General features: G+C 50.7%; 3 protein-coding genes across 9 annotated transcripts in view; 2 read left to right on the top strand and 1 right to left on the bottom strand.

The window, feature by feature from the left end:
* Positions 1-5,036, top strand: part of FGF1 (fibroblast growth factor 1) — a 16,579-nt gene extending 11,543 nt beyond the window's left edge. For 6 of the 7 annotated variants that reach the window (XM_042826240.1, XM_042826246.1, XM_042826245.1 and 3 more), the window contains 3 exons: positions 643-819; positions 3,369-3,472; positions 3,941-5,036. In XM_042826240.1, coding sequence (XP_042682174.1) covers positions 651-819; positions 3,369-3,472; positions 3,941-4,135 — 468 coding nt within the window. In that variant the 5' untranslated portion in view covers positions 643-650 and the 3' untranslated portion in view covers positions 4,136-5,036. The remainder of the gene's footprint in view (positions 1-642; positions 820-3,368; positions 3,473-3,940) is intronic. The other variant, XM_042826247.1, reaches the window with a different exon arrangement.
* Positions 5,037-39,737: 34,701 nt separating this feature from the next.
* SPRY4 (sprouty RTK signaling antagonist 4) lies at positions 39,738-52,778 on the top strand. Its single transcript, XM_042826605.1, has 2 exons — positions 39,738-39,830; positions 49,294-52,778. Exon 2 carries the CDS (start codon positions 49,340-49,342, stop codon positions 50,231-50,233), a length of 894 nt encoding a protein of 297 aa, XP_042682539.1. The 5' UTR covers positions 39,738-39,830; positions 49,294-49,339; the 3' UTR covers positions 50,234-52,778.
* A 12,687-nt stretch (positions 52,779-65,465) lies between these two features.
* Positions 65,466-70,721, bottom strand: part of NDFIP1 (Nedd4 family interacting protein 1) — a 13,968-nt gene continuing 8,712 nt past the window's right edge. Inside the window, exons 4-8 of the mRNA XM_042826538.1 lie at positions 69,984-70,071; positions 69,652-69,776; positions 68,911-68,977; positions 68,212-68,317; positions 65,466-66,439 (exon numbers count right to left, since the gene is read on the bottom strand). Of these exons, the coding sequence (XP_042682472.1) occupies positions 68,214-68,317; positions 68,911-68,977; positions 69,652-69,776; positions 69,984-70,071 (384 nt within the window). The 3' untranslated portion in view covers positions 65,466-66,439; positions 68,212-68,213. The remainder of the gene's footprint in view (positions 66,440-68,211; positions 68,318-68,910; positions 68,978-69,651; positions 69,777-69,983; positions 70,072-70,721) is intronic.

The following is a 70,721-nucleotide window of genomic DNA, read 5'->3' as shown; positions in this document are numbered from 1 at the left end:
GTGCCCCATCTTTGTTCATAAATCCACTTCTCTATAAGCCTATGAGAGGCAGCGTTTTCATGGTGGTTTAAGTGCAGTCTCTGTGCCGGGCTCTTGGCTTTCTGTCACAGATGGGATGCAAGGCTGCACAACCATGACATGGATTCAGAGTTCCACAGTTGATCACTATGTGTGTAAATCTCCCCCTCAAGGCCCCCTCAGTTATCTCCCAAAATATCTAAGCTGTGTTCTGATCCTCAGCACTGTGTGCCTGGGCCAGGTGAACACTGCAGCACCAAGCAGTGCTGGCTCTGCAGCGTGCCGCCTGTGTTGCAATTCTTGTCACAGCCACGTCAGGAAGGTATAATAATGGTGAGAGCCATTAACCAGGGCTGCTGCCTCCTGCGGGTTCCAATCAGACGTTGGGTGGTTTCCAAACGTGTTTTCCAGTGTATAATTTTAGCGTGTGCGTCAATAGAAAGCAGAAAGAAAACAGGATTCACCGCGATACAATTAGAGGGACCGCATCCCTGCCGCCAGCAGGACGACCCCAGCCCTCCCACTGCAGGGAGCAGCACCTGTCCCAGCCCCGTCCCTCCTGTCCCTATAAGCACAGCACTGCGGGCAGCTCAGCACCCCGCTCACGTCTCCCATCTCCTGCAGCCTGAACCATGGCCGAGGGGGAGATAACCACCTTCACAGCCCTGACCGAGCGCTTCGGGCTGCCGCTGGGCAACTACAAGAAGCCCAAACTCCTGTACTGCAGCAACGGGGGCCACTTCCTACGGATCCTGCCGGACGGCAAGGTGGACGGGACGCGGGACCGGAGCGACCAGCACAGTAAGGACCGGCCAGGCTGCTTGGCTCTCCTGCTTGTTTGCATGCCCTGCATTGCTTGGTCAGCCTTACCAGCAGGAAGCAACCTGGCATAGGTGTGCAGGCGGCTGTGCGGCCGGGAGGGGCAGACAGAAAGGGTGCTAATTGCAGGGGATGTAATTGAGGGTTAATTGCAGCATGCAGGCAAGCAGGCAGCTGGAAGATCGGGGAGGAGCTGCAGCCCTGCAGCAGTGGTACTGCACATGCGATGCTCATTACTCTCTATAACTTCCTGAAGGGAGGTTGTAGTGAGCTGGGGGGCCTCTTCTCTCGTGTCATTAGTGATAGGACCAGGGGGAATGGTTTCAAGCTACAGCAGGGGAGATTCGGGCTGGACATGAGGAAGTATTACTTTTCAGAAAGGGTGGTCAGGCACTGGAATGGATGCCCAGGGAGGTGGTGGAGTCACCGACCCTGGTGGTGTTCAAGGAAAGACTGGATGTTGTGTTGAGGGACATGGTTTAGTAGGAGCTATTGGGAATAGGTGAACGGTTGGGCTGGGTGATCTTTTAGGTCTTTTCCAACCTTGGTGATTCTATGATTCTATGACTCTTGGGCAGCACGGCTGTGCTTCTCACACATGAATCAGGGGCTGGAGCTTGATGTGCTGACTGTGTTGTATCTGTGTGCTCTGCATGCAGCATCTCATCTTCAGTACCTTCCCTTTCCCCTGCGTGGTTAATTAAGTTCCTTCAGGATGCAGAGGTCCAAAAGAGTCAAGAACAAGGCTGGCCTGGCCTGCCCGCAGCAGCACCTTGCCCCCAGCAGCTCCCCTGGCTGAGCCCTCCTTAGCAGCCTCCTGCATGAGGCACAAAGCAGCTGTGTGACACTGATGACACAGTTCACAGCCCTGTTCGGGAGCTTTAAGCTCTTCCCAAGTGCTCAAGAGGATTTGGGAAGTGGGAGCCCAAGGCTGTGGGGCTGGATTCTGCCCTGCTCTGCTCACGGTGCTCAGCAGCACAGCCTGTTATTCCATATCCTGGGTGCTTATTGGAATATAACTGGGATCTGCAGCTATTCAGGTCTCATATCTGGTTAGGAAGCAGCCCTGGGAGGAGCCCAATTGGCCATACATATTCTAGGAAAATGCTATTTTTTCCCCATTAAACCAGAAGCACCCATGTGGCTTTCTCCCCAAGCTTACCCTTTCCTCGTGCTTCAATGAGCAGCAGAGTTCTGGGTACAAACACCATTCCCTGCTCCTTGCAGCATCCCAGCAGCACTGGGAACAGCCCTCAGTCCCCCTCCTCAGGCTCTCCAGCCCACTCCCAAGCCCACCAGCCCGAGCCCTGCAGCCAGCATCTCCCCCCCCCCCCCAGACTCTCTTGCTTCTCGCTGGCTGCCAGCCAGGCTGTGTGCTGGGAAGTCCTGCCAGCCAGGAACCCCCTGCAAGCAATCCTGTAAACGTGGATATCTGAGCAGGCAAATATTTACAGAGTGAACAGAGCAGCACAGGGCAGCGTGCCAGTGGGAGCTGCCCCTCTGGAAGCACTGCACTCTGGGGTCCTGCCCATGCACTGCCACTGGCACCACTGCTCCAGGGAAGTTCTTATTCTTATCTGATATCGCCTTGTCAAGGGCTAGGCACAGAATGAAGGAGGGTATGTATAAGGGGAAAACAAAAAGTCACTCATCCTAGGCCACTGCACCCAGCACTAATTCCATTCCTGGTCCTTCACTGCAGGTCTCAGCATCCAGAGCTTTCAGCATGAAGTGAAAAATAAATGTTACATGAGCATTTCGGAGCCTTGAGCAGGAAATAAGCTCATGCTCCTTTCCAAAAACAGCCTTACCTTACAGGGAAGAGGTAACAATACCCCGTGCCCCACTAAGGAGTAAATAAATGTAGAAAAGAAGGAAGGAGCTGGAGCTAAAGCACCCACTTGTTCTTCGCTCCTTGGGCATTGAGTGCTGGAGAGCCATCCCCAGGGCTGTTCCACTGCACCAATCTGTGCCATGGGCTGGAACCTTACAGAACAAGGCTCATGGGCATCTGCAGAATGTCTGCCCTGCCTTCCCTCTGTCTGCTGCCCTTCTGCAGCTCACAGGAGGACCCAGCACCTGGATGTATGACCCAGCTCCCCAGGGCACAGACCCTGCCAGGCAGCAAGGCACGGTGCCCTGCAGTACCAGTACCTGAGGTCTGTCTGTCCTAAAAACTTCTTCACACGTCACTCCTTAACTGTCTTGTCAAAACCACAAAGGAAATTTGCAAATTATAGTCAGAATTAAAACCCCAATTTCCTGTGTTCCATTCCAGCATCTTAACCAAAAGGCTGCCCTCTCTTTGATTTAAAATAGGCAAAAATTGGTGTTTGGTTCCCCAAACATGGCAGTGGGGTTTCTCTCAAGGGGAGGGCACAAGGAGATGTATTTATCACCCTCTGTGCTGTTTCTCTTCAACTCTTTATAACTCAGAACAGAAACACCTGGGCCATTATCTCTCACCACTTTCCCTTTTTCCATTTCCTTATTTTCCTTTTTACGTTACTGTTGTCGTTTTATTTTTACAGTTCAGCTCCAGCTCAGTGCGGAAGACGTGGGCGAGGTCTATATAAAGAGCACAGCATCAGGGCAGTACCTGGCAATGGACACCAACGGGCTCCTGTACGGCTCGGTAAGCTGCAGCACACACACAGGAGCCCGGGGAGCAGGGATTTGCCATCCCTGAGGCTGTTCCAGAACGTGGGGATGTGGCATGGGGCACACGGTCAGTGGGCATGGTGGGGTGGGCTGGGGTTGGGGATACGAGAGGTTTTTTCCAGCCTTAATGGTTCTGTGATTCTGTGATCCGGTGCCCAGGAGCTGCAGGACACAGAGTCACCAAAAATAACCCAGGTCTTTGAGACCCATTGATAGCAAAGCGCACACCCCGTATCCCTGTTGGTAGGCTTCTCGGCCTCACCAAGGAGCTGCTTTGCTCCCCACACTCCTGGGCTATGGGCACAGGACTGCAGTGAGTCAGGAGCCAGGCAGGAGCCAGGCCCATGCTGCAGTGTGTGGTGGGCACAGGGAGCGAGCAGCAGCCCCCCGGCTGCATCCTGCCCCACGCACCCCCCTCACTGCCCCCGCGGCTCTTTTCCAGCAGCTACCAGGCGAGGAGTGTTTGTTCCTCGAGCGGCTCGAGGAGAACCATTACAACACATACATCTCCAAGAAGCACGCAGACAAGAACTGGTTCGTCGGGCTGAAGAAAAATGGGAACAGCAAGCTGGGGCCGCGGACTCATTATGGGCAGAAGGCGATCCTCTTCCTCCCGCTGCCAGTGTCGGCCGACTGACTCCCATCCCACAGCTCACAGGCACCCCGCCACGGCGCCGGCCGCCCACCCCTGCTGCCCCTTCCTGGCGTTCCAATGAAGAGCCAAGCGTTAGAGCCCCGAGCCGTAGGTAAAGGCTTGAACCAAACCAGACCCGAGCTGCTCAGCCCTGCACGACCCTTCGCAGTGATGACGAGGAGCCTTGAGGACAGCCATGCACTGTGGATGTGTGGCTTCCAGCCCGGCTGCTGCTGGAACCCAGCACCCCCAGTGCCCCGTGATCCCATTTGTCCATCCAAGTACGTCGCTGCCACAGCGCCTTCGAGCAACTTCAAACTGCGCCGTTGTTCGTGTTACTGAGCAAAAAGCTTGCAGATAACTTCACCATACTAAGCCAGCCAGAAGCTCCAAATCCTCAGCATCTCAACCCTCCTTAGAATATTGCTGTCCCTCATGCTAATATCTGCCCCGTTATTTGTATTTATTTATTAAGCAGATCTGTCTCTTCCACAATCCCTTTGTAAGTGCACGTGGCACCAAATGCCCTGGCGCTGTCCTGGAGATGCTGGAGCAGAACAGGAGCAGCAGCAGTGCTGCAGTTCATGTGGCTGAGGGATGCGGTGAGATTCCTCCTGGATGACAGCTGGGCTGGGGACACAAAGGCGGAGCTGCACGGCTCCTGAGTGCTCTTTTCAGTGCTTCCTTCCCTACAGCCCCTCCTGCCAGGCCTGGCTTCCCGTATTGGACAGCAAAGGGAAAAAGGCAGTTTGGTCCATAGAGTAACATAACAGTGTTAAACATTCCATTGTTCAAATAACAATTCTAGGTCAGTGGTGAAAAGCGCTCCTCTTCTGATTAGTAAAGATGAATAATTGCATTTATTTTACCTTTATTTTTGTATAATAAATCCTTGGGAACTGCAGAAGTGTGCGTTTGCTGGGAGCACTGCACCGCTCTGCAGTGCTTCCCATGGTGGTCGGGTGGGATGCAGCATCAGGTGTGTCCTGCTGTACTCACTGTGAGCACACACAGAGCTCGAGGGACCACAGACATCACTTCCCAGCTTTCAGTTACAACCCACAGCAGCCAGAAGGCATGCTTTTACTGTATACATTAATTAAAACTTTTTAATTAAAAAGAAAGGGGAAAGTAACGCTTGCAAAAGTTTACTCAGCAAAAGCAACTTCCCCTCCTTCCCCTCAAAAGCAAAGCACAGCTGTAGGATACACCCTGCATCACAGGCAGGCTGGGTGCTGCTCCTGCACTGTACCTGCGCCCGTTCTGCAGCACTGCCTGATCTGTGCATCAAAGCACACCCTGTGCAACCCATGTCAAACACAGCCCGATTACAAAAGGCCAGCGAGCAACGATCCGTCTGCTGTGTCCCCATCACAAGCAGCGCACAGGTACAACTGCCTGCGTGCCCTTTACACCTCAGTGAGTGCAGCAGTGCTGTGTGAGGCTGGGGCAGGGCTCAGACGCCGCAGGAATGGCACATGGGGCCCTGTGCAGGGTGTGGGGCAGGGCTGGGCCCTGCAATCGGCACTCTCACCGTTCCTACAAACTTATAACTGCTTAAAGGCAGTGCGTAAGAGTTTAAGTCTGACATTTAAACTGGTACTTAGCAGCACTGGGCAGGCCTGAGTGTGTGCCAAAAGCCCAGCAATAAGGCAGAGGGAGGGCAGGGACAGGAGGACGCGGCCAGCTGCCCCATCCCAATGGCTCTGTGCCAAACTGGGAAGTGCTGCAGGCGATGCATTCAAGTGAGAAAGGAACGAGTGCATGCACAGGAGAGCCGGGTTTCTAATTAAACTGGAAAGTTGGAAAGTGTAACTGCGGGTTGAGCTGTGCTGCCTCCCAACACCTCATTAACCACAGAGCATTCCTCTCATTAGACTTCTGCACTCGGAAATTACCACCTCTGCTACACACTTGACACCCAACTGGGGGAAAACGTCAACACTTTGTCTGAAAAATAATCCCGGAGGAGGCCGCAGCGATGGCTTCAGACAGACGAGCAAGCAGGGATGGCGGAACCCGGAGAAACCACGCTGTGCTTGGAGAGCTTTGTCCTCAGGGTGAGAGGTGAGCGGAAAAACAACACTTGGAAGACTTAATGAGACGATTGCTCGAAGATCTTCCCCGGGAGGCGTGTGGCTGTGAAGGGACAGCGCCGGTGCCAGCGCTCGGCCCGCAGAAGGGCGGCACACAGCGCGGGGCTGCGCGCTCGGCTCAGGGCTCTGCACCGCTGCAGCACCGGGCGGCGGAGCGTCCAAAGTCGCAGCCGCCACTGCGCGAGGAGCGCTGCAGCTTCTTTTTCCCCTTTAAATCTCAACCTTTACATTAAATAAACAACTCCCTGACGCGCTGCCAGCTGTTAGGAAGGAATGTAAATCTGGGTCTAACGGCTCCCATCCGCCCTCCGTGGATTACACGGAAATGCCCATGAAAGGTAAAGGCTGGGACGGGCTGCAGGGCCGGATTGCGGTCCGGCGCTGCCCGCTCTCCACCAGCCAGAGCCAGGGTCTCTTTTGCTGGAGAGACGGCACGGATCGGCTCCGTCGATCGGCTCCGTCCCTCGGAAGCCCCTCTTCCACCGGCGGGTTTAAAAGATAGCAGCGCATCCCCCGAACGCAGCGCAGCCATCCGCGCTCCCCCCGCCGTGTCCTCCCGCCGGCCGCCAGCAGGTGGCGCTGCAGAGGCGCTGTGCGGGGCTGCCCGGTCCGTCCCGCTCCGCCAACTCGGGGCGGATGCGAAGCGCCGATGTCTGCGTCCGCATCGGGACCCCAAACGGAGCGGAAGGCACGTCGGGGACGCACGGTCCCATGGCGCAGCGCTGGGGGCATCTGATCGCCCCCTCCCTTCCATCTCTCGTGTCGGGTTGCCGGGAGCCCCCCCTCCCAGCAGCGCCCATCCGGTGTAATAGGAGTAATGCGCTGGGGAACCCTCGCGGCCAAGGAGCCGCATCCCCGCGGGGAGCAGGCAGGGAAAGAGGGGTTGGGCTCCTGCGAGCCGGGATGGAGCCTTGGATCACACGCGGAACACTCATCCCACAAAGCTCATTCTCCTTCCTTTTCCTTCAACCCAGCGGGCTGCTTTACCCATGAGACAGCACTCAGACTGAGCCTGAAAAGCCAAAACAACTGAAGCAAGGAAGCCTAAAATAATCTATTATTAAGCTCTGGGAACTGATGGGAATCCAAGCAAAAGGAAAGCTTGGGTTTCCGCAGCTTTCCTGTGGTTGGCATTTTGGAAAGCCTGCTGGAGGACACACACATCTCAACACTGGGCGGCCAGGGAGAGGGCTGGAGCCACGGCGTTGTCCCCATCATCATCCCAGCATTGTGCCCCAACGCACTGCCCCTCTGACCAGGGATCAAACACTGTGTCCATCCATTGTTTAGCAATTTCCATAGTGAATGTCACATTAGGATGAGTGGAGGAACTCACAAGAGCTTGAGAAAGCTCCAGCAAATCCTCCATCTCAAAGCACAGCCGTGGCCTCCCTGTAGGTTTGCACAGGCTGGGCTGTCTGTAACACGCACAGCAAATTGTTCCGGTGCTCTGGGTGACGGCTAACCTCCGCTCCCTGGTCAGGTCCTGCCTATGGGGAACGCTGCTCACAGCCCACCCCCCTCCCCGGGCCCCCAGGCAGCTGCAGCTCAACTCGGCGCTGCCCCGGAGGCGGTCCCTCGGAATGCAGTTACCTGCTCCTCGACCCTTCCTGGCTCTCAGGCTTTTCCCTTCTCTGCTAACTTGGTGCTGCAGGAAACTGCTTCCCACATTAAGCAGATTGCCTGCACCAGCGCAGACAAATACATTTATCATGCTGAATTCCCGAGCCATTACACTACGGAGTTTCCGGGATATGAATCCTCTGTCTCTCATATCCTCCCCGGCCCCGTTTCCGGAGTGGGGCCGCTGTGCATTCATCACCCACAGCACAGAGCATCCCTCAACCCCGCTCAGAGCCCGACTGCACCGAGGGCACGAGCTGCAGCTGTGGGAATGCTTGGGATGGGCCCAAACCACTCCCCACCACCCCAAAGCCACAGTTTCACTGCAGAATGCCTCCTCTCCCTTTTTCCAAACCCAATTTCCTCCCTTTGGAAAAATGGAGCTAGGAAGGAGCATGGGCACCTGCATCCAGATGTAAGAGCCGACCTCCCCAGCATGGGGAGCTGCAGGGCCCACAGCTGAGCAGTGGCACAGGGCTGTTTCTGGGGAAGGAGCTCCACGCAGAACTGAAGGGCAGCAGTCACTCTCAGGGCTGTGCAGCCCCATCCACACATGTTTCCATGTTGCATTTCAGATGTACCCGCTGCCTCTCGGGTGTGCCAGCAGTGGGCTTCTCCTCTGGGCTGCCCTGCCTAAAGCATCTGAAGCTCATTTGTCTTGCAGCTGAAGTATGTTTTTTCTTTCTGAGATGCGAACAATTTCTGTGGATCCATCTGGATGTTATTAGGAAAATGTTCTGGGTGCATGGAGGCTGCTGGCAGCTCCTCACTTGCTTCCTCTGTCCTGGGCATGCGAGGCAGGGAATGACGCACACAAGGGGTTGGGGGTGTGGGTGAGGGTGCTGGCATGTGAAGGGCAGCAGCCACGTAGCATGGATGGGTGCTGAGCCCCCAGGACATGCCCAGCACTGTGGGGCCACACAGGGATCGACCTCAGTAAGAAATGTGCAGACAAGAAGGAGAGCACAGGACAGGGACCCCAAGCTGCCCAGCTCTTGCCTTCCCCAGGCTGCTCCCCCCCGGGCCCCCCGGTGGGGCAACCCCCCCCCCGGCACAGCCGGCACCATCCTCCCCTGCCCTGCCCACCTGGGGACAAAGAGGGATGTGGAGCAAACTGCACTTATGCAAGGGCTCCTCACTGCTGACTTTAAATTCACGCTGCTGCTCCTCAGCAGCCCCCTCCCACTTGTTCCCCTCTCTCTGCAATTCTTTAGTTCAGCTCTTTCCCCTTCTTCTGTGCAGTGATTTGCAGCAGTTTCAGTCTGCTTGTACAACAGCACGAGTCCCTTGGGCCTCGGCTGACAGCTTCCACGGCTTCGGGTATGTTTTTATTTAGCCATTAGAGCTACATCCTGAATGTGGCTATAAAGCACATTTATCCTTTATGACTTAACTCGGTGCCAAATCCGCCCCGGCGATGGCTTGTGCTGGGGAGCGCCCGTGCTGTGTTTGCTGCAGGCTTTGCTGTGCTGGGCCTGCGCTGACAGCTGGCGCCAAGCTGGGGACAAAGAGGGGTGCAAGAGGGACAGAGGGGATCTGGGCAACTGCAGTGGGTGCTTGGAACCGCCATGTCCTGGGCACAGCAGCATCACCGTGGGAGCAGTGCTGCTGGAGCAAAGCGCACGGCTGGACACGGTGCCTGGTCCTGATGGCCATGTAGTGCCTGAGAGAAGGAACCAGCCCTTCCGAATGGTGACTGCAATTTCCAGTTGGTCACATGTATCGAAGTCACACCTTGAAGGCAGGATGAAGAAAGGAGGAAGGAATCACGAAGGCACAGCTGTGCAATCCTAACGCTGTGAGCTGCTGGATGCTCATTTTTCAGAGAACGTGGCCTCCAGCTCAGGCCCAAACCCTCCTCTCCAAGAGTTCTCCCAGAGCCACATGCAATGCAGTGGCACCTGCGTGCAGGCATTGCTCACCCAGGCAGACCTGTCCTCATGTGGCTGCTGTTCCGTTTTCCTCATCCAGGTCCCTCTGAGTGTCGGGCAGCATCCAGGGAGCAAGTGGGGGAGTCCAGAGATGGGCCTCCGTGCTGGGTGTCTTTCACTGAGAACAAAGCTCTCCTGAAGTGCTCTCCAGAGACATCCCCAACCCAGCAGCACGAAGGAGCGCTGCTCAGTTGTCATTAAACCCATTTGGAACCCCCTTCTGTCTCTGCAGTGCCATCTCCCTGCGTCCAGCAGCTCTGGCAAAGCTGGCGTTTCCCCACAAGTCCAACAAAAATGCCACGGGGGGCCTGGTGCAAGGCTGCAATGGGACAAATCTGCCAACAAGCATCAAAAGGACCAAGAAAAGAAAAAGAGGCAAACCGTTGCTTCCTGCCCACACTTCAGTTGACCCACAGATCATGTTCTGTACGGTTTGTCCTGAAGTGGGTTGAAATGCAACTTTCTAGGCTTTTCTGTTCTGCTGGGGCAAAACCCACACATGTGGGATGGCACAGAGTCTGATCTCCGCCCCTGCTGCTGTTATTGCAGCTCTGCAGTGGTTTTGTGGGGCTTTGGGGTTGGGGTTTCCTCTTTTGGTTGGTTTGTTGGATTATACTGTTTTAGCTAAACTGGCCCTCTTAACACTCGCAATCTTCAATCTTTTCAAAAGCTCAGAAATCAAAATAAATTTCTGCTGTGATGAAGGTGAGAGGATCAGAGTGGACACCCTGGGTGGATGCTGGGGCGTGCACACAGAGCCATGACGCCTGTCCTGTGCCGTGTGGTGCATTGCTTATTGCACACATTTTGAGGCAGAGCCCAGCCCAGGCAGTGGCGTTTTCTACTGTGCTCATGCTCTGCAGCACAGCAGTGGGACACATTGGAGAAGCAGGCTGCAGCATGTGGGACCCCAGGCAGAACCTGGAGAAAAGCCCAGCGCCAACACAGCTGTAGGATGGACACGGATGCCCGAGTAAAACAGAGAAGTTCCCCCCGTCCTGGTCACAGGGAGGAGGAAGGGTAAAACACAGCTCAAAAATATTCCCACCTCGCAGAGATACCTTGAGACCACCTCACTGCCAGCCACATTCCTTTTTTTCCTCTCTTCCCTACCAGCCCTGGGTTGAACCTTAGCACAGGAGCGCTTCCCAAAAGCAGCCGACTTCGTGGAAGCTCGGTGACTGCGCAGCATTTCCCAGAAGGACCCACGTGGCTGCGTGTCCTGCCTTCACTGCGCAGCCATGGCAGGGCGATGCGCAGCCCCCGCTACCCTGCCTGCTGCCCCCAGCAGTGCCAGGACGCTCAGCCCGGGGCTGGAGCACGGCCACCACCATCCCCTGCTGGGGGATCGAGAATGAGAAAAAAAAAAAATGCTTTGAAATGAGTTTTAAGTAAACAAAAAATTGATCTCAGAGCCTCCAGTAACCACAAGCATAAATTTGGGTTTGGCCGGGCTCTGTGTTTTGCTTGGGTTCTTCTGCATCACATATGAAGCCTATTTTTGGATGATTTGCTCCAGCGGCTCTGCAGATCCTGGGGCCACAGCACGCATTGCATGGTCACCTGGGAGTCACTGCTGTCCCCATGGCCGCTGCCTGGAGTGGTGGCCTGAATCAGGGCTCCTTATGCCCAGGGCTGCCAGCACTGCAGGCGAGCAGTGCTGGGAGCTGGCCTGGTATGCCCAGGAAACAAAAGGTGGGGAAGGGTAAAAGCATGCAATTTCCTGAAGAAAAACAAGAAAAGTAATTCTATGCATACCCTTATAAAGTAAACAAGATAATAATAATGTAAAATGAAATTCCAGCAAAGGGCAAGGGATTTACTCAGCAGATGGAACACGTCTTGGGCAGCACTGGGAAAGGCATTGTGCTTATGGGCAGTGGAGATGCAATGGGAACCTCTTGGAGGCAGGAGGAAGGAGGAAGGCCAGCAGGACACTCGCTCGTAGCCACTCACCTCTACAAATCACAAAACCGAAATAAAACAAAGCCAGGTAACGCTCCCTCACTTGGTAATTGCCTCCAGAGCAGGTCTTCAGCAGGCACAGAGTGTGGGGAGAAGGGCAGCAGGGGCTGCTGGGGCTGCACGGAGCTCAGGGCAGCCAGAGGAATGGGAAGGTACAGCCTAAATTTCAAAAGGCCAAGGAACAGGGAGAACAGAGGGAAGAAAACTAAAGAAATGTGGTGTCGTGTTGACTCCCTGATGTGCGCCTGTCAACCGCACAGCTCAGCAAATGGCTCAGGATAAAAGGAAGGGAAAAGCACCATTAGGCGTCCGTCGGCCGGTGCTCGTTAGGCGTCTGTCCGCGCCGCTCTCCGGGGAGGCCGTTCCCAGGAAAGGTAGCAGACGAAGGCTTTACAAGGCGAGGGAGTGAGGAAACTGCAGCGGAGGAAAGAGAGCAGACGGATTGCTAAATGAAAAGGCAAACGAGCGCTGTGAGCAAACAGCGCTGCTCCGGGGGCAGAGGCACAGCCCGGCGCTGCGCTGTGCTGGGGCTGTTTGTGCAGCAGCATCCCAAGTCGGCTCCGTGCGATGCTTCCTGAGCGCTCCCACGTCCAGTGCTGCAAACTCCCTCCCAGACCACAGGCCTCGGCTCTCAGTGAGCGCCACAGCAGCACTCAGAAAAGCACACGAGGAGCTGTCAGTTGTAGCGCAGCGCTCCTCGTTTCTGCTCCGAGCAGCTCTGGAGGTGATTTGCAGCCTTCAGACCAACGAGCGGCCAACAGAGCGCAGGCAGCAGAGGAGGAGAGCAGTAGCTGCCAAGCCGTGGCACTTCACACTCCCAATGCTTTTATCCGTGTTGCTCTGAGCACCTCTCAGGAGATAGCAGCCTGCCATTATCACTCCCTACCTCTGTGGAAGCTGAGGCACAGCTCAGAGTGAGATGTTATGGTCTTTCTTAACACTCAGTCCTCCGGAGGCTGCCAGGGAGGGAGGTGTGAGGCAGACTGCCCTCCTTCAGAGCACTCACTGCAGTGGGCACAGAGGGGAGAAAAGAGGAGTGTGGGCGATTCTGGGATGCTCTAAGGCTGATGGTAGTGCTGCCTTTGTGCAAACCCACCCTCCATAACACTCCTGGGAAGGCCAAAAGGGAGGGCAGGATGCTGTGAGGTTCAGTTGTTGCCACATTTTGCCAAACTTTGCACTACTTTTACAAAAGCCTCCTTTGTATTTTATTGAAAATTCTATACAGAGCTCGATAAAAAAGAAAACAAAGCCATTAATGATGCCTGCAGTATGGAAAGCAGGCAAACGCCTGCTCCTATGAGCACTTATTCCTAAGTGGTGAAACTTTTAGAGCCAACCAAGTGAGTCACCATTACCCAGCACAGCAGAGCTGCACATGGGCTTCCATGTGAATGCACTCATATACACCAGATACCTGTTGGCATCAGTGGTCCTCACACACAGCAACGGAGAGCATCATACCAGCTTACAGCACTGTCTTGGCCTGCAGGCACTGCTGCTTCTTCATTAGGAATAAAAAGGATGAGAGAAAATTGTCCAGTTGCTTTTGGATTTGACCGTCATTATCAAAAAGGGAATGAAGAGCTGCGCAGTGTGCACACAGCAGAGTTATTTGAGCAGAGGACACCAGTGCCTTGACTGTGCTGCGTTAGGGCAGTGACAGCACACAGGGATGTGCCAGACACAGGGCTAGGCACAGAGGCTGCATCAAAGCCCTGGGCAGCTCTGATATCCGCTTCCAGAGCTCTGGGCAGAGAGCAGAGATGTTACGGCCATTCGGACAGCTGCAAATTATTTGTTCATTCATTCATTTTCTATGGGCAAAAATCCCAAATCAACCCGGAAAGAAAACCCACCCTGGGACACCAGTCCAATCTGTGGGTGTCAAGATTCGCTGCTGTGGGAGCAGAAAGGCACTTCGTGCAGCCACACACCTCATAAAGAGAGGACAGGAAATTTCATGGGAGCGAAGACAATGGCTTAATTTTTTCCTGCCAATTCAAAACAATGCTCTCGAAGAGCCAGAAGCCATGGTCTGTGAGAACTAAATTGGTGGTCCCCATCCGGTTGCTCTGAAATAACAGCCCTGTCACCACATGGCACAGAGCAGCAGTGCCAGCACGGTCCCACGAGCCACCAAAGGCTGTGCGAGGAGAAGTGGGAGTGGAGCTCCTGGCCTTGTATTACCAGGCAGGGCAGGGATGGGGCAGGGATGGGGCAGGGATGGGGCAGGGATGGGGCAGGGATGGGGCAGGGATGGGGCAGGGATGGCTGTCCCACTCCAGGGAAACCACAGCAATGGTCAGAAACATGAGTTTTTGGAGATGAAGCATTACCTCTAGGAACCACGGGGTTGAGCAAGTTGGATCTCGCGTGGAAAGGAGCTGATTAAAACAGTAAGTTTGTTTCTGCTTAATGACTGCAGGTCAAACCCTTCAACATCCTGCTGCTGGCAGTCAGAACCAGGAGCTCTGGCAGAACCAGGACCCTGTGAGGTGCCAAATCTGAATACCAATGTGTTGGATCACCAAAGGAGAAGAGAAGTGAGTGAAAACAAAGGCTTTTAAGGCAAACTTATCTTGTTTCCACCCTGCCTAGCTTGAAAGAAGTTAAAGACACAGGGCAAGTTCCTCAAAATGTCACATATTTAGTGAAATCAGTTTAAGGACAGAAAGATCAGAAATGATAGGAAAACTCCCCTCAGCCAACTCTAAAGTACCGCATCACTGCTGGTGTGAAATCTCTCCTGAACTGACCAAAGCAAACTGCATTTCATCTTATTCTGCTCCATGTGCCCTCCAGGGCCATGCAGTGCCACACAGTGCTGCAGTGCATGGCAGTGATGGCCATATAAGAGTCCAAATTTCCTGGCATATGCAAAAAAATCCCCAAGGAATTGGATCCTAAGTGAAAGCTTTAATGAAGTGGTAGCTCAGCACAACTCGGAGTACTTCACAAATCCCAGAAAGTAGTGTGTAGTTATGCATCTACAAAGCATTTAGGCTGATGACTCAAAATATTCATTGATTTGAAATACAGTCTGGATGCATTTTGCATAACTGTGTGTATAATGTTTGTTAGTTTTGTAAACACATGGAGAAAGCACGGAGATACAGATCCGCTTCTAGAAACAAATGGCTGAATGACAGAGCCATTCATTCACTTGGGCAAAGCGAAGCAAAGGCTTCACTGCTTTCATTTGGTTTTACTCTTATGCAAGTAATGATTTAGGAAATGTTCATTATCATCAACACTTTCATCATGGTCTCCAGTCTGCAATCCCACAAAGGAAGCCTGCGCTGCACAGAGCTGGCTCTACCGGGTCGCTGAAGCTGAAGTTCCTTAAGTATTCTCTCCATCAAGGACATTATGAGTAATAAGAGTAGCTGCAATTGTGGCTTTTTCGAAAGTGCTCTTAGCAGTGTGTTCTAGAAAGGCTATTTTAAAGGTCACATTGCTGAGCCCATGGAGCGCTGCCTTGGCGAGGTGGTATGAAGCGAGCGCGTTTCAGCTGGCATCTGGTTCAGACTGTATTTTCATCTGTAGAAATTGAAAAATTCTTGGAAGAACTCCACAGCCTACAAAAAAAAAAGTTCTTCTTGAAAACAAGTTACGAGTTAATGATAATTCCACTCAGGGCAGGAAGGAAGGGCTTAGGCTGGACGGCCCCGGGTGGCTGGGAGGACGCTAACCACGGCTCCGCTCCCGTCCCAACCCTGCGGAATGGGATGAGTGCCCCATGCCAGGAGATAGATGGATTAACCATACCCCACAGAAGCGAACTGCTTTTATAAGCACTGTGTAATTCTGAATATGTGAAAACTTTCTGACTGGAGTTCAAATCCAGTTTTTCCTCTAATACATCCCTAGAAGGAACTTCAAATATTAAATCCTGAGAAATGTAGACGAAACCACGTAAAAGCTGCAGACATCCGAAGTATGCACAATGGGATCCCTTATGCTGAAGACACAGTGAAACATTCATAGCCATTACAGTAAAACCCAAATTCTGACTTGTTCCTGCACTTAGCTACAACCAGATTACAATTCTGGTTAGAACATCCATCTGCCTAAAAATAAACATTTGTAATGACCTTAATGAGCTACAGAGAGATCTTGTGTTGAAGTCTTTTCATGGGGAAAGAAACATGTCACTTTTTGGAAGGACCTGCTGCAAATCCCACGTGAGGAACAGCCTGTGGTCCTGGAAATAACCAACACGGAGCTGTAAACGTACGGAGGCAGAGGACAGAATCATAGAATGGCCCGGGTTGGAAGGCATCATCTAGATCCATCCCAGGTTGAAAGGGCCCTCGCAGCACCTCCAACCACCCCCACCATGGGCTGGCTGCCCCCCAGCTCAGGCTGACCAGGGCCCATCCATGGTTTTGAGCACCTCCGGGGATGGGGCAGCACAGCTCTGGGCTGCAGTGCCAGCGGCTCACTGCCCTCCCTGCACACGTGGAAGACAGCTGACATGAATTAAGACAGATAGAGGCAGCAAGAGCACTTTGTAGCTCTGAAGCAGTCCTGCCAGGTGCCGCAGCTCTGTGCCTGCAAACCAGGCACCTGGCACAGCCCCCCAGGGAACGGCTGGGAGCAGTGACTGTGCGCATCCCACTGCCCCTCGGCCAGCAGCGCGGGGCATTGGGCAGCGATGGCACCTCAGCGGGGCTGGAGGAAATCCCACACTCCTAAATGTTTCATTGCACTTCTGAAAAACAGAGAGCCACTTTTTAGCAGTCTATGAAACAATATTGTAAACAGTTCAACTATTCTCCCCTCTGGTGCTGGAAGCTGCGAGAACAATGCGCATTCAGGGACAGAGCTCTCAGCCTTGGCTGCTCGCTAATCGCCAGCACGGCCATGGCGCGACCCGCCGCTCTGCTGTCACAGGGAAGGGACGTCGGGGCTGCGTGGACTGACGTGGCTGTAAGGTGAACAACGGGCAGACGGGGTTCGGGGTGAGCGATGAGCTGCAGCTGATGCCGGCAGCGGGGCTGATCCTCGGAGCCGGGGAGCACGCGGCACCGGGTGTGCTGAAAAACAAAACTGCAATAAAACGGGCAGATGGTCCTGAAGGAAGGGGGGAAGGGGCACAGAAAGGAGGAAACGAGATATTAAAAAATGTAAATGAGAGGGAAATTATAAAAAGCATAAAGCTCCTGTCCCTCGGGGAACAGCTGTGTATGCTAATCCCTCCTGGGCTGCTCCTTTTGGATCTCCCTTCCTTCCTTCCTCCGTCCCTCTCTAATAGCTCCCTTGTTCCTGCTGGACAAAACTGGCCCTTTGTGGCTGCTCTCAGAACAACATTAAAAACAGGAATAGGGAAATTGTAAACAGGAGGCTTTTGGCCTACAGGCCAAGGCACACACCAGCCTCTGAGGTCTACTTCATGCTAAGCAAAGAAACAGATCTTTGTTGCTGAAGGGATTAGGGCTGCGGGATTTCTGAGGCACGGCGGAGGCATTCAGCTGGCCTGAAGTAGGGTCTTTGTAAAGAGATACCTCCATTATAGATCCGCGAGCGGAAATCGTTCGTGCTCTTTATACAAGCTGGGTAATGCGATATTGTTGGGCGGCTGAAGGGCTCTGGTGAAGCAGGGCCCTATCTACTCAATGGCAAATTCTTCGGCAGCTAAATAGATGGTGGTATAATTACCTTTACGGGTGGGGGGAGAGGGCAGCAATCCATCTTTAACCCTTAGGTGCTTCATGAGAGCAGCCACAGCGAGCCAGGAGGAGTCTGCCCGCACAGCGCAGTCACTGCGGGCTTCCAGATGACTATCCACCACCCAAGGCAGTTTAATCTCAAATTCCTCGTGAAACAGTTATGCCCAGCATAGAACATTCATTGCCTGCGTTCCTTCAGACCACCTCTGCTCTGTGCCCCATGTGTGGTGCCAATAACTGCTGCTTTGACAACCTGCAGGCTCCCCACCAACCCCACCAACACCACCAACCCCACCACACCACCAGGGGCTGAGCTGAGGTGAGCCCATCTGCTGGGCTGCGGTTTGGGGAGGATTTTTTTGCTTTGTTGTAAGAAAAAAACCAGCTAACTCCTTCGTGGTGAACAATAGCTTGCAGTCAGGTTGGCAGTAAGGCGACTAACCGGCTATACGCAGCTATTCTAACCCCACCTATATCCAAGTGTTATGGATCTTTCCATGGTTAACTTTAATTAAACTATCCAGCTGAGCATAGGAGCCATGGGAACGGCACATACAGCATTCTGCAGCACCAGTGGACTGGAAACCTCTCCTGGAAAGCAGTGGCACCGAGCAGCCAAGCTGTCTCCATTGGTACAAACTTTGCATTTCTATGGCGCAGTACATCCAGAGGTGGATTTTTACACTTTCTCTAATAACAGCTCATTTATTCCTCCCCCCCCCAAAAAAAAAAAACTGAGAACATCTGAAAGCAGGAAAGTAAGTTTGCTCCAGAAAAAGAGCAGAAGTCGTGACATTTAGATAGGTTGCAACACTGAGATGGAAAAGCACATCTGAAATCCTTCCCATTGGGGCAGGCTGACCTGCAGCCCTCAGGCCAGGAGCTATTCTCTGTCCTGGCACTGGGAGCAGCCCCAGCTCCGTGCTGGGCAGCCCTGCACTGCAGGATGGCAGCAGAGGGATGTCCCCATTCTGGGCTGCTGCAGCCTTACAAAGCCACAAGCTGGCTGTGTTTGAACAGAGTTCATGACAACCCATTGACATGAAGCTTGAGGGCCAGTAGTGCACACACCACCAGTCACAGCCTCCCAGCAGCACTCACCAGCTTTATCTGGGGAGCTCGGAAATGTGTTGTTCTGCATTTTGAAGAAATATCTGGCCTGATAGTAAAAAAAAAAATAATTAGCGTGCAGTCCATGTTTTATTTCAGGCGCTGCCTACCTCTCAGCCTTCCACCTTTTTGGCTCTAATTTCAGACTCTCTTCCCAGGAAAATGTTTGTAAAAATAATTTGCTATAATTAGAAAAACACTTCATTGAGAATTCACTGCTGGAAGCCCATCCTTCAGCTCAACACCGGGAAGGCCTGGGATATGTTATGGGTCAGCTGAGAACCACCCTGATGCTGAAGTTTGTTTCAGAAGAAATACTTTGGAGTTCTGGCTCCTAGAATCCAATGCACGTGTGACGTTTGTTACATCAATGAAAGCATCCTTGATTGCAGGTTCTGTACCTGCTGGGGAGCCCAAATCCAAGCAAGAAGGGCAACCACAACCGACCATGAGATTTCAGCAGCGCTGCTGTGGAGGCTGGAGGCACCACATCCTTAACACACCTTTACCTGGGGACAGAACGACTCCAGCTCACACCGCTCTTTTATATTTACATTGCTACCATTGGCTCTGTTGTTAAAAAGGGAGATGGTAACAAAAGCAACCCTGCAGCAGAAGCCTCTGAGCCGGGATTTGGAGCTTCCTAAACTCCCTTCAGCTCTGGGACCTCTCAAACACAGCAGAGCAGGCTGGGGGCTGAGCGATGGCAACGCTCTGACCAATTACAGAGTAATTAAAAGACCAGTGTGGGCTCCACAGAGAAAGCGTTGCACATGGACTTTAATTATGATACCACAGCCTTGCCAGAAAAACACAAAAGAGGATCTCAGGCGGCTCGGAGGATGCATATGGCTTGTGTAGGTGGAGAAAGCTAAGAGACTGTTACTTTGGGTAGGAAGTGGATTTTCTCTCTCCTATAATCTTGTTAAATTACCCTGTTTTTAAAGCAATGATTTATATCTCTCTCTTCAAATCCAGAGGGGAAAAAAAACAAACCCTCTCTAAACAGCAAGTATGTGACGAGCAATACATTTTCACTTTCATTTATCCTCATATTGCAAAGTTCACTGAGCAAACCCAAAGTGTTAAAGGAAAATGTTGGGGAGGACTGGTTAGAAAGAAAACCTCCACTGAAATGAGATGGAAAACAGATTTCCCGGTTTAGGTAAGTATCAGAAAATAATACATAATGTTAGACATCTGAAAAAGGAAGTAGGAAAATATTCAGGAATTTGCATAACCATTTGCAGTCTGAGCAGAGCAGACAAAAACAGCGTCGGGAGCAGTGAGCGCGTGCAGCAGGCGCTGAGCAGGGCAGCACTGCGTCCCCATCCCTGCTCTGCCCCGAGCGTCAGCCGAGCATTCTGTCACTGCAGCCATGAGCTCCACTGACAAACAGCAATAAACTGCGTTTCTGTTCCACGTGCCCACGTGTATCTGAGTGAGATGTCCCAGATTCTCCCTGATGCTGCAGAGGTTTGCCTTGCTGGGAGTTCCCCCTCCCTTCTACACCAGTTTTGCAGCTGGGTAGGTCTAGCAGCTTCCGTGGGGAACCATCTCTTAGCAACGCTCACAAACACAAAATAGAATGAAAAACCACATAAACCTGAGGAGGAGGCAGCCAGCAGCCCACCTGCAGCAGGTGGAGGGCAGGCACCAAGATTTAAACCGACAGCCATCAGTTCTTAGCTTGGAAGAGAAGAAGAGCACCTTTATCCTCTTCATGGGGCTGTTGGCGCTGCATTGCAGTGCTTTGAGGGCACAGCACACCTTCAGCTGCAGCACTGCCCCCAGGCAGGAGGATCCAGCCTCATGGGAAACACTTGTGCCCGTTGCTGCAGCAGCTGCCCCTTGCTCACAGGCAGGGCTCAAATCACCCCAAAGGCTCCAGCCCTCCGCCTGCATCCTCCCCCCTCATTCTGGTGGGCACAACAGGGCACTGCCCAACTACTGAAGTCTCTCCACCCAGCATCCCAGCCACCTTCCCAAAGCACTTTTGTGCTGCCACAGAGCAACAGAGCACCACATCTTCATTCTGCCCCGGCAGTTCTGTCCTGTGACACAAATGCCCCTCGCAGTGTCACCAGCTGTGACAACAGACAGGAGCCACATCTGATGGTCAAAGGGAAGTGCTGACATCAGCTCTGCTGACCGACTGCTGCTTCCTCCAGGGAAAACGAACCCCAGCACCAGGAGTGTTCCCACAGCAGCCCACGTTGCTGTCTGTAGCACAGTGTGGGACAGTACAGTAAAACCATTTCTATTTCCAGCCCTTGGGTGAGGTGAGTGGAAATCACAGGGCTCCTGGTTCACACGAAGCCAGCAGTGACCTCCCCAACACCACCACATCCTGCAACATGCAGGACGGAGGGAGAGCAGATGCTGGGGAATCCCACTGTGAGGTAACCTTCCCAGCAATATTTAGGGAAAATCAGGAGGAAGACAAGGCACTGAACGCGTTCCTTGCACCAGTTGTTCTCTAGAACACCAGCCATGCTCTGAGGTTTGAGACCTCCACAGCAGCACAGCACACGGTGAAGGCTGACCCCAGAGCTGCAGCGCTGTGACTGCGGATGATTGCCCACAGCAGGGAGCACAGCAGGGTGCCCTGTAAGGTATTGCAGAAAGGCAGAATGAGGAGTTCTGCAGCAGTGTCTGACTCCCTCTGAGCAGCAGCCCCAGAGATTATCCGTGTTAATAGAGCTGCATTTGGTGAGCTGCCTGGCTCGGAGGAGGACTGACTGAGATCCAGTGCACTCCACAAATTCTCTAGCAGCAATCAGGAGGAAACACCATTACATCTAAGTGTGAAACGCATTTCCTGGCTCATACATGGCCAACAACAGAACTATGGGCTGCTTGTGTTCATGAAGGAAATCCCCAGGCAGGAACCCGTCAGCCCTGCTCAGACACCTGCTTGCTTTTCTCAGAAAATTAATTTGGTACCCCAGAATTTTTGCTTCCATTTGAATGCACAGGCCTGAAAACTCCCAAAATGGCAACACAAACCAGCAAAGCCATTGCTCTATTTCTCCCAGAGCACATCCCTGCCCTGTTTGCTGCAGACCTGGGACCCACTCCCTGCAGCAATGAGTTGCTTCCATGCCACCTCCATGCCCACCAACACGTGAGCTTTTTAAAACAGACAGAAAGAAGCAGGAAAATGGTGAGAACAAGAGCCTAATGAACGTTAACAATCATATAGCTCACTCATCTGGGTTTCCTCCCAGTCTATGTAAGCACAGCAGAGTGCCTAGATGGCACATGAGGCATCCACACAGACAGTCTGCTTCACCTCTTCTACAGCCTACAGACAGACCCACCGCCTTTTCTCATGAGGAAAAGTCCCTTTCCCTTAACAGAGATGGAGCTCTCCCAGGCATGGACTAATGGTCCTGCAGTAGGAGGTAGGAAGGGAAGAGAGCAAGATGCTTTTCTGGGAAGAAAAAGAAGCAAGAGGAAAGAGCCGTCAATAGAGATGAGCCCGACTGCCTAGAAGGCTTCCAAGGATGGCAAATCATCTCCTGGTCTGGGAGCTGTGGGCTGTCAGGGATGACACCTCCAACCTGTGGAGATGACAGCAGATCAGAGCTGTGATTTAGCTCAGACCCCGGCCCTCCCAGACAGCGTAGAGCCAGCATCCTCCCCTCGGCAAGAGAATGGGAAGTGTGGGTCTGGAATGAAGTTCATGTAGGAGCACACAGCTGCGGGTGCCTGGGAGCAGGACGGGAGCTCTGCAGGCACTGCTGCTCAGCATTGACACCACTGCTGGGAGCAGCCCTGATTTCGGCACTGAAAGTGTTACATAGAACACGCCATAAAGTTCCTCTGAGGCTTTAATTTCTCTCCCCCCGATCTTCCTTTGATTTTTATTCCCTCCTTCCCTCTTGTCCTTTGAACTTTTAAAAAGGCACTTTGAAGACATGTCATAAAGCGGTTTCTTATTCACCATCTCCTCTTTGATGCTCGCGCTCCTCGGTATGAACTGCAGCCCTGCAGGATGTGGGACCAGAGGAGCCGAAAGCCGACACTGAGGAGACGGGGCAGGAAAGTAAAAGCGTGGATGCAGTTTGTCAGTAAGCCTCCAAAGCCAGACGCAGAGCACAGCACGCAGCAGCCATACCCCCATCCCTGCAGGGCCATGCAGAACTCAGGGCCAGGGCAGCTCCAAAAGGGGGTGATGGAGAAAAGACCCAATCCCACTGCTAGGTACAAGATAGACTGCGTTAGGAACCCCATGCACTGGGTCTTCTGTTTCAGTTCTGCATCACCTGCATTTAAACAAACCCTGGTGCTCTCTTCCATAGCTTCATTCTGAAATACGGGAGGAGGAGATGTCCCAAAAGCAGGGCTCAGTGGTCGGAATAAAACCTTTATCCAAGTCTTAACATAGCTTCCATCCTTAATGGATAGGACAAAGCAAATTAAAAGAAGCAGCCTCAAATCCAAAAGCTAACTGAGGAAAAAAACTAAAGATGAGGCAATGCAGGCAAATAAAAAGACCTTATAGGTTATAGCCTTATGCTCTCTAAACCCTGAATTCTAACTGCCTCTGCAGACACTGAGGTACATCCCAGGTGGCTCTGTCTGGGATGGAGGTGTCCCTGAGGGCTGTGCTGGGCAGGATGGGGACAAAACCTGGTGACCCACCTACACCACACGTGCCAGGAAGGGCTGTACAAACCTGTTTTACTGTTTTACACAGTAGACATTACTTGCGCTTTGGGAATGGAACAGGAGGTTGTTGGGTCTGCCTGCCAGAGAGATGCCACAGAAAGGGTTACACACAGCCATACAACTCAGCATCCACAGCTCCTCATAGTGAATCACCGCTGTAGGATTATACACGTTGGATATTTCCCGAACCAAGCAGACAGTTCAGCTCCTCTTGACCAAAGCTATGATGAGCTGTGCATTCTGTGTTCACCAAATTGAGCTCCTTGCTGGAAGTCCCACCAGCAGACAAACAGCAAAGATGCCAGCAGAAGGAAGAGGACGCAGAGCACACTGCCCACACAGCTCCTACCACCCAGGAGCACCACTTTGCTCCAATCCCACTTTCCATACTGAAGCATCTCCCATATCAAACAGCACGGTATTAAAGCCCAGCTTAGATGATGCTTTTTCCCTCCTGAGTTTTTCTCTGAATTAGAACCGGACATTTCTGCAGTGAAACTCTTTCTGCAGAGCTGGCCTCCATGGCACGAAGCCACTGATGGGAGCCTCTCAACTTTACTTAACCTCTGTGTAGAGAATAGCATTAACTCATAGCAAGGAGACCTCTCAGCACGGGGGGAACAGATGTTTGGGCAGGAGCTACACCGTGCTGAGTCCATGGTGTTCACTGGGGAGAGGGGCTGGAGTTGGTTTGGGTTTGGTTATTTTTAATTGCTGCACAGTGATAGGAGTTATTCTGAAATAAGCAGAGTTACCTGAAAACTGCCTGATGGGCTTTGCAAATACTGTTCTCTGGGTATGTTTTTCCTTTTTACCTGCAAGACCGATTTAGTGTGGTTGTGTGTGTGTGTTTTTGCTTATTTTGTTACAGTCAAACCTCTGTTCCCAGATCTGAATGCAGATGCATCTGGAACAGGAAACTAACGCTCTTCCAAACCTCAAACTTTTCACTTTAAACCTGAGATAAAGAGGAAACTTTGTTTCGAAGACAGATGTATCATAACAAAGGACAAATGTATTTCCAGAGAGGCCAAACCACAGCACTCCTGAGAATCCAGCACCTCAGAGAACCAGCAAAACGTGAAGAGCAAGGATTCCAGTGCATGTACTGAGCCACCCCTGCTTAACACCCGGGCAGACGCTTCCCATGCACAGCGCAAAACCGCAGCGTTAGCGGGAGGTAAAGGCCTCGGATAACATTTGTGCAGTGCTCTGACACAGAAAGCCCCAAATTCCCCTCTATGGCTGCAAAGTCTGACAAAGACATAATGGAAATCAGCTTCCGCCCGACAAAAATGTCGCTCTGGCACACGGACAAGTCCGCAGAAACTTTCCGGCCTGCCCTCCAAGAGCAGCACTGCCATTTCCATTAAGCGCCTGGAAGCACAGAAGGCATCCGGAACAGAAGTGCACTCCCAGCAAGAGCAGGCATGGCTCGGTGCTCGGAAGGCTCTGCACAGCCACCCCAAGTCTTCCTCCAGCAGGAGCGGGGATCTGCCTCAGCACATCGGCAGCCCCATGGCTTCCTATGGAGAGGAGCCCACAGGTGGCCATTTGAGAGCATCTGCTTGGAGCTCTCTAGGGAGCATCCGTCAGAGGAGGTGGGCTGGGAATCCCTGTAGCATCTGGAGCTGTGGCAATCTTGGGAAAGTTCAAATCCAGGTCGGAGCTCTACCATGAGAGAGCAGACCCCAAGTGCCAGTGGCACACCGCCCCGGGCAGGCAGGGGCAGCAGGAAGCAGCGCTGCACTGCATGCAGCACCCCAAGAGCACGCCGAGCAGGAGATCCCAATGCTGCCCAGCCCCACGCAGCTCCCAGCTGCCACCAACAGCCATACTTCAGCCCCGGCCTGGAGATGGAGCACAACCCCTGTCACAACAACAAGCTCTCCTCTCTGACCCGATCGTGTGGACGCGAAGGTTACACTGCTGCTCATGCAGGGAAGTTACGAGAGAAGAGAAATTAATGTATGTTTGGCTGTGTTTTAATGAAGCTGTGCAGCTGGAAGCAGGCGAGGAGCCAATGCCACGTGACCACACAGCACCCCTTGGACTCCTTTCATGAATCTCCTCTAAAGGATGCAGTTGTCCTGCACGACATTTTCTCCCCCAAACTGAACTAATCAATGTCTGCTACCAGTCATCACAAAGGGAAGGGGAACAACGCATGCTAGGAAGCTGTTGTACATCAACCACTCTGTTATAAATATGCTGGAGATACAGCTATACACAGTCCTTTATTCCACCATTTATCTTTGTGCGAGCAGAAAGGCTGCAAGCGATGAGTGCCTGCTGCAGAGAGCACTCCTAAGTGAGGTTATTGCATTCTTGAGTTAAGCCCATTTTTCTGGTTTCCATGCAAACACCAATGAATTTTAAATGGGAGCATTCATCCAGGGCCTTCCCGTTCAAAGGCAGCATCTCTCTACATGGGGGTAACAACCATGCATGGCAGATGAGCCCAATGGCTTTCCTCTGTCTCTCACACCGGGCGTCCCAAACTCACTGGCAGCTCACAGCCCAGGTACACACATCAGTCACTGCAGCTGCTCTCACAGGCACGGAGCAGTTTCTGAATGCAGGACTATGAATGCCTGCACCTCTACTCACACATACAGGTGTGTGCCCACAACCAAAGACAACAGGAATGTAAACATGCTTTACGCCTAATTATGGAAAGTACTTTGGCAGGAGGCGACCAGAGGCACAAAGAGCTACTATTTGGTAGCCGTCTCTGTTCGGTACACAATCAACAATATTTAGACAGAACGGGCCAGTTCCTTCCTTGCAAGGTAGCTTCCTGCGCCTGGCAGCCCCCGAGCAGGCTATAAAGTGACCTTATGTTTAAGGACAGCTTCAAATTAAATAAGCAAAGGGAAAACGCACCCACTCGCTCTGCTGGCAGCTCTGCTGTTGTTTCAAGGCATGTCAGGGAGAAAAGGGAAGAAAACAGAGAGGAGAACAGCAGTGTGCAAAATAAAAGTTGGCATTAATCCCACGGAACTTTTGGTTTGGGCTCTGCCTTCCTCACACCCTCCCCTGATCTGATGCCCTTGTTCCAGCCCATGTAGCACATCACTTCTGAGCATCTACCTATGCAGTCATATAGAGCTTTCACTGACACTCAGGTGCATGTGCAGTGATTCAAAAGCCTTATTTTTATGTTTTATAGTGCTCCCACCTGAATAAATTCATTTTAAGTGCCACTTTTCCATTTGTGGATTATGAAATGCTGGGAGGTCTACATGCCACAGCCAGGTACCAAAAGGTAACACATTACATGCTGCATGGGTCTGCCAAACACAGCAACCATCACAGAATCACTGAGGCTGGAAAAGACCTCAAAGATCCCCAAGCTCAACCTCAGCCCACCCCACCATGCCCACTGACCGTGTTTCCCAGTGCTACATCTCCACTCTCTGGAACACCTGCTGGACGGGGACTCCCCCACATCCCTGGGCAGATGTGCCAGAGTCTGGCTGCTCTTTGCAGGAGAAATTGGTACTGATATCCAACTTGACCCTTCTCTGGTGCAACGTGAGGCCATCGCTTCTCATCCTATCACTAATAACAACTACAAGGCTCTGTAGAGCTCCCAGCCCCACAGCCCCCCTAGCATGAGTGGAGAGCAGCCCTGGACCCACAGGCAGATGGGCAGCAGTGGGCTCAGCTCATGGGGCGTTGGGCGAGCAGCCTGGAAAGCTGAGAGGCCAAGGGGCCAAGCAGCATGACATGGACTGGTGGAAAAAAATCACTAATACGACATTTTTCCTAATCCACCCACCTTCCTGCTCCCCTCCAGAGCAGAACAGCTGCATTACAGCAGGGATTTGTCAAGCCAGGGCTGGAGCCACGAAGGGAAGGGAGAGCTCCTAACACCCATCAGCACACACTCGGCTCCCATTGGGGCCGGTGCTCCACAGCACCACAGTGGGGACACAGCCAGCATGCTGTCAGCCCTCTGCCTCCTCTCTGCAGACGTCTTTTGGTGCTGATAAATTTGAATAGTGTGGCAAGCTAAAAAAACAAAACAAAACAAAAACAAAAAAACCCAGCCATAAATATGAATCTGGTAAGAGCAAGGACCATCAGAAATGTGGTTTGCTCCCCACAGCTTGTCCATTCCCCTCAGTTATAATCCATCCTTACAAGTGATGGCCTTAATCACAGAGTGATTGCTACGGTGTCTCAGAGCATGGAAGGCTGCAGGCCCAGAGCACAAAATGCTCCACATGCAGCTAACAGATCTGCAGCTCTGCCTGCAGTGTGACCACGCATTGCCCTGTGCAACATATCAGCAAGTTCAGCATCTTTGTAAAGGATTTGCCAGGCTTAAAATCCTGGTCACACACAGCCTCAGATCCAAAAGTATTGGAGTAAGCTTGCTTCTTCCCATTCAGCATACCTCAGGTTTGCTGTCTTGCTCTGTAGCTCTTTAGCAACACAGAGCAGGGCTCAGTTCATTCCACTCCTGCAAAGCACCTCTGAGCACTTCTGGCTGGGGAGGCAACAGCACGGGGCTCCTTCCTGCACAGCCCAAAGCCTCACAGTAATGCAAGGAGAGAAGCACTAGGTGGCAAAAAAAGCCAACAGGTCCTCGTTAGTCACACTCAGAAAATGAGCATTAAGGCATCCCCAAATTGCCCACAGCACCAGCTGTGACAGGTGCCAGCAGGACCCCTCAGCACTACAAGGTTCTGCTCCTGCTGAAAGAATGGAACCAAGAGCTCACAGGTATTGAAAGCAGAGGGGAGAAAGGGGTTAAACCCCCAAACTGTTACTGAAAGATATACATTCCTGTGCATCGCTTCCTTCCTGGTAATTGCAGTATAATAAAGCATCAAAATAAACAGTAACCCCCAAAAATGGGTCTGTATCCAGATGAGAAACATCTGCAGCAGCAGATCAGCAGATCTTCTCTTTTCCTGGGCAATTACTTGGACAGCACTATGCTCTCATAGGTAAAATTACTCTCCCAACCTCTTCTATCACTTCATAAATCAGATCAGCATTTTTGGAAGGGAAGTAAGAATCGACGAAGCCCTGTGGATAAATGAGAGCAGATCCCACAGTGCTGCTCAGGAGCTCAGGGCAGCTGCTCCCACTCCTGGCTGCGCTCACCCAAATGGATGGGAAACAAAACCCCTCAAACTCTTTAAATTTTAGAGCAAGAGCATAATTTTTCCCTGTACCCAAAGGAACTGAAGTGTAGGATTAGAGCAGTGCAGTAACTGCCTGACTTGTTACCAGAGAATAAACAAGGACCGTCTCATTAATTTTGGAACCACTACTGCCAATTATGAAGGCATTGTGTTTGCCATACACATTGATTAGAAAAGCTGTTTATTTGAACTAATAAGCAGAAAATGAGCTGAAATTGTCTTTTCTTTATTTTTAATATGATAAATGGAATCAGCTATGAGTACATCTGTTCTGAGCCTCTTTCCCACAATATGTTCTGCCTGAAAAATGATCCCTGCTGTACCAACATCTCAAATGAATGATTGTCCCCGAAGCATCACCTACAGAGCATACAGTGGTGTGTGGTTCGATCCTCATTCTGCATTTAGTCCATCAGCTGAACCAAACTGTGCTGCAGAGAGGAGAAAACAGGCTGCCATCTACGCAGCCCATGGTGGGACCTGAGCCTAGACTTGCAGACACCCCTTGGCACACTGGCATGGCCCAGACAGGTGGGCTCATGCTGTCCAGGCCCTCCAGACTGAGCTGGCAGTGGTTCAGGGACCCCCTGAGGGCTGTCACTGCAGCACCAGAGCTCAGAACTCTCAGGTTCAGCGGTCCCTAGCAGCTGGTTTCAGAAACCATCCCATGCACCAGCAGGGAGGAGCCAGAGGTCCACATTCAAGGCTTTATCTTAACCTCAGAACTACTTTCCCTCTCCTTTTAGGTTTTTCAAAGAATTTTGATGTTGAGCAGCTTTAACTCTCAGAGCTTCCTCCCAGCAGGAGAAGCCCCGGGACATTCTGAGCAGCAATACGCAGACAAACCACTTCTGGTTTAGAAAAGATGTCCAAAAGGTAAAAAACAAAACAACCAACAGACAAATGAGAGGCCATGAACCCACCTGTGCCACGCAACAGCCCCATCACTCCAGGCTCTTCTTCTGCCAAGGCGGCTGCAGCAGAGGGGGAGAAATGCCAGCAGATAACCAACACCTTACTTCAGGCTGTGGGAAGTCATTTTTCTTTTCTGAGGAGGGGTTCTTAGTTGTGTTTGGTGGGGTTTTTAGGGCAGCCATGGTAAAGTTTCTGCATAAAGGAAAAGCAAACAGCTGAAGGATCCTCCCCAGGCTTTGATCCTCCCTGCAGAGAGCAAACCATGAAGTGTTTGTTAAAATCCTAATCCGATTTAAAGCAGCTTTGGGGAAGGAAGCAGTGGCTGCCGGTGCCCCACCAGCCGGGGCTGCTACAGCCACGCTGCACTGCCTGCAAAAAGCAGCAGCCCCTACACAGCTCAGGATAAAATTCCCACCAGATACAGCTCATCTGCAAGCAGGGGTCTCTCTTTGGGAGCCCTTTTTCTCCCTGCAGCACAGATCCCTCTCCCAGCAGAGGCAGTGCTCCAGGCTCTGGCTAATTACCAGCTCAGGTGTCAGAGCTCCGTGCAGCCCCCTGGTACCAAAGCCCCCATCTGCAGGTTTCGTGGGAGCAAGGAGGCTGTATGTAAATCTATTTATTTCTACTTCATTTTAAAACTATCATTTCAAAGGGAATCAGCATCAAGCAGTCTACATAGAACAGATACAGCTCTATATACTGATATTCTGAGTGAACCGCCCATTATTTGGGCACAACAAAACTCTGATCCCCCGCCAGCCCCCCATGTCCTCCCTCACACAGCAGGAAGAGGTGGCACTGATATCGCTTTCTGACTTCACCAGAATGTTCCACACCAGATAAAGGAGCAGCCCCAGGCCCAACCTGTCCCCTGTTGAACCACAGAATCATTGAGGTTGGAGAAGACGTCTCAGATCCCCAGGCCCAGCCCCATCCCACCATGCTCACTGACCACATTGCAGCATCTCCACGGTTCTGGAACACCTCCCACATTGGTGACTCCCCACCCCCTGGGCAGATCGGTGCCAGTGCTGACCTCTCTCTGGAGAAGAAATGTTTCCTTATATCCAACCTGAGCATCCCCTGATGCAACTTCGGGCCATTATCTCTCATACCATTGCCGTTACCTGGGAGAAGAGGCTGACCCCCACCATGCTACAGTAATTTAAATGCCCAACAAGAAAAGCACAAGTGTCAAAACAAGCTCCTACTGCCCTGGCAGCCCACGCTGCTCCCATCCATCCAAGTGTCCCACTGGAAGCCCTGGTAGATAGCCAGATAGGAGGATCGCTCTCTCTCACAACACATCCACAAGTTGTTCAGCATCACCCACTTCTTCATGTCAGTACCTCAACAACAACTGGACTTGTTTTGCTGTTAATAAAGAGCATCAGTCTTTGCTGGGGGACAGCACAGGAGCACAGCAGGCACAGGCCCACCTGCAGCCCCCAGCTGCAGCACCCAGAGCAGGGCAGCCCCGACTGCACGACATTCCGAGGGGAGAACACAGGAACTCGAGAGATTTAAGCTCTTGACATCTGGATTCTGTCACTGCAACAGGATAAAACAAAGCTGAGATCCAACCTTCTTTGGTCAAGCGTGGATCAGAAGATGGACTTGCACATTTCTGCTTGGCAGGCCGTTATTTTCAATACGTACAACCCCCCAAGCAATTCTCAGGAGCACAGACCGTGACGTGAAAACCAAAGCCAAGCAGATTGGGATGGGGAACATGTTGGTAATAGGGAGGATTTTGGGAAGAGCTTCCTTGGCTGGAGCCGATAAGCAGAGGTTTTGCCTTGGAACTGCTCATAAATCCCAGCTCCAGAAAAGCTTCAGGGAATCAACATGGTCATTCACACAGCAGGAGCAGCCCGCGTGCTTCGGGAGGCTGGGAGATGGGACAGCACAGCTCTCAAGGGAAGAATGCTCCTCCGTGTGCCAGCGTACACTCAGCCATGGCTGCTGCTCTCCCATTACTGGATCCCAGCATCAAATGTGGTCTGAGGAGAGTTTTTGCCTGGCAATCGATGACTTCATATTTTTCAGAAAATTTTAGGAGGCGGTAGGAAAGACAGCACGAGGAACTCCCCGGCCATTCCAAGAGCAACTTCTGAAGAGCAAAATGACCTTTACTTCAGTAGAATGTGCTTATGCAGCAGGAACGTTACATTTTTTTAAGTGATCCCTTTTCAAACAATTAAAATTCACACCCACACCATACGCAAGTACGCAAGTCAAAAGTCTCTGCTTTACATCATGCGCAGCACTTTTAAATGACATCTCCTTTTTCCAGGGTGGAAAATCACAGTCAGCATTTGTATATAAATATTATTACACAGCTTGAATGTACAAGCCAGGAAACAGAGTGCTGCATGACAACGTGCTAAAAATTCCTCGCTGCATTTTTTTTGTGTTAAGAAACCAGCAGTGTTTGTACAGCCATTCCATTGTCACGCACGGCGTTCTGCTCACAGCAACAGAATCAACACCCCATCCTAAAGGTGAATTATAAGGGTGGGTGGGAAACGCTCCCCTCGTCCTGTGGCAGTGATGCACTGCTCCCCCAAAGCCCCAGAGCACACTGCCACGCGTGGTAAACCCCTGGCTATGAGCTCTGACTGCCTCTAAACAGGACTGCTCCAGGTTGTGTTGACACACGTTCTCTTTAAAGTAATCCATCTTAATAACAAGTGGGTTGTATCAGGCTTTCAATTGTCACAACCTCATTTCATAGCTTATGAGTGACTGATGGGGCTGATAGCCAGGACTTGGCTTTGGGCTGGGCTGAGGTGAAGCACGGGATCAGCTGACCATGCAATAACTTGCTCCTGTCCACTATGTTTCTTCTGGGAGATTCTACCTTGCTATTCAAAGAGACAGAATTTTAACAGGCCCGGGTCTTCGCATCTCCTGCCAACAAAGGGCATAACCCAAAACTGAAGTCTTCAACCTTCAGTCTTATGAATCCTAATCCTCCCATTTCAAGCGGTGAACTTGAAACTACTCCACTGAACATCAAAAAGTCAGAAATAATTCAACAGCCCTGGAAGTAAACTAAGCTTCTATGCTGAAAAGCAGAGGTCTTAGGTTGAACTGAACTTCCACAGCTCCTGTAACCCAGAGCCAATAAGACCTTACTTTGTATAGCAGCTTCTCTTCTGATTCCCCATTCCTCAAGCATTTTCTATCTGCCACATAGATCTGAAAAGCTCTTACACTGCCCTGTGCACAAAAGCTCATGTTGTGAGATGTGCACCAGGACTTCGGCATGCTTTCCCTCAGAGGAACTTCACCCTCACATCCCATCACTCTCAATATTTGACCTATTTTTGCCCACACGCATCATGAAGTCTTTGTGTCCTCATTGGGTTTTCCTGTCAGAGCAATGACTGAATTTCTCCTTAATTTGTTCCCTTCACTCCCAATGACCCCTCAGCCCAACAAAGTCCCTCACGGCAGATGTGTGTCAGCTCACTGGGGCACGGCAGCAGCCCAGTAATGCTGGCACTCCTCTACAGCCTCCCAGTGCAAGCAGGAGCTGGGGTGGGGAGGAATCTTCATGCCAATCACCCCGTCTTACCCACAGAACAGAAAGCTGATGAGGAGCAGAAACAAAGGATGCTGCAGCTGAGATGAGTCCACCACATGCACTAGCCAGTGGGAGCCAAATGAGATGCAGCAGAAGACAGATCTGACGTGCAGGGAAATATCTGTACCTGCTGAGGATGGTTTGTCAGTGAGCTCTGGTTGGATATTAAGAAATATTTCTTCCCCAAAAGAGTGGTCAGCACTGGCACAGCTGCTCAGGGGATGGGGAGTCACCAACCTGGATGTACTGCAGAATGTGGGGATGCGGTCAGTGAGCACAGTGAGGTAGGCTGGAGTTGGTCCTGGGGATCTGAGAGGTTTTTTCCAACCTGAATGATCCTATGGTTCTACGAACAGAAATAAATTTCTCAGGGCCAGCCACCAGTAGGGCAACCAAGGCTGCCCTGGAAGCACAGCTGCACATAATGGCTGCAGAAGACAGCAGCATGCAGGGGTGTGGAGGGATGCAGCATTCAGCAAAACACGGCTTCAGAATCTGCCTGCTCACCTCATCACACCAACAGCTCCAGGCCTTCTCCTTTCTGCACATCCTCCTCCAAACCTTAATGTCAATATTGCATTCAAAGAGTCAGCAGTTTTCTTTGGCAGGGAGGTACAAAGCTGACCACTTCCTACCTCCAAACGGCCCCAGCTTGCACCACAGCTCCACGCAGCGCGCTCCGTTCATTTCTCAGAGCACAAAGGAGCCCCTGAGCCCCATTCCTTCCCCTGTCCACGGATCGATGCGGTGCTGCCCGGCCTCTGCTCCTCAAGGTCAGGAAAACAGGGCATGCAGAAGGGAGCTAATATTAATTTCTAATGCTTATCTGCCTTTGTTTGTGAGCGAGAAGGACTGATTGCTGCACACAGGAAATGCATCGTCTGACACCCCACTGCCCAGACTGCCCGTCCTGAGGATCCATAGCACCACTGCCTCGCAGGGAAGAGAACCCAGGAAAGCCAGGAATGGGGAGAAAGAGAGCACAAAGGCATCCAAAGATCTCATAAGCAGCAAAGCATGAAGGAAAAGCTTTCTGAGATCTGTTAAAGGCAAATCATTAAACATTTACTTTTCTTCCTGTTAAGGTTCCTCGTTGCTGCACCGTCCACCAGGCAGAGCTGCAGCAGCTGGGGGTGTTCACAGCATTAGGGCTGCTGGCTGAAAAGGGGAAAAAAATAAATAAATGTAAATCCTGTGAAAGGTGACAGGTCAAGCCCCCAAAGAAAAGTCGTTTCTAAGCATTAAACAAATCTTTTGAAATCGTGTACTTTTCCAGTCTGTAAGTTCTTATTGATTACAAGCCAGCTATTTGCAAAGCCGGGACAGGAAGAAATTAGTCAGGAAAATATTTAAGTGTTAGAATACGGTAATTACATACAAGGATGTGACTCCAGAGAGCCCAGCAGTGCTCCACAGGTGGGCTCCATCCGCTCCCATTGCAGCGCCCAGCACTGCAGGGGGCACAGAGCCGCCCCACGGCACAGCTGCTATGGGAGCTGCACACCTCGGCCCCTTCCTTCTGCGAGGAGGGCAGCTTTGTAATCTCACCTGGAGTGAAATCAGGGCTGTGAATCATTAACAGCTGCTCTGAGCTATCTGCACACATCGAGTCCGAAAGCTGAAAATGACGGCACGGGGGTTTAAGCCAGGGCCACATCAAACTACATTCATGCCAGAGGGCAGAAGGAGCTGTGGTTAAGATATGCAGTTAATCATCCCCAACCCTGCGGACACAGGAAAGAGCTGCAATACGGAAAGCTTCTACTATACAGAGCGTTTTAAACCTTAACCTCAGAAACGACAGGAACTGGTTAGCAAAAACACTGTTGCTACCGCAGCAGTTAAGTTGTAGCTGAAAGGCTACAATGTTCATGCCTCTGAACAGTCAGTGTCCCCATCTGTACCAGGCAGGATGTATCGACCTTATTCCTGTCAAAACAAAGGCGAATTTGCTGTCTGCTTTACACCCATTCACTGCAATACACATCCAAAAACGAGGTGATACTGAAGCGCTCGCTTTGCTGCTCATTAACTGCCTTATTTCTCAATGGGGCCTTGCAGGGAAAGTCAAGCAGGATTTGAGGAAGGAGGGACAGCTTTCTGCTCCAGGTGGGTCCAAGCACGGCACGGGGCACAGGCAGGAAGCAGCAAGCTGTCCAGGTACCCACTGACAAGGGCCCACTGCTGGAGAGCTGCAAACAATCCCAGTAGTGGATTTTCCAGGATCACGGCGCCCTGCAGCAGCGCTGTGAACGCCACAAGCTCTGTAGCACTGCTCCACAGTCACGGTGGCTTTTAATGCCAGTATTTTTCCACAACGCTGCTTTGTTTGTCAGGTAACACAATTTTCTCTGTATGAAAATTCATTTTCTTAGTCATGAGTAAACAGACAGGTTTTGGAGGAAGCGATGCCAGCAGGTAACGGGCAGAGAGCCGCTGCTCCCTTGCACTTACACACTCAATAGCCCAGCTGTCCCAGAGCCACTGCCCTGCTCAGCCCTCAGCACGCTGCCGTGGCTCCTGGGCACGCAGGAACAATGGGAACAGAAATGCTTCCACCGCCCTGAACATAGGTTTGCATTTGTTCGTTTTGTTGCTAAAAATGCTCCAGTCACATGGGAATGCCTGGGAATGCAGCCCAGGAATTTTGTTTGTAAGCAGAACTGCATTTCTGGAGATTATTGACCTGAACTGTAAATAAATATTCTGAAAAATATTAGAAAGGTTCACGATTTACGGTCCTTGAGATCATCTTTTCAATCCCAAACAGTTGGCAGGGTTCCCCACAGCCCCTCATCCATCTCCCTGCAGGTAAACAGCCCCATTCCCCTGCACTGCTACTGAGCAGATCCAGCATCTCGTCCAGAGCCTGTGATGGCAAAATCCATATCTCAGATTCCCAGAGTTCTGCCTGATAACACACTTTGTTGCTCTGCCAGTTGGGCAGTGGCAAAAATCACAGCAGCTTCAGCAGAGGATCCTGTCTGCTCATCACTGCCAGCCCCTACCTTCCTCTCCACCTCTCCCCGTGCAAACTACAGCTATGCACAGTCACGAATCTAAAAACCTTCATTCCTGTAAGGCACCAACTTCTGCTTTTGCCATTTTTCATCTCAGTGAATTGCAAATGCCTCTGCTCCGCTGAGGTCAGATCTTGAGACTGAGAGAAAGCATCACCCAGGCTGCCATCCACCAAGAAAGGAAACAAATCAGAGAACATCTTCAAACTGGCAACGTTTTGAAAAGCAAATGCAAAGACAGCGTGCTCAACTGGAAGGAAGGATGCCAGGCAAGTCAGGTGAAAGTGCAAGAACTAAAGAACTGTAATACCTGATCCTGCAGAAAACATGCATGCATCGGGCTTGCAACCCAACAATCCCAGTGCTGTGACTGGGAAGTGTATTGCAGCACTTGCAGCTAACTGCACACGTCTGCAGATGGAGGAGTCCTTCGTTTGAGCAGTGAGCAGTTACATGTTTTGGGGCTTACAGGTCACACGGCTCTTCTGCTCAGCTCCATGGGACCCCGTAGCCTTCATTTTATATATTTTTATCCGGTTTTGCTGAGCTCATGGTTTAGTTAATGGCATAGGTTTGGTTACTGCAGTTGTTCATAAACACTAAATTATTCATGTAGAACCAGGTCAATAGATATTAAAAGCTGAAGCAAATACCAAAACAGAAGTCAATGGTGAACTACTGCAGAAAGCAAAGTGCTGGTGTAATGATTCCATCTCAGAGACAGCCCTCATAGGCTGCCATGAGTCAGCTGCAGGCACCGGGAGCCACCTGACAGCACCAGCGAGGGGACGTGCCTCAGAAAACATTTCCCCCTGGGGACACCCCAGTGTGCCTCAGGAGCCCCCAGCCTGCCCTGAGGCGTTGTGTCCCTTCGTCTCTCTGCCTTCCTCTTCTGAGCACAACCTCCCAGCTCACCCTGCGGGCAAACAGAACTTTGTTTGGGTTCTGGTTTGCTTGCTTGAAATCTGCTCCTGAGGAAGTGGCACGGAAGCACACACAACAGATTGCGGTTGCAGCGCCAGTTCAGGACTGAAGGGCATCCCCAGACCAGGCTGTGACATCCTTGTTGGCTGTGAGCCCACGCCTTGCAGCAGCAGATACTTTCAATCCTTGTGCTAGAGCTCAAATATAAGAGCCAATGCCTCCACAGCCAGGTAAAGCCACAGAGCACGGAGCCTTCCCCTACCAGGGAAGGAAGGAAGCGGAGAAGAGTCAGTGTTAATTATGTAAAATAAGATGTGACTTCAAGGATGTGAGTAATGTCTGGGTACAGACAACAGGTGCCTGATAGGGCAGCAGGAAGCACGGAGCTTTCATCCGCACCGCAGCAGCGGACAGCTGAGATAGCAGCTCGTGTCACTGAGATAATGACATTTAGTCACCTCCAGGGTGGATTGCGAAGTCTGCGGAGGAGTTTGGAGCAGAGGGGACACTGCTGCCTCATATCAGCAAGCCAGGCTTTGGACAGCAGCCATACACAGCAGTGTTTCAAAGCAAGATAGAGCCCAGCACCTCTCCTTCCCATTGCATTACTGTGGGAACGGGTCTGGCACTGCCCCTCACCCACAGCAATACAAGGTCTGCTCCAGCCGTCCCTGCTGGGTTGCACAGGGGAGCTCACGGAAGCAGAAACTCCTGGGGGAGCAGCCCCACACCAGCAGTGCTCAGCCCTCACACCCCTCCATCTCAGCACACACTTTTCCGCCTCTTGCTCTGTGGCACTTAAGCTCAGCATCTCAGCACAGCCCCAGTTCAGGCTGTGGCAAGCAGGGTCACACACCAGTTGTCAACACAGCAGTCACCATTTTGCCAGTATAGTCACCATTCCCATTTACCTCCAGCTATCAGAGAGGCCCATTGCTGTCAGCAATGCGATAGAGGAGCGCCCTCCTAGTGCCCATCACACAGATATTTGACACAATACATCAGTAAACATCCCAACATTTCTTAGTCTCCCTATGGCTAGAATCCTCGCAGGGTCAAACCCTGCAGAAGCACATGGTGCCACCCAGGGTGGATTTTGCAGTTCGGGTCTCATGGGGAAATGATTATTGCAACTGTGATCTGCCCTCACCATCACTGTACTAATCACTCAACACAGAAATCAGCATTCATACATAAAAGCTTTTAGTTCAGTGATGTTTGGCTCTCACGTTGCTGCAGTGTTACTGCAGAACTCAAAGCAACGTTCGAACCTCACACGGAAACAAGGGCCAAGAAGCACGGTGAGAAATCAGGGCAGGTCTGTTGCTCAGGCATTGGGCCTTTCATCGTTGAGCCTGCTTCATGCAGCAAAAGGTAATTCTTGAGGAATTACAATTCCATCACGTTGTATTCTGAGGGTCTCCCTCCCAGCTTCTTAAAACTGTATTTCCTTTTATTGCCCTTTACTTGCTAATTTTCAAAACCAGACAGAATTCCCGACCTTCAAAAAGCACACTGTAAAGCCTACCAATAACAAAGCAAGCCATGAACAGCCATATTCTCTAAAGAGAAAGCATCAATCCTGTGTATTTGAACTCAGTAGTGTTTTGAGTACGGCTCAGATAATTCTTTAGAGGCTCCCTTTCTTCTGTCCTTTCCTCGTCAAACTGCATCTGCCCACGACCCACAGCTGCTGCTCCCCCTCGGAATAATGTCTGTCCTTAGAGATAAATACGCACGCAACCAAACGATTGGTCTTTGAGCGCAAGCTTCCGTAGGGAGAAACCTTCCCAGGAGGCGGATTGCAGTAAGGGGCAGCGCTCACACCGGCAGTGCTGAACGCGGACCTTCCCTCACTGCGGTGTGAGCTATTAAATGCGTGCTGTAAAACGACAAAGAGGTTGTTGTGTACGCTGAATTTTACTCTTCTCACATATTAAAAAAATACATCATTATTCCTCGTGCGTTTTCCCTGTAAAGCAACGTGCTCCTGAGGGAGCAAACGCCAGCCCGGGGCCATTCTGCACCAGCTGAGAATTGAAGGAGGGTCTCCATTTCCTGAATAGGATCTGAAGCACGTAAGGGCAGAGCGCGCAGTCAGGGCCAGGTTTGCAGGGGAGCCCCGCACCTACCAGCAAGCAGCTATTGTTTGCTGAAGACCATTCGAAAACCTGATCCGGGGGCTGCCTTACACTGCGCCCAGCGGGGCTGACAGCAGCCTCGGCAAGGAAACGGCTGCAAAGCTGAGAGCGGCACCGCGACGCCTCTCTTCCATCGGGCGGGACCACATCTCTGAGGCTCTGCGCGATCTGCACAGCTCTGCCCTTGGTCTTCTCAAAGGAGAAGAGCCATGAAATAAATCCACACGCCACACATGTAACGCAAACGTAGCCTCAGCTTTTCCTTGCTTTTTCATACCGATGATGCCAGCACGACACGCAAGCTGCTATGTACGAGCAGAAGGAGGTGCGTGTGCGGTACCACCGCAACGGGCCGCAGCCCGGACAGCACGGCTGCCCCCCAGCCTCGCTCCGTGCCCGCAGCTACGGGGGGGCCGGGGCCGCCGCTGCCCCCCGCCCTGAGCCGCCGTTACCTTCAGGCCGGGCAGAGGGCGCGGTACGCGCGCAGCTGTCACCGCCTGCCCTCCATTCACAAAACGACGAAATAAATAAATAAGCGGGGGATGGGGACACGCGAACAGCGAGCGAGAGCCGTACCCGTCCTCCGCGGCTCGCAGCCAGTCTCTCTCCAGCCCCCCATTCATAAAAGGGAGCCGCGCATGCGCCGTGGCGCCTCGGTGCCCACCCATTCATAGAGTAGGGAGGCTGCGCCTGCGCAGTGGGGGCCGCTGCCCTCCCATTCATAAAATAGCCATTTTCCCAGGCAGCGGCTTTGCAGCACCGCGGCGGAGCGGGGGCAGCGGAGCCGCTGTCAGAGCCGCGCTCGCAGCCCCGGTCCCGGAGGGCTCCGCTCGCGTTGCAGAGATGCTCCTGGCTGGGATCCCTCGGGTAAGTGCGGGATTCGCGCTCGGGGGAAATGTTACGTGGATTTAAACTGGGAAAAATCAAGCCTGCTCCCCGAGGGAAAATCTCGCACTCCTTCTAGATGGATTTGTCCGTCCCCTTAGAGATCGCTGATCGCAAGCGTATTCCGCACCGTGACTTCTCTAACAGCGATTATCTGTAATTATATACAGTAGAGAGCTGCCCGGTGCTCCGCAGTCCAGAGGAGACTTCACATTCTGAAGAAATCTCCCTTTTCCTGCAGAATTTACATTTCTGTTCCTGTAATTCTTATTTATGCCTCTCTTCTACGTTCTCCCAACATCTGCATTCAGGGGATGGCAGAGGCAGGCAGTGCTGGCCCTACTTGCGGCAGGGCGATTCGTAGGGCTTTCCTACCAGAGCAACACTTCTCTCCCTGGTGATGGGGTGTCCTCTTCTCCTTTCTCTTCAGATAAAGGATCATAAATGTGTGGTCGCTTGGGCTGACAAATAAGAATTGGGTATTTCTCACTGTGGAATATGAATGCTGCTTTACCTACTTTCTCTCTTTTCCAAAGCCCTCTGTCCTGGTTGTGTCATGGAGTTCTGAGCTCTCCATGACAGGACACTCCAGAAATCAGGCACTGGTGTGTCAGGTCTCTCCTGTGTGACCTTTGCTCTTCAGCATTTTATTTCACACAGCTGTCTTTTTTTTTTTTTTTTTTCCCTGGCCTTTGTGCCTGATTCTGCCATCATCATTCTGGTCCCTATTTTGCTGTACATTTGGCTACCTCGGTGTTAAATCTGGATGGATTCTGTATCTTAAAGGCTAAATAAGCAATAAAAATGTGTGTATAGAATCATTTCATAAAGGTAAATGGAATGTGTTATGGATGGAGGGGAAATGTGTCTAGGCTGCTCTTCTCTACCAACTGCGTAGCAGAGATAAGCCAGGATTTTATTTTCTGGTACTAGTCCCGGCATCACAGGAGAAAGGCAAGCCTGGAGACGACATGTTCTGAAAATTCATTATCAGAAGGGGAATGGAAAAAGCAGACGGGGCATAAAAAGGCACAAAGGTCTTGGAGGAAAGCGGGACTGGAAATGCAGACCTTGGAAATGACAGTGCAAATGAATACCAGCATTAATCAGCAGAAGGAAAAAGCGTGGTGCTTTTTCCTCGAGTGACCAAGAGATGGGTCTCGTTTCTGGATTGATATCTTTTATGGATTCAACTTCTGCTTTAAGGGCTGTAGGAGAGGAAGGTGGAGAAATGGAAGACATCACTGATTAATCCAGAGCACAGAAGGCACGTTCTAGATTCTTTAAAACTTCTCCAGCTGCTGCCATTCTTCCAAACCACGCTAAGGGTGCAGGATGTCAAAAAATCAGCTTAGAATGGTGGTTTAATTAGGCAAAGGGAAATTTCCCAATATCGAGGCTCCCCCCTAGCTCTATATTTTGGGTTGAAGAATAAAGTTATAATTTGTGCCTGAATCACAGTGATCTTGATGACTGGCTTCCTCCTTCTCCATATAAAAATGACTGATAGCAGGAGGAGGGGCTGTTCTCAGCTATTGGAACCCCACTGGGGACGTCTCATTGATAGATGTGCCATTTTCCACGGGCTACTGTGTTTCTGTTGCTAGAAAGGACTCTATATTGGTAATGTAAAATCAAATGCACTATTTCTGAGCGCTGCAGTCCTTCTGAAATTCTGTGTGAGGTTTGTGCATGGGAGAAATAATTTGCTCTCCTCCTGAAACTGCAGAACAAAAGCTGTTTTTATGGAATAGTGACTGATTCCTGGATCACGCTGGGAAACGTTGCGTCTCCAAAAGCAGCCCCCCCCCCCCCCCCCAACCACCTCCCAGATAAAACTGCAATCTCTTCAGTGAAATGAAATTCGCCACCTCTGCAACACTACAGCAATAATTAATTCACAGCTCTGATGGTTTCCAAATACTGACCATAAAAGCCTAACATTCATTAATCACATTGCTGTGCGATTTTCCAGATTCAGCCCTATCCTTCAGCTTGCCTTTTTATAGGCAAGCAGTCACACAAGTGTTGCTTGTTTGTTCCTTTTCAATGCAACACGACGTAATTCCGTCAGATAATAAAATCCTTATAATACGGTCATCATTTGGTACCATTAGCTTAATAGATCACATCTGAGCTCAGTTTTCTGGCCTTAAAATAAATGTTCTTATCCAATAAAAGGCCTTTACTGAGAAATTTGAGTCCCTGGAGATCTGAATGTTCACTGGCCAAAATGTGCTTTATTCACTCACACCATAGGAACAGACTGGAGCTGGACAGAGACAGCTTCTTGGAAGTCGGCGGCTCTCATTTCCCAGCTCCTGAATCTCCCAGCTCTGGCAGCAGTGCAGGGCCTCCTTTCAAAAATGGCAGATTTCCCCAGTAAGCTTTCTAATTTTTTTTCCTCCTTATGAGTAGAGAAAATTCTAGCTGTCTTCGTGTAGACGAGGCTGTTAAGTGGGGGGGAAAAGGGTCAATACCAGCATTGTGTTAATGTCAATTCTCACTTCATGGAAAAGAGATTTTTTTTCTTTTTTATTTTTTAAATCTGCTTTTAAAGAATTCACTGCTCAACTCAAAATTTAAGCAGAATAAGTCAGTCTTAACGAACTCCAACCTCACACATCGCTCCGCATCGCACGTTTACAGCGCGCTTACCCAGGGGCCTCCTCCAGCTTCAAGCACAGCCTCCCTCATTAAAAACTTTTATTGAACCTTCTCCCTTGGGGCAGCAGCAGCACGTCCTCCTGCAGTGCAGAGCTCTGGGTCCTTCATGCCACCCGGAGGCCAAGGCCCTGCTGTCCCCCTGCAGCTCTCTGCGCCCGTGCTGCAGGAGGCGGCACACAGCACACGGCACGGCTGCTCCTCTGCCACCAGCAGGGCCCGGCTCTGCCTGCACCACGCTGTGCTGCACCCTGCGGGTCTTGCTGCTCTCTGTGCAGGTCCTGCTTTGTGGCAAGGAAGCTCTGGGCCCGGCTCTGCCTGCTGCACGTCCCACCCGCTTTCTCTCTTCCCACCCCCTCAGCCAGGAGCTGCTGATGGGAGAGCTGGCAGATGCAGAAGGCAGCACCTTTGAGTTGGCCCCAAAGCACCGTGGCTGCAGCTGAGAAGAACCCTTTCTAGATAAGATTTTCCAGACTATACAGCCAAACCAGCATAGAAGTGAGAATACAGGCATGACCGTTCCAGAAGTAGCAATAAATTAGAGGAAGGACCATTCACACAGGTTGCCATCGATTCTGAATGGTGCCAACATGCACAGGCTTTGGAATACGCACAGCCTCCCTTGACAACAAGATGCTCAAGCCTATTGTTTTCAATTATGACAGTTTCTTTGTATTCGGATGCATCTATAAAGACATCATTGTTGTGGTTTTTTTGATTCTTTTCCTTTTGAGACATTTCTGTCTCAAAATATCATATATCCCATTAGAGCGAAGAAAACAAGCAAATTTCCACAGTGCATTTACTGCCACTTTTGCTACAAATATTTTAATCTCCATTAGATGGCTGTCACTTTTCTCTGAGAGAATGGAATTCAGAATGCATGTGGATAACAGCAGGTCTAATGACAATAGCCAGGAGGAGGTGCAGCCTCGCTGTTGGGCAATAAGATGCCAGGGCCTCTGTGCCACCACTGAGCCACAGCAATGCTCCAGGGCCCTGGAAGGCTCTCTGTGACAGCAGTCAGGATTTGCCCTTTCATTTCTCTGCAGTAACTTCCCCATCCTTTCTTCACAAAAGTTTGTGGTGCTTCACAGTGTGGAAAAAATCTTGGAAGAACAGCAATCAAGTTCTTACTGAAAATTCAAGTTTGGTTTACTTTGCTGGAAACGCTTCTCCAGCTTACAGTAGGAAGGAAGGGGACTCTTCTGACCCTGTTACTTTTCTTCTCGCCCCACGTCATTATGGCAAGGAGCCTTGGGGTGGCTGCACAGATCCCATGGGCCCAGCAGCTCCAGCCCTACGGGACAGGTCTGGCTCAGCAGAGGTGCTAAGGCACAGCCCAGTGCCAGCAGCCCAGTGGAAATCTTCCTTAGGAAGAAATCAAGTGACTCCTGGTCGTCTGCCCTTTGTAAGTGTGAGTGCTGGGAATTTTTGGTGGCTGCGCTACTCCTGTGCTCATAACAGACCCCAAGCAGCCATCTGGGCTCTTCTTTTCTGTTACATTTAAGACTGAGCCCAGATGTGAGCACATCAGCATCTGCATGCTGAAGCTCTCATATCCCCCAGCAATGGCTGGGGCAGAGCAGCGCGCCCTGCATGGTGCTGGCTGCCTCACAGGACACGTTTTCCTCTTTTCCTGCTGACTTCAGTAGATGAGGCACTGAGGGGTTGCAGTCTCACATCAGTGCTTCCCACAGCCCAACCTGGGAACGTTTCTTCCACACAAGACCCAATTCCAGACACCAGAAGTCCTTTATTCTCATTATTTGTTTGTTACCACACATCTATAAAGCTGTTAAACGTACGAGGCCATATCAGAGCCATGAACTAATAGGTAATTGAGGCAGTTATGAACAGCATGCACATCTGCACTCATTAAACATGTACTTCGGGATCCTTTTTGTTTTTCAGTAACTGGAAGACAAGTTATCCCACATCACTTTGAAAATAAAAATGCCAGAACCTTATTGCTTTCAATTGCAGAAATGGCTCTGAATACATTAATGGGAATGAGCTTTCCTGTGGGTTATTATGGCTCTCTCACAGAATTGCCCACAAGGATGTCGCTTTCCATAACATTATGTAGGCAAGTCCAAAATCCTATTAAAACATAAGAACACTTTTGTTTCAACTTCATTTGACAAAAGAAAGAATCTTACGAAACTTCTGAGTCTGAAAACAACCACCAGAAGACTTCAAAACACCCACTGGTTTCCTACAACTCGAGGATTTGTAATCATCTTGTATAACAGGCATTTTAAATGGGCAATACCCAAACGGAGAGACGAAACAAGAACTGCAGCACGTTTATGGAGCTCTCTGAATCCAACATAGATCCTTTGGAAGGCAATATATTTTGACTTCAGAACGGTATGTGGGGAGCAGCCCTGCAGCTCCTGGATGGCACAGGGGGAGAGATTTTCTCTACATGGGACTGTGTTGATGTTTCTGCTTTGAAAAGAGCATCACTGTTTTACCTAGCTCTGAAGAATGAGTGAATCCCAATGTAAGAACATACGCCTGAATTTCCCTTCCTGTTGCCTGCTTACAGAAAATTGCCTGTACAATTGCATCCAGTGAATTTGTGCCCACGTTAATGGTATAATATGTTTGCAATTACTGATGATCAAAGGTTAACCAATTTTGTTTACAAGTACTGTGTATGGCATTTTTTCCTCAGAATTAAAATGCTATTTCCAGTCAGACTGAATTAGTGCAATGGATTACAAAGGCACTGCAGCAAGTTTCATAGCTTGTATGAAGTTATAGTGCTTAAGTATCCTGGATCTCCTCGGTTATCTCCTTGGATTCCACCTGATTATTTCTTCTATTTTTCTGCTCTCCTCAATCTACAATTTCCTCTAAATGCAACATCTCACTGCACTAAATCCATTCAATCCGAGCAATTAATCCAGTCTCTCTGAACGTTACCAAACTGATGCTGCCAGAAAGAGCCCTGTTCCCAACACCAGCAGCACGAAGCGCAGGGCCCAGCAGGCTGCTCTGAGCGGCTGGGCTCAGCCTTGAGCCAAGGAACCCCCGGCTCTTGTCCTTTGCCAAGGGCTGACGTTCAGCCTGCTCACCCCGAGCGCCAGCTGGGTGGGAGATGCGGTGCAGCAGGAGCCGCAGGTTCAGGAACCTCTGTGCAGCAGCGCCATCCTCACTGGTGGATGTCCGTGCACAGAATGCTCCTGGCAGGGAGCAGGGAAGGGCACAGCGTCCCACTCCTGGGACAGGAACAAGTGAATGTCTTACTCCTGCCTCCCCGCAGCTGCCTGGTGTCCCCATACATCCCTGCAGGCCGACTGCCTTTCGCAAGCAGACTCGCCTGTTTGTTCCAGCCATCCTGGCACTGGTTTGCAGCCACATTTTTCCCCCAAGGAACAAAATAACCAAAGAAGGACCAAGTGCTGATGCCTTCGGGGTGTCCCAGGGCAGGATGTCAGCATTCTCAGGCAGGTACACCTCAGCCTGCAAGAACTCATGGGAGCAGTCTAACTCTCAACTTGTTCCTGGTCCAACGCAAGCTCTTAACCAGAGCTCCCTGGGATCCCTGCTGTGTGTGAGGGAAGCACCCATCTCCTGCAGTACAGCCACAGCAGCCCTGTACCCCTCACTGTGCCACACATTTCTCTGAGTTCAGCCTGCTAACAGCTGGCAGGACTGACTGATGCCTGCCACAAAATCCAAAATCTCTTTTCCTAGGATGCAGGCATCAGGCTGAAAGCAGCTCAAGGAAAGACGTAGCTTTAGGGATGTGCCAGTGGGAGCATGCAGAAACTGAAACAAGCACACCGTAAGCTGCCATCATTGTTCCCATACACAGACCCCACAGGCAGGCCCAACACCCAGCTCAGCTCCAGAGATGCGTGACCTGGATCTGTCACCAACAATCTCACTGCAGTGCTGAGACCTCTGACAACAAGGCCACAGCAGCAGCATGGTCGCAGTCCTTGGAAAATCCCCTAAATATCAGTGATGTGCTTTGTTGACGTGTAACTCGTGAAGTGAGAGCAGCTAACTGTGGAATTCTTTGCTTGGCAATGAGGACTGGGCAGAAAGGAGGGACTGAGTGGGGCCGAACCGGTGGGTGTGAAAGTGCGGTGTCTGAAAGCTGAGCTGCTGCAAGGCAGACAAAGTCTGCAGGAGGGGTCAGGTAATTAGGAGAGCTGGATCTCACCTGGATCCAAAGGCTTTATCTGAAAGGATCCCGAGCCCAAATACCTGTGGGCTCTGCCCCACAAGCATTTTTTTCTCTTAGAAGGACAATTTGAAGCAGTATTCTAATGAAAAGGAAAAAAAAAAAAAGATGATGAATCATTTTCAGCATTAACTGTCCTGAAGTGGGGTACTTCGTGTAGGGTTCATCTCCTTCCTGTGGTAACTAACACTGAAATCCTGATTAGCGTTATCTTTTGAAGTCTTCCTCACATGGCTGTGTCTGAGCACACAGCACTGCTGGTTTTGGGGGTTTGGGAGTGACACACTCACTGCCTACGGCCACCAATTAACGTGATGATGTACCTTCAAGTGACAGCACTGGTAGTGCTGGGCCACTGCTGGCCACACAGCTCCAAAGCTGATGGAAACCAACCTGTTTGGTTGCCACAGTCCGTAGCACAGAGCACTGTTGGCAGTCAGCCTCACGTCCACCCCACGGCCAGAGGTGTGGGACAAACTGCACCGCTCTGCACAGCGCACCTCAAGGTAAATGATCTACGGATCCAGTCTGAACCTACAGCATGAGGACCAAACTCCAGAGACCACAGCAAGCGGGGCTGAACCCAGCCGGAGCACAGAGTCACACGTGAGAAGTGATCCGGGAGCTGTGGGGAGCTGAGGAAGGCAGCAGGAAGGACAGACGGACAGAGCAGCACGCCACCCCTCCGCTCGCCACTTCCTTCCCTTACCTCCCATCTTCAGCAGCTCTGCTGCACGGAGATGAGCCCAGCCAGCACAGCTGCCTCTCTTCAGAGGAAAGAAACAGCTGTGAAACCGCAGCCTTCCTGCGGCGCCCAGGGACGGAACGCACCGCTCCGCTGAGCTCAGCCTTGCTGCAAGTGTTTGTTATGTGACGTGGGGTTCTGATGCCCAGAAGGATGTTGCACTTTTTCCCCTCCACGTTCCCCGCAGTTGTCAGAATCATCGCTTATCTTTACTTATGAAATGCAGTGATTAGGAAATAGATGCTTTAAAAGCTCTTGTTGCCAAAGCATCAATGTATAATGAAATAAGTCTGGATGAATGAGAGAGACCCAGCAGAGAACATTGACTAGCAAAGAGGAGCAGCATGGCAGTGACCACTGCTGCAGGCAGAGGGGCGCTCTGCCCCCTCACGCTGTGCCATGCACTGCCCACACCTTGGAGCTCCTCCTGCAGGAGCCCATCTCCCATTGATCGCAGCCACACCGACGGGTTTGCAGCCCCTCCAAAGTCAAAGCAACCATTTGCAAAGATAACAGCAGGCCCTAGTAACATTTTTCCCTTTCTCTTTCTGAAAGTGTGCAGTTGTCCATGCTCCAATCACTGCAGTTGTTTTACATTTGGAGTTATATACATTTGGGGATATACTTTTACAGAAACATGCATTTTTCGTATACCAGCTGATCGCTGACCCGGTCCATACAGACCGCCCAGCATGGAGGCATTTAGTGCTATTGGAAAAGGTTCATTTATTTGCCTGAACACAAACAACTGGAAATGCCTTTGGCAGCTCCCTGCTTCCTTTTTCTTGATACCAAAGCCTTTCCCCTCCTGTAAAGCTCCGAAGCTTTACTCACCGCTTCTCTAAACTGATCTCCAACATTATATTATTTATGAATAAAGGTCACCCAGCGAGGAAATGGCACATCTACCAGAAAACAATGTGCACTTTCTAAATTTGAACCGAGTAGTTTCCGCTCTTTGATTTAAGTTTAGTTACTTCCTGTGGTTTCTTGTCCTACGCTGCTGTTGAATCTTTGGATCTCCTCCAGGATAAATTGCACTCTTTCAATGAAATTAGAAACTGTAGCAACAGAGGGCTCAGCTAGCAGAGCTGGTAAACAGCCCTGGAGCCAAATATCAGTGCGCTCGGTATTTTGAAGAAGAGCCCAAGCCCTGCAGGAGGCACAGCCCCACCTGGCTGCGTGCTCCCCAGCCCCCCCCCAGCCTGCTGCTCTTGTGCAACCCGAGAGCTGCTGAGTGGGATCTGCCTCCTCCCGCAGGAGGGATGGAAGCAGCCTTAAACCAGCAGCTCCCGGTGGGGATGGACGCTTCCTGAGGCTGAGCCGTCCTCGCACAGCTGATGCAGAGCCTGGGCTGCAAGGCAAGCATTACATCCCGTGCTCCTGTGAGGTTTTGTGCCTGCGAGCCGCTCTCTTGCATCATTTGGAAGGGGTCATTGTCAGCTGAGAGAAGCGCCCAGACACAGATAAGTCATTTCAAGCAGTTTGCCAACAAAACACATGTGAATGTACACAGTAACCCTGAGATCCCAGCAGAAAAAAAAAAAAAAAGAGAAACAACCACTGGAGAGCATGCAGTGATGGTGCCCTACCGAGGCTGGTGTCACTTATAGGCAAGGGTATGGAGTGGGAAGGAATAGCCAAGGAAGCAATGTGCTTTACACCCGGGCAGGCTCTGTGACTTCCTGCTCCACGACTTACAGTCTTTCTAAGAGATGTTGCATGACGAGTCAGTGCACTGAGCCCTGTTTGGCCTGGGGTTGGAGGATAACTCAATAACAGCATGCTCTTTCTCTCCCCCATCCCTTTTCTGTCTCTTCTCCTCCCCCCAGGACACCTAAGAGCATATTTCTCACCAGTGCTCAGGCTGCTTTATCGATGGAGCCCCGGATTCCCCACAACGTCACCGTCGTCCCCAACTCTGTGATGGTCCAGCCCCTGCTGGACAGCCGGATCCCCTACGGGAGGCTGCAGCATCCGCTCACCATCCTGCCCATTGACCAGATGAAGACGACCCACATAGAGAACGACTACACTGACAACCCCACTGCTCCCCTGCCGGCAGCCCCCAAGAGACCCCGGGGTCCCCATGAAGCAGCCCCGAGCCACACGCAGCGCTGCGAGCAGGACGTCACCCACCCCTGGATCTCCTTCAACGGGCGACCCAGCTCCATCAGCAGCAGCAGCAGCACCTCGTCTGACCAAAGGCTCTTGGACCACATGGCCCCGGCACCCGTGGCTGAGCAGTCCTCGCCCAGGGCGGTGCGCATCCAGCCCAAAGCAATCCACTGCAAACCCCTGGACCTGAAGGAACCCGTGTCTCAGGAACTGGATAAGCACTTTCTGCTGTGCGAAGCCTGTGGGAAATGCAAGTGCAAGGAGTGTGCACTGCCCCGGACTCTGCCGTCGTGCTGGGTGTGCAATCAGGCGTGCCTGTGCTCGGCGCAGAGCCTGGTCAACTACTCCACCTGCATGTGTCTGGTCAAGGGCGTCTTCTACCACTGCACCAACGAGGACGACGAAGGCACGTGTGCCGACCACCCCTGCTCCTGCTCCCAGTCCAACTGCTGCGCCCGCTGGGCCTTCATGAGCGCCGTGTCTCTGGTGCTGCCCTGCCTGCTCTGCTACCTGCCCGCCACCGGCTGCGTCAAGCTGTCCCAGCGCTGCTACGACCGCCTGCGCCGGCCCGGCTGCAGGTGCAAGAACACAAACAGTGTCATGTGCAAGGCACTGCCCGAGAGCAAAGCCAGCAGGGCCGAGAAGCCCTTTTGATAACTGGGGAAGGAGGGAGGACGCTCCCCAAGGGGGTGGAGTTGTGTTTTTCGTAACCTGTGTTCTGAGGATAACACGAGCTTTTCGCCTTCAGAGAAAGCAGAAGCGACTATTTCTACAGACTGAAGCACTTCGGGTCATTCAGGGTTTTGGGACTGGTCAGCATTTAACTTCATAGGGCCAAAGGAGGAATCTCAATCACTCGTAGCAAAGCCTGCGAGCCCACATACAACACAATGCACGCAGTGCTCACCGCCAGGACCCGCAGCCGCTCACTTACCGGTGCACCAGCACACACAGTTCCCACCACTGCTTGCAGAGCACCGCCTTGAGCTGACATCCGTTGTGGGATTCCTGTTTTCTCCCCTCCTAAGCCACATTCACTCCCAGCTGCAGGTGGAAAAAGTGCTCCTTCCCCCTGCCCCCAACCACCTGCTCCATTATCAGGGCCACCTGTGTGCAGCAAGCCCTTCCCTCGAGCTTTCTGCCTCCTTCAGAGGGTCTGAACCAGAAGTAGACACGCAGCACAGTGCTGTAGGGGTCTCAGCATTTAGGCAGGTGCTCTGTTGTGTGCTCACCTGCTCACGTTGCTTTGGAGTCTTCAGCAGAACGGGGTACAGGTCTGAGCCGTGTCCCAGCACTGCGCTGCTCTGCCCCGGTCTGTAGCACCAGGTTTCATCCCACCTAATGATGATTTTACGCCAACAGCACAAGCCTGCCCCAAAAGGTTTCAAATCCCATTTCCCTGCCATGTGCTCACTCCCAGAGCAAAAGCAGAGTAAACACAATCTGTGAAGTTCAGACATTCCACGTTTGTTTCTCCAAAACTCTCACCCCCCAAAGGCTGAAGCGCAGGATACACGCAGGAGCATTCGCACAATGCCGTCACCCAGTACCTCCTCTCTGGGACAAGCTCTTTGCTCTTTAGATATTCTTTCTTTTTCGTGCAGGGGGGGATTGGCACTTGCGTGCATCACATCCCACTCCCCTATTTCTATTGCTGCTGTTCAGCTCTTGCACCCTCTGTACAAAAGCAGAGAATGCTTGTAATGTTTATTTAGCATGAGCCCCAGTGGCAGTAACCCCATTGCTCTGACAGCTGCAAGGTGCCAACCAACCACCTTTGCCTGAGCACACCGTGCTGTCCTAAGTGGGTAGGTACTAATTGCATGCTGGAAAGGGATCCAGGCTATCTTTTCTCTTTATTTTTTTAATTAGAGGAAATTTCCTCAGTAAATGCACAGCAGTGACAGTGAAATGTCATTCCTAATTAGCAAAGCAATAGGCAGAGCTCGGGCAGCATTTCCAGGAGTGCCATTTGCTCGGCTGCAATGCAGTTGCTGCGTAGGGGTTGGCAGGAGTGTGCTGATGGGAGGTCTGGTGTCTTTTGTTTTAGGAATCCATTTACCTTGGATGACTTGGGGTTTGGTTACGTTTAATTGTGGATATTTAATGAATGGTGAGTTTTAAAAAAAGTTTCTATATTTATAATATTTGCTAGCTTGTATGTGATAAACTGTAGGAAAGGGGGCACGTCTGTTACCAGATACCAATTCCTATGGTTTATCCTCATGTTGAACATATGGGGACACCAGAAAGAAGGAAGCAGGTGGGGCTGTACCTATTGTCTTGCACAAATGAGAGGGGAAAATGTAAGAGGCAAATCAGCCCCTGACCAGCTGAGCTGTTGGTTGAATGTATAAAGTATAAGTATTTAATAATAGAAATAATTTCCCCAAGATACAATCAGGCCAGAAAATGCAGCAGGAGGGGCAGCTGCTATGGGAGCACACGCAGTAGCCAAATGGCCCCTACCTACAGGTCTCCCCTTTTTGACCCTCTGTCCTTGGCTGTTCCTGAGGGGTCTGTACTGAAAATCTGCAGCAGCAAATCCCATTGCTAGCTGCATGGTTCCTGCCAGGAACTGCAATGTCAGAGTGGTTACCACTGTGCCAACCCTGCGCCGTGCCCGCCCCGTTCCCCAGTGCAACGAGGCTTCCTCTCCTTCTACCTTCATTGTACATAGTTGTAAACTATTTCTCTGTTGGTTTCTTTCGATGCATAAATCCTGCTGTGATGTAAGCCCACCACTTGCTGGAAGACTGTACTGTGTTTGTGGATGTGTTAGAGCAGTGGTCGATGTAGCAGTGCTCCCCCACCCCGGGACCCCGCCAGCTCTGCAGCTCGGGGCAGCTGGGCTCAGAGGCAATAAGGTCCTGCTTTCCCCTCCTGCCCCATCCCAGTGCCTCCCTTCCCCTTTTCCTCTGACGGTACTCGGGTCTTGTGCCACCCCCAGGTCCTCCAGGCGCGGGCTGCGCTGCCTCTCACAGAGCGTTACCCAAAATTGCAGCCCGGTGCCGTGAGACCCATGGGGGGGCTGCAGCAGTGGCCCCAGCAATTGGCACTCACAGCCCCCGGTGCCCCCCGCCTCTCTGCCCCCCACCCCGATCGCGTCCCGCCACACGTGCACCCTGAGAAGTCACCACAGAAGGTTTTTCTTTGTATAGAATATTTATTTTGAAGCTCTATTTTAATAGTATTTATTTTAGAAAGTCTACTATTGTAAGAGTTCTTCTGTTTGTGAAGAAAAACAAGTACTGATGAATGTACTGATCTAGAAATTATATATATATATATATAAATATATATTGTTAAATATGTAAGTGGCTGTTGTGGTTTGACTATAAAAAAAAATAAATCCTGAGGATTGTTTGTAGCAATTATCCTAAAAATAGGAGTGCAGAGCAGCCCCAGGTGGCAGCCCGGGGGCTCAGCCCCGCTCCCATCCATCACAGTGCACAGGAGAACCGGAGCAGGGGAGCTCCTGGCTCTGCCCGCTCACAGGAGCAGTTCTCTCCTTCCCTCCCCACACATCTGGGAAGTCTGGGTTGCTGTTAGACTGCACTTACTGCAAAGCTGAAGCTCAACCCTTCACTTGAATGTTTGGCTGGAGATTAAAAACCAAGAGAGCAGTACTGATCCTACAGAGCCTTCCAGCCATTCAGCCCTATTCCCACTGCTGTGTTCTCATTTCCAGGCTGCACACAATGGCAGTGGGATGGGGATGGGCTCAGGGAAAGGACAGCAGGGCTCAGCACTGCCACTGCCTCCATCCAACACCAGTAGAACAGCACGTGCCTGGCCTCAGGCAGGTGCCAGCTTCCCAATGCCCGAGGCTGCGGGAAGAGAGCCACAGATGTGCTGTCCCATGGGATCTCTGGCACTTCATCTTGCACAGGGCAGTGCGAGCTCCTGCAGCCCTGCACAGTGCACAGCCTTGGCCAGGCTCTGCCCAGAGACCTCCTGAGGCTGTCACAGCATAACCACCAAAACAGCTGGGACCAACTGAGCCACGGGCTGTTGGCTTTCTTTCCCTAAACAAAGGTGGTCCAGTGGTCGAAGCGCTGGTCGGTGCATGCGCCATGAGAGAAATGTCACAGCACACAGGAGAGGGCAGCGGTGCAGCCTGCCTATCCCTGGCAGCACAGAGATTGGGGTTGCTGCAGAGAAATCCCAATCATCTGCATGAAACTTCTGTTCCCCATCACCTTCCAGAACACCCCGGGCCTTTCCATCCTATCTGCAGCAATCCACAGGCAGATGGCCTCCCACCACAACGCTGGGGCACAGACATTTCCTTTGGTAGAGACCCACCGGGGAGCAAAGTTCCACCAGGACTGCAGCAGAATGAGTGCCAGCTCCAGGCAGCACGTTGCACATTGCCTGCTCAGCTAACCCGGCCCGTGCCCTGTCCCCAGCAGCACGCCAGGCTGCTAAAAATAAGGGCCCAGTGAGTTTGTACCCATAGCTGTGTTTATTTACATGAGCTCCACAGCTCAGCTGTGACTCACAGGCAGAAACGCTGCGGTCCTCATCCCCAGCAGCAACCCGAGTGCTGCACCCAGCCCAAAGTGCTGCAGAAAAATAACAGAGAGGCAGCTGCTGAGCTGCACAGGTCCTGACACTGATGCCAAAAAAGTCTGCAACGGGGAAAAGATGCAGAATTTATGTTGTTTTTATTTAAAGCAGACTTAGCCAGGATGTGTAAATTTAAACTCGGGTTTGGCAGCACCGGCTGATGTCTTGCACATCAAGCTTTGCAAATATCAGCTCGGTGCTCACGTCTCTCTGCTGGAAGCACACCAGTGCAGCCTTGTTGATTGGACAGGAGATGTTAGAGTAATAACTTCTCATTCAAAATCATCCCCTTGTTGTCACATTAATTTTGCTTCTGTTTTCAATAACTGACCACTGAAGGGACCCAAGGCTGAGGACAACAGGCTGTGTGGCTCCAGCACAGCCCCAGCTCCTGCAGTTCAGGCCAGAAAGGGAATTTCTGGTGAATCCAAGCAGCCAAACCCCCATTCAGCAGTGCACTGCCTTGGAGGGGATGGGCTGATACTCACAGATGGGTGATAAAAACAAATTCTGAAATTTCCTGTAAAAAATATTCCGTTTGAATACATATTTAATAAACACCTTGAAATTTTTCCAAGGGTTAAACAAAACCTGACGACATGTGACAGTTTGGAATGGCTCCACAGCAGGAGGTGGGACAGGGAGAGCATCCAACATCCCTCCAGTGTGGGGGCTTTTATTTCTCTTCCCTCACACAACAATCATGTCACTTGCACACACACCAACAGGTACACAGTGCACATCCATGCAAAATGAGAGCGGATTGTTGGGAGCAGTTCCCCTTAATGAGCATCCCTGCCCTGCTTACGTGGAAATGAGACAGCAGACAGAAGCTTTGGTTGGTCTGCCCTTAAAATAAAAGAAAAACCAGCTGTGTTAAGGCGGGGTTCAAAGCCTGATGGATGTCACACATGTCCGAGGTTTGGCCCTTGTAAGCAGCAGACAAATGGTCGGGATAGAGATAGATTGCTTTTGTGTTTGGTTTTGCTTCCTGATGCCAACAGCACCCAGAGCAGTGGCAGCCGTGCTGCAAACAGAGCCTGGGGACGCCCTGGGGAATGGAGGGTGGATGCTCGGGTCAGGGCAGAGTGCTGAGAGGAGGACCCTGGGGGTCTGCATTTCAGTTGGGAGCACATAAACAGCCAACCAGCAAATGGAGGAACAGCAGCCACACCTCCTTGTGGAGCCTTCCTCTCCAGTGTGTTCTGAAGAGCACAAAGCCACGGACAGCAACTCACTGCACAGAGACCTGCTGCTCACATCGCCTTCCAATGGGAACAGGGAATAAATAGAAAGTTATGCATGAATAAATCTTTATGAATAAATCATAAAATTGAGTCCTGCTTCACTCCAGGTATGTTTGTGATTATGTCACGCCGTTATGTAACTGGATTTTCCTAATCAGAAACATTATATTCTTGGAGCATGAAACTGGGATGCTCTGCACCACATCACCGTGCGTCGCTTACAGCACTGGTGTGAGCCAGATCCCAAAGCTCCTCTCCCTGGATGCAATGGCCAGCTCCTTCTTTCCTTACACGGATGTCTGTTTCCAGGAAGCCCCTAGGTGTGCTTCTGAATGACCAAAACCTGGGGAAGGACTCGTGCCCATCCCAGCAGGCAATGGTTGCTTTTCCATGCAGATACTCAGCAACATGCTTTAGCTTCTGGTCAGCCCTCCCAGCAGTCAGGCAGTTGGAGTAGATGGTTTTTGGAAGACCCTTCCAACTCAACTGTCCCATTCCATTCCATTCCATCCGATTCCATTCCATCCCACTCCACTAGAAGCAGGACAGACCCCAGCTTTGGAGTAGAAGTATTCCCCTTGGAGCAGCACCAAGTCAACATGAGCAGTACATCTACCTGCCCACTTGTCTAAACCAGGAGAGAGGGCTTTGGCCACGTGGGTGTGCATGAGGTGGGGATGCAAAATATGGACAGAGAGAATTCATTGGGTCCTGAGACAAAAGATGGGTTGGAGAGACCCCAGAAAGGCAGCAGTGTATCTTAGCAGCCCTTTGGCCAGCTCCATTCAAGGGCTAGCACAGCTTAAACGCTGTAAACTGCAAAGGAAACCCAGGATGACAAACAATTGTAGGAACCTGAAACACCAAGTTCCTCTGGATTTCATGGGAAGTGTGGTTTTAAATATTCCAACCTGTCTGTCTGAGGGGAAGTGGGCAATAAATAGCAGCCCGGTTGTTATCAAGAGGATGTGAGCTATTTATAAAAAATTCTTGGGCTTTTTGAACTCTGTTTAAAGAGGCAATATCCTTCACTTGGGTAATTGGGGGACTAAAATGCTAAAGCAAACAAGATTACTCAACCACCTTGGGAAAGTTTAGTGCTTGCCTGTGTGTTTCTGAAATTTCCAGCGTATTTAAACAGCTGCTCCATTATTGTCCCCACATCCAGAGAAGAGCACGAAGAGCTCTTTCAGACCTCCCCTCGCTCAGAGATGCAACTGTGTGCTGCTCCTCCACGCATCCGACCGGCAATCCAGGCAAGCAGCTGAGAGCTGCAATGCTTCATTCCATTATATCTCACTGAAACGAAGTGAAAGGGGCTCCTCTGGGCCTTACAACACATCAGCTTCCCAGGGCCGAATGCTTCCAGCTCCAACACAGCTCAGGGACTGTGGCAGGGATGAGGAAGATCGGCCGCTGCCCTCCTCGTCCTCCTGCTGCTCTCCTGCTGCTGCCCCACGTCAGGATGCGGCCCGGCCCACAGCCCTGAATGCACCCCATTGACAGCTCATTTTATTTTTCTGAGCACGGCCGTAAGGCAGACAGCACTGCTCCTGTGTGGGAACCACACACAAAGTGTCCTGACAAAATGATGGCATCGTCTAAAATACACAAACACGCTCAAAAGAAGGGAAACCATGAAATTAAGGATAACAAACAACAAAGAGAAGCTCATACACAAAATCTGTTGGTGTTTATGAGTCACTGAGGCCTTCCTGTCCCATCTCAGAAATGTGGGAAAGCACTGCAGCCCATCCTCTCTCCCTGCAAACCACTGAGGTGCAGTTTTCCTCCCAGAGCAGGGAGCAGCTCCTGCACAAACCAATGATTATTTGTTCCTCTTTTTTCTTGTCCTTCGAAGTAGGAAGCCAAATCTGAGGAGCAAAAGCTGCATGGTGTGTGAGCAGGGAGTGCAGCTCGGTGATGGGATTGTACTGTGCTCCTGCACAGCCATCCATCACGGGGGGCTTTACAATGGAATGGATGGAAAATGCCAGGAGAAGCCGAAGTGCTCCAGATATGAGGTCTTTGTAGAAGCCCATTCTTTGCTTGTTAACGAAGAATTTTACCCCCTTCCCCTGCCTTTCTCTCTTCAGCAAATGAGGATTTTCTTTCTCCAACGTGTTCTTTTTAACCTCTCCATGCTGGGTCCCTGAGGAGCTGAGCACCACATCCCAGCTCTGCACTTGTCCATACTGCCCACACCCCCAGGTGGGTGGGATGAGCGGGGCAGGCGCTGCGCAGCACTGCCATCACACCGTGCAACCGCTTCTCAACTGCGAGCAGAGGCTGCTCTGCCTGAAAGCTGCTCAGGGTTTGCAGCTTCTGCCTGGAAAAAGATGGAACACACCCATGAGGAATGGGTGACCCAGCAGGACGGGCAGTGCTGCTGGGTGCTGTGTGACAGCCTCCCCTGTGCATCCCATGGGAAGGCACCGGGGCTCGCCCCACCAGGGCCAGCTTTCAGCTTCTCACCAGGCTGCACATGAAGTGCTGCCAGAGCACGCACGCAATGCTAAGGGACTTTCATTGCCAGCACTCTGAGTAGAGATAATAATGCAAATAAAAAGTGTAAGATGCTCTACAGTGCCATTGGGTACCACAACGCTCAAGCTGTGCGAGAGCGGCACGCAAGTGCCTGGATGCGACAGCATCGAGCACTCCCAAAAGCTCCAGGGAAGTTCAATCCTGTGTGCTCACTGTCAGAATCCCCTCCAGAACTTTCTTTGGCCGTGGGCTGGGGATGCAGCGCCCGGTGCAGGAGCTCACAGGAAGCAGCAGCCCTCTGCTGCTCTGCCCAGCCTCAGCTCCATTCCTCTCATTCCGTCAGCTCACACAGCACTTCTCCTCCCTCAGGATTTCTTCATTCCCACCCCACCAGCACTGGAAATGGCGTTATTATAATAACGATTGTGCTACAACGAAATCTGCCCTCAGAATTAGCAGTGCTGGAAGAAACAAGGGAGTTAAAAACCCTGAAACGTCGGCCCTCGGTGTTACAGTGGCACATCCATACCAGGGCAAGACAGTAGGAGCCCGATGGCTTCCTCATACAGGCCTTAATTCCCCTGGAAGGTAAGGAGCAATCCCTGTGTCATGTTCTGATGCACTTGGGTATGGTCTGCAGTACGAACACACACACATAATATTTTCTTTTACATTTTTGCCCGATGACTTGCACGACAAGCCTAATAAAAACTGAGACAAATAACCCAAAACACACAAAAATGTAATACAAATAACTGCCAAAGAGCTTCAGCGGCTGTAGGAAGAAACTGCATTGAAACATTAGAACCCAAATCAGCCAAGTATGGAGGAAAAAAAAAAGGCAAGAAAGAAAAAAAACACAGTTAAAAATCCTCAACTGGCGCTGAGCTGCAATGAGCAACACTGCGCTGCGGGCAGTGCTCTGGCTCTCTGCTCTCTGTGCAGCAGTGCTCCTGCACAGCCTGCCTGGAGGGGAGTAAATGGCCCCCAGGCACCACATCCCAACCCCAGCCCTGCTCCACTTCCTGCTCCCAGCCCTGGTCCAGCTTGCCAAAAAATAAAAGACAACGGCAGCCCTCGATTGCAACACGCGTTTTAAACCAGGATCCTTCTTCTGTCCCTCCTGCAATATATCAGCACTCTACCTGAGGAACTCGTTGGCTTTTAGGTTCTGGTGACCCCACGGTGACTGAAAACAGGCAGCGAAGGCTCAGAAGTGTGATCTGTACCCCAGGACCACATCAACAGTGCTGCATGGAAACGGGAACAGTTCTAGAAGCTGACAGCACACTGAGAACACCCGACTCCAGCTCCGACTGTGCCAAGCAGCTGTGAGAAAGCAATACCAGCAGAAAGGGAAGAATGTTTCCCTGTATTTTCCTAGGCTTTGTGCCACCACGCCAGCCTGGCAGGGCAGGGCAGCCCTCAATGCTGCACTCGGTCAGCAGGCACAGGATGCAGCATCGTGCTGCTGCAGAGAGGGGTCAGCTCCAACAGCACCCAGCGCAGAGCTGATCCCACAGCACCCAGCCCAGCAGCTGTGAGGAACCCCTTCCTCAGCCCCATAACAATGCACGAAGGAATTTCCACATATCCCAAGGCTGCCCTGACTTCCACTTCTAAACTTGGAGAAAGAAATACCAGGACATTCCTTTGTTGTTCCAGCTCGCTGACTGTTTGATCTGTTGGCTTTTGTTTTTTTTTTTTTCTCCAGCTGAGTCAATTAAAGAATCCCAATTTCCCCTGAAAAAAAAAACGTAAAGTGGTCACAAACAATTCATTTGCCTCTTTGTTTTTTCACTAATTGCTTCCAAGTTGGACCAACCTGCCACCCTGTGCTGGTTGGTGTGGTTTAATGCTTAAGCAGCACTTTGTCCAGAGAGCAAAAAGTGATAGGTGCAGTTACAGCACATTCCTTCATTGCAGGAAGGGAGCACAGCAAGGCTGCACCTCCCTGGCAGTGGCTGCTTGGGTCAGGGAAGCAGCTGGGGTGTGCTTTGCTCATCAGCAACTCTAAAACAAAAAGTAACGCAAGAGCAGCCTCACCACAGCATAACAGCAAAGCCAGCAGAGCAGTGAACTCCTCCAGGGGGAGGAAAGAGCCATTCTTCTGACAGGAGAGGAGAGACAGAACCTTGAACACGGGGAGGAGCAGCTGGGTTCTTGTTGCTCAGGGTAATCCGTGTCCTGGCTATTGAGGGGCAAAGGGGAATCACAAGCAGCTGCGGCCAGGGAGCCCTCATTATTCCATGTGTCAAAGACCCTGGGTATTTGGATGGAAAAGACCTCCAACCTCTCTCCTGCAAAGACTCAAACCTGCTTATTTCATCCTCTAGTTCCAATGGAAGATAGAATTCAGTGGAGGAGATTCACCACCCTCCAGGTCTCATCTGTGATGTCCCAGGTTTGGAAGACCAGGAGCAGACTTGGTGCCTGCTGCCATGGTCTGACGGGAGATGTGAGCCCTGCATGGCTCCTGCAGAGCTGTTCCAGTGCAGGCAATAAGTCCTCAGCACCTGAGCACAGCTTGAGATACAGCACAGCCTCAAAGTGCTGCTGGGTGTCATCAGTGAAGTCCTCTTCTCTAGGCATGACAGAGCTGCAGCTTAGACCTCTGTTTTCTCCTTTTATTTTTTTGGTGGTATCTTATCATTCAAGAGCTCATTAGCCAGGAATTCCTCGTGCTGTTTATTTTCCATTTGTCCATATGTTCCTCTCAAACTCAGCTCCGTCTCTGTTTTAAGTTTATACTTAGAAGCAGTAATTGGTAGGGATGAAAAAAGGCACGAGGGAAGGGAACACAAATGCAAACAAACTCAGCAGATATTTTGGATTCCTGTGTGTCCCTGAGAACCAGGACCCATCGGAGGAGCAGGATCCATACTGTTTTGATCACACTGTCACAGCACAGAGCTGCTGCCGCCCAGGACAAGGTTGGCCCTTTGGTTTGGAATGCTGTCCATAGAGGCAGAAATTCCTGTCACCACGTGCACAAAGCAAAACCTGGAGATGCATCCATGCAGCACCGCTGCCTGCCCAGGCAGCCCCATGCCACTATGGGTCCTCTCTGTCTTCTCCCATTTCAGTTCAATAGCATTTGTTTCCTTTTTCTGTGTCAATTCAGAATCAGTTTCGGCTTGTCTGAAATAAAAGGGTATGAATCTGAAATGGGATTGCACCATTACAACATGGTGCATGTTTCCTTGTAGGTAAGGCCTTATTTTTCAACATGGCTATTGCCAACACTCATTATAACATCAGGACACTCCATAGAATGGAAAGAAGGAAAAAAGGTAGGAAAAGTAGTGACTGTGCAGAGTGCAAACAGCAGATGGGGACCATTGGTCAGCAGTTCTCCTCCCATTCAGTGCATAGCCATGAAAATAGGCCATAAGATTAATGAGAGGATTGATTGTGACCGCAGCACACAGCAGTGACTCGTGCCTCCACCACGGTCTTCACTTCTGATCAGAAATAGTGATTTTCTGCCAGGTCAGATTAAAATCTCTCTCTTGCATCCGAGGGCAGAGCCCACAGTCCCCCAGGAGCACCCAGTGCAGGGGGAGCCATCAAGCCCTGCATGACCCAGTGCAGCCTGGGCAATGCACCACAGCACATGGGGGATGTGGAGGGGGAGAAGGGAACCCCTCCTGTGGGGACTCCAGGGGCTCAGGAATATTCAGACTGCAGGCTGAGCAACCGGCTGGATGCATGACACTAATTAGGGGGAGAAACTTAAGGCAGACTAAATAGTGGAATTCACAAACTAAAGCGCAGCTCACATCACGATCGGAAGGGGAACTTCCCAATTTGATTGCAGAAAACAACTTACTTCAATTAGCAGAGACATAAACAGAGCCCTTGCTGTCAGATGGGTTTTGTGAGAGGGGTGGGAGCCGTGCCCAGCAGGAGGGCACCCATCCTTGATGGTATGGAAACCATCCCCCTGGGTGCAGGGATGGGGAGGATATGGGCAGAGCTGTCCCCCGCCCCTGTCTCCTACCCTGCTGCTGCAGGGGGCCCATAAAGTACTTCCTCCTTCTCCGTGCTTCCAGCTGAAAATGCTCAGGGTAATTGATCTGCAAAGTCTGGTGAAAGCCCTTCTAGAAAGCTGGCACTGAGATGGGGCTGAAGGGAGGCAGATGGTGCCCTGCTTGCTGCCTCCCTGTCCCATGCCAGCACCCAGTGGTTTGCCCTGGATGGTGAAGAGCCACTCAGCTCTCCATCAAGCTGCAGATTTAGCACCCAAGATGGGCACTGCCTGGGGGCTGAGAGCAGGGCTGGGTGCAGGGGGTGCCTCAGGGGCTGGTGGCACACTGGAGACCCCTCCAAGCAGAAGGTGGGGCTCAGTGCAGCACTGCACCACAAGCTGCCTTCAGTGCCACACATGCAAGGGCTGGCAGAGAGGGAGCAGCTGCGAAGAGCCCTGAATACTACATGCAATCTGTAGGCTGAAGTGACTGGAAGCAATCTAGCGAGGCTGGGCAGACCAGCAGGGCGGCACGGCGCTGTGTGCCACATGAACCAAACCATGCATCCTGGGGCAGGAGGATGCTGCACTGGCCCCCGGCCACCTGCGCATCTGCAACTCCTTTCATTTTTTCACTTTTCTTTCCCCCCTCACAGACCACTTTAAAGGCCCCAATGAGGCCCTAATTAGGAGTGCAGTTACAGCGGCGACCTGGCAGGGCAGTGACCTCCGGCCGCGGGCAGGAAGCTCAGCTGTGGGTGGGCTGAGGCGAGCTCCACACAGCCCCAAAAATCAGTGCTCGTATGCAATCCCCTTCCTCCTGCTCCACCATGGCCTCAGCTCCTCCATCTGTGCCTAACAAATTGGAACCTTGCTGAGCACCCATGCCCTGCACTGCACCAATGCTGCTCCGGCACACGGTGCCCATCCATGCTGCCCTGCATGCCGCTGCCACCACTCGGTGTCACCCCGCACCCTGGCATAGCTCAGCAGCACCTCGTGCCCCAGCACCGCTCAGTGTCACCCCAGCACAGCTCTGTGTTTATAAGCAGCACTGCCTGCGGCCGCCCCACTCCCTTATCGCCGCCACGACCTTTGCTTGTTGCAGATTAGTGGCTGGAGCCAGTTGGATTTGTTTGATTTCTGTTGATGGTTATTAGGCAAAGGAAGTGCCAGAAGGGATTTTGACCTCGAGTTTAAACCTATTCCAATTAGAGCCACTGAGCCTTTAATTACTGCACTCCAATTGCTTTGGTTAAAGCAACAACACAAACAAACACAAACCGGGTTGGAGATGGGCTTCCTTCCCACCGGCCCTCGGTCCTGCTGCAGCTGGCTCCTGCCCCTTCCCTGCACAGAGCAGGGGCACGTGCTGGTGTGCGGGGCTGGAGTGCAGCCAAGAGGTGAAGAGCGCTTTGAAAGCATTGGTTTCCTCCTCAGTATTGAGCAATTCAATTAAACCCCCCACACAAAAGTCAGCCCAGAGCTCTCTAGTGCTCTCTAGCAGCAGGAGCAGCTGGAACATGATGGGCAGCAGCAGCCCCAGGAACAGCCCTGCAGATGCTCTGCACTCGAGGAGTTTCTAAAAGAACTCCTTAATCCAACTGCTACCAGTTGGGGTTTATAATACAAATTTTTTGCAACGCATTTATTTATCTTTCCTCCCAGTTAAACCTACACCATGTTTTACATACGACGCAATGAAAACAGCAGTAGGTCCTGTGAAAACTTCATTCATTAAGGATGGGAAAAACCTCTGAGCTCCCCATGCCCCACACCACAGCCCACAGTGCCACATCCCCACTGCTCTGAACACCTCCTGGGTCGGTGACCCCCATCTCCCCCCACTCCCCGCTCCGATGCCCTCCAGCTCACAACAACAAGAACTATGGCCACTGAAAAAGCCACCAAACATGAGTCAGTCATCGGCTTTGTGTGGCCAAAACACAAAGCAATGAATTCATCACAGCGTTTTTCATGTGAGAAAGGATCTCTGCAGTACAGCAGAGAGGTTTATAGAAGCCTTCACTAAATCTAGCTGCACCAATCAGCTTGGCAGAACGATCTCAGACTGCTTTCAAACAACAGCAAAAGAAAAAAAGAAAAAAAAAAAAGTTGTGGAAACGCTTTTGGAATTTGGACCAAAAAAAAAAAGCAGTTTGTAACACAGCCAAACTCTTCTGAGTAACACGTGCTGATGTCAGAGGGCTGAGGACACGGCCGGGCCCAGCAGCTCCCAGCACAACGCATCCCTCCTTGGCCGCAGGGGTCGGCAGGACAGGCCAGCACTGCCCTGCAGCACTGCCAGCAGTGTGAGCAGCAGCCCAGCCCTCAGCCCAGATGTGCTGACAAGCAGAGAGTTCAAGAATTCCCCAATGGAAACGTTATGTGAGACAAAGAGCATTTTCACCGTGGCACACGGGGCACAAAGCATTCTGCGAGATGGGGGCTCCGTGCGTGTCCTCCTCCACCAACCCCTGGCAATAGTTCCAATTTAAAAAATGCTGCAAGGTTACCCTCTGGAAGTTACTTTGCAATAGTTCCAAGAAGACTTCAGGTCCCAGGAACCGCAGGGGCAGACACATCCCTGCTACAGACGTTGGCTTTGCAGGTGCTGGGTGGGAGAGCTGTAGAACGGCCAGAGAAGGCCAGCTGGAAGTATGCTTCCCACCACCCAGCACGTCCTCACAGCACAGCACCTCCAGATCCTGTCTGAACACAGAGCTTTATGCTGCTGCAAAGGGAAGGCAGACTGGCTGCTACAGGGCAGCTGGGACAAAGGGATCCAGCGAGCACACAGGGCCACAGCTGTGGCATGCAGTGTCTGGGCTGACTGACCCAAGGCAGCTGTCTGAGCTCGGAGTCTCTCAGCCCTCACCAAACACAGATGTGGGCTTCTTCAAACCCTGCCACCACCCCCCCTTCCACAGGGCATCCCTCCCTGCCCATGGTCCTTGAAAAGAATGGCTGGGAGTGTCCGTACAGGACAGCTGAGCTCTAGGTGTCTGCAGCACCAGGCCATCGAATGACGAGAAACAGGAATGCCAAATATTCCAGTTCTCTGAATGCATAAGACCAAATAAGGCCCATATGCCAAGAGAATAAACAGAAGGCTGATCTACCAAGTTTGGGCAAATGTGCCTCAGTGCCCCAGATTTTGTCCTGCGGGATGAACTCAGTAATTCCCTCTGCACACACGTATTTAAAAAGGAAGTTCCCAGTGACCCCCATCTATCCCTGTCCACCCAACTGCCTGGATGTCAGGAGCAGACATTTGTGAAGTTCAGCCTTGAAACAAAACTATGATTTAATCATTTCAAAAAGCAGATAGCTTACGTGAGACCGAGCAAAACCCAGCGCTCCCAAAATCTACGGCATTGCTGTCTCCTGAACTGACAGAGAAAGAGAGACCAACACTGCAAACCAGCCTGGGGATGGCAAACCTGGATACAAAATGAAGAAACAGACCCTGGAGTGGAGGAAGAGTCACATCTGCATCACGCCTTCCGTGCAGCTGTGATGAAATTCCTGCAGGAAACCTGCAATGGGAATCAAGAACCAGATGCAATCGAGCACCGAAACTCAATTAAACACTGATCTACAGCAAAAATTGCTACATAAGTGACATTTATTAATGTTCTGCTGTATTTACAGTTTTAACATAGTAAAACTCCGAAGTGAATTACCACTTGGCAGAAAGCACAAAAGTGGACATTAAATCTACATTTATAATGCATCAGAATCTCTGCTAACACAAATTATAAACGCAAGTTACAGGTACGTTAGGAGTCGTCTCAAAAGTCCAAAGCCAAAGGAAAAGAAGGCCTTTATTTTGCAAGATATTTTTTATACAAAGTTGCAGTGTGACCTTTCATCTTTACACTACCAACGTGTACTGTGAAAATCCCTAGTTAGTCCAAAAAGTAGGCAGTACGAAAGTATACTACAACACTGAGATACCAGAGGCTATTAAAAAATTAATACTTGTGCCACCTTCACAATAAGACTCTCCCACTTCATTTCACCTCTCGGCTCCATGCTGCAGAGCCCAGCTTTCCCTCTCACGCAGGCAGCGCAGGTGGCGATGGCAGCAGAAAGGTGTGTAACCATAGCAATGCCATCACTTCAGCTTTGGAGATCATCCCTTCAGGGCAGTCAGCATTACTCACACTGCACACCACGGGCCAGAGTCCCAACCTGCTGCCAGGATGCAGAACGAAACAAAGCAAGCCTGTCCCCTGCTGGCTACGGGGCACAGCTCATGCTACCCAAACGACTACAGATACTAGATAAGGCTTCATTAGCACGTCACAGACTCGACTGCAATAGCTTTTGCAAACATTAGCCACTAACGATTTAATGATTACAGAATTCCGCATTAATTATTAAAATTTTACACCTAGAAACAAATAGAAAGAAATGCTTCTCCTTTTTTTTTTTTTTCCAACAGTACTTTATTTATTTCTTTTAAAGCAGGTGATTATTTTTTCTTCTGTCTCAGAGTCTTGATTCACTTCCTGCAGGTGTCCTGTCACTTCTTGAGGGAGAATTCACTCACACAGGAAGACATTTGCCAGAAAACATCTGTTGGAGAAGGATATCAAATATTGAACCTACAGTGAGATTGCTATTTCAGACAGCAGAAGGATGTAGCTCACAAAGAGTGCAGGATATCGAGGGGCTGATGAAGGAGCTCAGCACACAATGACAGGACTAAAACACAAGTGATCACTCAGCTCTGCCTTCTCCTCATGCCCTGCAGCGGGAAGCTGATCTGAGAAGCAGACAGTGAACATGCAAGTCTTCTGTGGTTTCCTCTCCTCAGAAGTTTGGATTAAAGATCCCCAGTGAAAGCATTTTAGCAGGCCATTTCCTCAGTATCTCCAAAGGAGTGCTTTCTGAAAGCTCTCAGGTGCCCAAAAATAAACAGATAAACAACAATTTAAAACAAAGACACCACACCTCCATCCTTACATTCAGAGAGAAAGGTCTCCAAAATTATTATTTCCAATTCCGAATCATAGAATGACAGAATCAAATACAAGAAAGGCCTCTGGAACAAGAATGCTCCACGTGGTCCCTATGATAAAAAGTTTCAAGTTGGAGTACAATGAAATTCAGTGAGAACAAGCGACAGGTGAACAGCTGATGCTTAAATACTGGCACTGTGTGAGCACACAACCCAGGGAAGTGATCCTCGTGGTGACTCAGCAGGAATTCCAGAGGATGTTACAAATCCTGGACGTCAACAGAAAAGCCCACTGTAAGCCAGTAACTTTGTTAAACAGAACAGGAACACAAATAAATGGGCTGGAGAGCTATTTTTACACACCGTCCTCAGCAGGCAAAGCTGTGAAAGGCTGCACAACGCTTGTTCCACCTAACGTGCTCCTGCTGCAGAACAGAAACTAAGCAGAGTCTTAAGCAATCTGCAGCTTCTAACAAAGAGAAAGAGCATTTGAAACATTAAGCCTTGGTTTCAAATTCTGAACAATTTAATGAGCCCAATTTAAAGCTGGGCTTTGTTTGCTCTCCTCGTACCACTGTCCCAGCTGCAACTGCTTCAACCCCGTCTTGGGGAAATAGAGTGTGATTACAGACCTTCTGAAGGGAGCATCGTGTTGCACCCACCATCTGGGAAGCAAACTATTCCGGGATTTCCTTCCCCTCAGGGAGGGACAGTTAATGCAAGGCCATTATCTGCTGTAAGCAGGAAATTGTGCTATAAGGGTTTGACTACTTAAGCCTTCCTTTAAAGTCCCATTAGGAAGGGAGCAATGTTCAAGTTCAGCCTTAAAGAAAAGACTTTCAGGCATTCAGGCTTTTGGAAAACACTCAGGTAGGGCAGTGTGCTCAAGTACACAGGAGTGGTTTTCAAAGAGAAACGGTGCGCAAGAATTGAATTTCTTCATGAACTTGGCAGGAAATTCAAAGTACACACAAAATTCAGACAAGTTGTTCTTTTTGGTACACAAGCCAGACTGGCACAGCTTTCTAACCACATTCTGTGACCTTTGTTCATGCTTAGAACATAGCACATGTTTCAGGCTCGTCACTCACTCAGGAAGACACGCCTGTCACAGCGCAGGGCCAAGATTCTGTTTGCACAAATCTGATCTAATGAACTCAAAATTCTTCAAAGGAAAAACCCAGCACAAAACGTCAGATATTCCTCTGCTCCCACCAAGACAGTCTGGATGCTGTCCCTCTGCAGAAACAGGAGCTGTGTGTGGGATACCAAGAAATAACTGTTCCCTGCTGCCTTGCATTCTAAGAATTCTGATGCAAAGGAAAGTCAGTAAATTAAGTTTAAAATGAAACAAAAAAAAAAAAAATCACGAAAACAGGAAGTTTACCTTTAGTAAATAAAGAGAACTCTGGTTCTGGGGAGAGTGGAAAAAGTATCAGGCATCTTCCTAACCTTTGCATAATTAATAAATCCTCTGAGAAACAGCAGAAATCCTAGATGGAAGAAACACAATTGTGTAGTTAATAAAGATTTTGCTTCTGCAATTAGAGAAGAAGCAAATCAACTCACTGTTAATAATACAGAACCACCTGAGTTGCTGGATGCACAACAGCTGTCTGATACAAGAACTCCTCTTGTACCACTGGCGCCTCCTCTTTCAATATTGTGCAACCTCAAAACCAAACTTCCCTCAGCCCATCACAAAACCTTTCATCCAAAATTAGATCTAGTCTTTGGATTAGATCTAGTCACTTCCAATGGAGGGAAAAAAAATAATGAAAGAAAGATCACAACTCACTCAACAGCAGGCACAACATCACTTACTATAAATTGAAATATATTTTTCTCTTCTTTTTTCCTTCCAGCTGATAAATGAGACACCACCCCCCAGAGTTACAACAAAAAGACAGTGCTTCTGTCTCTAACACCTAGAATGCATGCAGGAAGAGCACCCTGAGGGTTACATTTTGGTCTCACATCTGCACATACATATTTTAATAGCCAGTACTGCTATGCTTCCGAAGGGCCTTAGTGCACCTTACAGAGTTCTAAGTATGCACTCCTTCCCCCAGAACAAAACACTTACCTAGTACAAGGAACACCCACCAAAGCCAATACTGACCATCAAAGTAACCAGGAAAATAGGTGGAGAACTGGGGAAAGAGAAACAATAATCACACAAGTTAGAGCACACGGCAGTGTCTGCACCTAAATCTGTTTTCAAGCTGCTTGCATATGCAGTCCCTAGTAAGGAAAATAACATGAAGAACAGCTTCTTGCCACCTGTGCCACAAGCGTGTCACACCAGAGGGCACCAGCGAGCCGCTGCAGCCCTGTGACAGCGCCACTGCGATTCCTCCGGCAGGAAACAAACCTGCAGAGCCCTGTCTCTCTTCCCATCGGTTGTGACCACAGCGACCTCACACTTCAGAGAAATCACATTTCCAAAGTAGCACCTAAAGAGCATCACAGAGTGAGATGCACCACTAAGCTGAGTGCAGGGCTGGCTTATCTGGATGCTGTTCCATGAAGGTCGGATCGCTGCCATGCCCAGCACACAAACACTCCTGATGTGGCAGATATCCTCGGGGGTGCAGTTTGCCACCTCCTTTATTACAGTAATAATCCCACCATATGAACTCATAAACCAGATAGAATGGCAGTAAAGCTCTGTCCTCAGTGAACAAGAAGCTGAAAATCCATTTCAGTGTAAAAAAAAAAAAAAAAAAAAGCTAAGTTTGCCAGAAATAACATTTACATATAAGTGAAACAAAAATGAGTCGGGAAAAAACAAGCAGTACCAGTACTGTGTTTCTGCACAGCTTACCCTGACAATAAGGATCCATTTGATGAGAGACAGCCCGAATCCAGAGATGGCTCCATACCGCCCTGCAGCTGAAGTAGTCAGACAGAAAGACAGGAAAAATCCAATCCAGTTGAAGAGGAATGCCACTAAGAAAGGAAGAGAAAAGCACCAGATCAAGTCCTCTTTATATTCCAAGAAGGAAAACAAACAAACAAACAAAAAAAAAGCACAAAAACCTTAAAATTGGCACAATTTTTTTTTTTTTTTTTGGTGCCTCACAAACCTAAGTGTGAAAACAACACCAGCTATTTTGGGCTGCTGACTTACAAAAATAAGTTGCACCATGTACTTACTGAAGAAAGTTAGCATGAAAATGCCATCATTTCCTATCCTCAGCTGGTCACTGTCATCAAAGTCATCCCGTGTCACAAAGTCCTCCTCCTGCAAATCAAAGGGAAAGGCAACACAAACGCATTCAAGTCAGCCCAGTCCGTACAGCAAACCCACATCTGCACCTGCTTCTGCAAGACAGGGTCAGCAAAGCACACAGTCCTCAGAGCAGTGTGCAATAGAGGGACACAAAGTGCTCAGTTCACACTCAAAGAAACTCCTTTTGGGGAAAATATTCCTAAATCTCAGAAGGCTACAAGTGCAAGCAGAGAAAAACCCCAAGGCATGCTATATTAAATCCTTAGCAGTGTTTTATATTTCTTTATCTTAATACAGGCATGTTCTTGTCCTCACTAAAAGAATTCCCCCACTCATCAGAAAAATACACTTCTCATCTCAATGAGTAATTTGGCGTTCATAAAGAACTGTAAGGAACTGTGGGCTTTTAATGCTATTGGGGTGGGGGACCATGATGAACAAAAGGTAGTGTTGACAAAGGAAATTTGAAAAATGAAAAACATGTAGTCTGATAGGGGGAATGGTTTTCTCACCCTTCCAGACTAGACTGCCCTGTGGTAAAGTCAGCTCAGTAAGCAGCAGGAGCACTGAGAGTATATACATGAGATGGCTGAATAATTAATCCTGAATTCCTTTAAAAATAAAAAACCCACACAACAGTGCACAGAGATACAGCACACCAC

Source organism: Centrocercus urophasianus, unplaced genomic scaffold (assembly GCF_019232065.1).
Source record: "Centrocercus urophasianus isolate 14NV4802_14NV808 unplaced genomic scaffold, USGS_Curo_1.0 seq_26, whole genome shotgun sequence".
Lineage (NCBI taxonomy): Eukaryota > Metazoa > Chordata > Aves > Galliformes > Phasianidae > Centrocercus > Centrocercus urophasianus.
This window is presented reverse-complemented; position numbering and strand designations above follow the sequence as displayed.

What these genes read in the sequence shown, in the direction of transcription:
- SPRY4 (XM_042826605.1), top strand. Translation starts at nt 49,340, where the DNA reads ATGGAGCCCCGGATTCCCCACAACGTCACCGTCGTCCCCAACTCTGTG.